Below are 72089 nucleotides of genomic sequence, written 5' to 3'. Positions count from 1 at the left end.
AATAAGATAGTGTTTTTGTATGCCCCCATCAAGTTTGTAAAATGCCGCTACCCTTCAATAACAGGTTAAATAGAATAAATATATTATTTAAATAATTAAAACTCCATTTTAGCTTCCATTAAAGCTCTAATCGACATCTTAAGAGCGAATTGAAGATCTCAAAACAGATTTGATAAAATTTATTTTAGGAATGAAATTCCTCCAAATTATGGCAACCCTAAATTTGGTTTATTCCATAAAGTTATAAAAGACTTAGATTTATATAAAACTTCAGCTTTGTCGTATGAAAGTTATCAGTTTATAGCATTTTCAATAAAATTATACGGAAATATTGCCAAACAAAAAATAATTTTGCCAAACACATAAATAGGCGCGTTTAGCCCACACGGTTTGAGGTTCGGCAATTTTGACAACACTTATCATAAAATCGATTTCTCGGAATCAGTTTTCCACACAAAATTTACTCCAATGTATAGAAAACAGGTGTCTACTCATGTGTATGTAGTTTTTGTATAAATACTCTAATAATATTTGATTTAATCAGTATTCAGCTTATTAGGCGCATATAGCCCGCTCCTCCCATATTAAAAATAAAATCTGGATTCATTTCAAAGAATTTTTTTTTTGAAAAATCTAGAATTTTATTTTGAAAACTTTAATTACAGGATTTAAATTATGAAATATAAAATAATGAATAATAATTTTTGAACTTGTGTTTTATCCTCAGGTAAAAATTGAGCTGGAAATTTTGTTTAACAATAATTACATACATTGCAGATTATTTGAAATTAAAAGTTCTAACCAAAATCTTAAATTTTAATCAATTTCAAGAGTAGAAAATAATCCTTATTTGAACCGTAAACATAATTTTTTACTTTAATTTCTGAATATTTGATACATTTTCAGCCATGCTTAAAATGGTTATGCTTGTGGTTCAAAAGAATAAGCTTTCTTACGTCGATGAATATTTTTTTTTCTAAATGAAGCGTTGAAAGTCCTGTTTTTGTTTCGATTATCGGTTAAACAACAATATAATGTTTGGCGAATTGTCAGTTTGCCTGGTATTACCGGGACTACAATATTTGGGAAAGGATCCGATTGCCCGGATTTTGTGGAAAAATGCTGGGATTTTGCCCCACTTCATTCGTGAAATCAACCAAAAAACAAAAGAGAATATTATGATTTAAGATTTTTGAATTCAAAAACGAAATTTTTTGAGCGATCGAAATAATCAAGACCGGTTTGTTGAACGCCCAAAATGCGATTTGAAATCTGCTGATAAGTTCTGATAAGAAAGTTTCAAATGATTTTCTTCACGATTTTCAATGAATAATTCCGGGATGCCCAGATTTTGCAAGGTTTTAGATAAAATAACCCGGATTTGAATTAACGAAAAAATCTTCATCAAATTGTTAGAACGCTTTCAAATTTCATCGAAAATTTTTATTAAATGTGTTTCCAAAAGAAGGCACCTTGACAGTTATTCTTTTTGTTTTCTTGCTTTTTTAAAATTCATGATGCATTTGCTGTTTACTAAAAGCTAGTCCCATTTCACACCTACACAATTAGAAATATCATTAATTTTTTATCTTCAAAGGCGATGAATTACATATTCGTCCTTTTAACCTTGTTAATTTTAAGACTTGTTTTGGAAAAATCTATTCAAGTTTTCTTCAATTTGTTGCATAAGTAAATACCAAGCTGGAACTTGTAGTTAAAAGATTCCATACAAACTCCCTCAATTTGACCAAATGAACTATAGGACATATGTAATGCCTTGATAGGTCTAGCAACAATATCTGCCTTCAAGGTTTTTATTCTGGGACACAAAGGATTTGTCGGACTTTTTTTGGAACATTCGGTAAAAGATTGATTATAATATAGTAGGTATAGCTCTAATCGTGAAAACATTAGCCCTCTGTCCTCAGATATGTTACCTTAAAAAGGATTACGGTTTGAAGATCTAGTCTTTAAAAAAATTTAGAAATTGTAAATTTAAAAAAACTAAAAATAAGTGAATTTGTGTGAAATTTAGTTCAACATGCTTTCCTTTTTGAAGGTTGGTTCCCTCCTGGCACTACATCTCGGTAAAAAAGGACATGAGGTCAACTTGTACGAGTATCGTGAAGGTAATTTTCGGCTCAGAATCCCCTCAAATTAACTAGACTAAACCCATAAATCGCTTCAGATATCCGGACGGCCGAGCTGGTCATTGGCCGCAGTATCAACTTGGCGCTGTCGGCACGGGGCCGCAAAGCCCTGGCGGAAGTGGGACTGGAAGAGGCGCTGCTCGACCACGGGATTCCGATGAAGGGCCGAATGTTACACGACCTAAAGGGAAACCGTAAGATTGTCCCATATGACGCCAACACCAACCAGTGCATCTATTCGGTAGGCCGCAAACATCTGAACGAGGTGCTTCTCAATGGTGGGTTTTGTGTTTTTTTTTCTTTTTTTTTATGTCCGAACGTTCTATTTCAATGGAACTGACCAGTCGTACCACGCACAGGTAATTCGATCCAGGTCGGTTTCATAGAATGGATCGGGACTGTTTTGTTTCGGCTTTTTTTGCCGGTTACGAGACCGTGTGGCGTTTGAAAGGCTTCTTAGCTTTCTAGTGACCATCAGGTGTGATTTTTAAATGGTCCTAAGTGAAAACTGTCAGTTCGAAAGGCAGTTTTCAATATTGATGAGTTACTTTTTGTTACTCAAGGTCTTTTGAGAAAATGTACATGAAATATATTGGCACAAGTTCTAGCACTAGTGGGGAACATTTGTTCTGCTGTTCTAAGAGATTGAAGACATTTTCTTTTCTTTTCAGCCGCCGAGAAATATCCAAATATCCATTTGCGCTTCAATCAAAAGCTTCAAAGTGCAAACCTAGACGAAGGGAACCTCAGTTTTGTTGAGTAAGTATTTGATTTAATGTCAAGTCTACTAGGTTACAAGTTCAGTTCTCGAAGTATATATTATAACTTGGGTATTTTAGACGAGAAGTCTTATAACGACTTAATAGGTAAATAGAATTTGTACAATGGAGTCAACAAATTAAGAATAGTTTATTTTGAAACATAGATCATAGGTGAAATCAAAAGGTAGAACGACAAAAAGAGCTTAGCTAAAATAAAGATTAGAGCATGTTTAGGTTAGTAAGTAATCTATTCTTAATTTTACAAAAACATATTTTTCTGTCTTTTTAAAGTGTAGGTACACATTACAAAGAAAAAAATATTAGCTTTTTGCGGCTTGTAGCTTTTTTTGAATTATAGTTCTTTTTTTACAAGACAGAAATATGACTTCAAACCATAACAGCAAACCATGTTTGCTGCCGCGAGTGGGTTCATCCCACTAAAACCACCTTGGGTTTCGTGTGCCAGATGTTTCACCCTATGACACTACATCAAGGGGTAGGCTGTGCTCATGCACTTATACATCTCACCCTTTTCCTTTTTCTCAATTTTGGTCTTTCTCATTTATCATCTTTCTCCTTTTGCTTTATCGCCAACTTCAGACTGGTACGGAAGACTCCAAGACGTGTGCCGGTTAGGTAACGCTTTCAAAGTAACTCGCGCCCGTCACAGCATCCACTCCCGCAGGATTCTAACCACCAAGGCATGACCGATTGAGAAACTACCAAGCTAGAATCCCGTCACGATCACCCCGAATGGTATCTCCGTTTCCTTTTGCTGTAGGAAAGAGCATAGCTGAGTACGTGAGACCTTTTAATTCCCACCACACGTATGAGTCCAGATTAGAGGTCTACCGCGACCTAAGATCGCGTTGCTTTTGAACTGTAGTGTCATACGAGGCCCAAGACCTTCCATTAGCTTGTCAAATTTGGTTGACTATCTCGCTCTCTCCGTTCATCATCTTTCCTGATTCTTATTAGATCGCGAATGGCTTGCGAGATTTCGTCGACTATAGCACGCCACGATTGTTCGTCGCGACACATTTCACTCACAATATTTTCAGCGTTCAAATTTTGAAGTTGTTGACGCCTTGAAATGAACCTGGGGCAGACAAAGATAGCATGTTCTGCCGATTCCTCAGTTTCTACGCATTCCGGGCAATAAGGCGAGCTGATAAGATTAAACCGATGAATTGAAGTGTCATACGAGGCCCAAGACCTTTCATTAGCTTGTCAAATTTGGTTGACTATCTTGCTCTCTCCGTTCATCATCTTTCCTGATCCTTATCAGATCGCGCATGATTTGCGAGATTTCGTCGACTATAGCACGCCATGACTGTTCGTCGCGACACATTTCACTCACTATGTTTTCAGCGTTCAAATTTTGAAGTTGTTGACGCCTTGAATTGAACCTGGGGCAGACAAAGATAGCATGTTCTGCCGATTCCTGCGTATCTACGCATTCCGGGCAATAAGGCGAGCTGATAAGCTTAAACCGATGAAGGTATTGCTTAAAGCACCCACGACCCGAAAGGAACTGTGTCAGGTAGAAGTTGACCTCTCCATACTTCCGATTTACTCAGTCTGAAAGTTGCGGGATTAGCCTATGCGTCCATCTTGCGTTGTTCGATGCGTCCCATTGCTCCTGCCACTTGAGCATTGACGCTGCTCGTTGAATTTTACGCACTCCTCTAACAGCTCTTGCTTTGTAACACTCCATATCTTCCGCCAGAGTTTTGTCGATGGGAATCATGCCCGCGATGACAAAAGCTGCATCTGCTGATATGGTCCTGTACGCACAGGAAACTCGAATGGCTATCAGCCGACGTGTGCTCCGTAATTTGGATCTGTTGCGCTCTACCTCTATCGCGGAGCTCCAGGCCGCTCCTCCGTATCGTAGATTCGACAGTGCTACGCTCGCAAGGAGACGTCTCTTGCTACTCTTTGGACCATGGCAGTCCGGCATAATCCAGGCCAATGAATCTATGACTTTCGATGCACTTTCTTTTTTTTATTTATTATTATTATTTATTGTACATCAACAGATCACATATTGATCCTAATGAAAAAAAAAAAAAATTAAAATTAATGACACTACAAATACAATTGTCTACACCAAACTTAAAGCTTTAAGGATTTTTCTTCGGAATGCATCCCTCGAAACGTCAAAATCAAAATGTTCGGAGTAGCGGTTGAATGTCTTGATTACACCAATAAGTGCTGTGTTAGCCCCATAATTATTCAAACGAAGAGGGACGTAGAGCTGGAAATCACGATTTCTCAAACCACGTGGTCGTATGTTGAGTTGAAGACCTTCCAACAGTGCGGGAAAATCAGTTCTGGATGAAAGCAAATCAGCTACGACAGAGGATCGTGCGGCAGTCCTGCGGGCTTGCAGCTTGTCGATGTCGATTAAACGACAGCGGCTCTCGTAGCTGGGAAGTCGGAACGGGTCTTGCCAGCTCAGGTGTCGAAGAGCGAATCTCATAAAATGCCGTTGGATAGCCTCAATACACTCGGAGCCGTTTTTTTTTAATAAGGGCGCCAGATAGCAGAGGCGTATTCAAGGATCGAACGAACCAAACTGCAACAAAGACTCTTCAAACAGTAAATATCTTTGAAGTCTTTCGCCGTGCGGAACAGTAGACCTAGGCTTCTGGAAGCTTTATCGACGATGTAATTGGTGTGAATCTTGAGTCCATCCGTTTGTCAAGAATGACACAAAGATCTTTCACGTGCTCAACTCGAGCAATAGCCTCGTCGCCGAGAAAATACACGGCATTTGATCGAAGCCGCTTACGGCAAAAAGAAATTGCTGCGCATTTACTACGATTCAAGGGCAGACAATTGACATCGTACCAGGAGGCGAAGAGGTTGAACTGGTCCTGCAGGAACTTGGCATCGTCAGGGCCGGAGATGGGATAAAACAACTTCAAGTCTTCTGCGTAAGCTAATTTTGGTCCATCGAGGAACAGCAGCACGTCGTTGGAATAAATCAAGAATAGTATTGGTCCTAAATGGCTCCCTTGAAGCACTCCAGAGGTGTCGAAAAACTGACGTTCGGACAATAAGTTTCCGACCTACCAAGTAGCTGCGAAACCATTCCAGTAGAGACCCACAAAAACCAATGCGATTGAGTTTGGTGATAGCAATTTCATGGTTCACTTTGTCGAAAGCGGCTGACAGGTCGGTGTAGATGGCGTCTGTTTGGAATCCTGAACCAAACCTTTCTTGCACCTTAGACGTGAACGCCAGCAGGTTTGTGGTCGTAGAGCTTTTAGGCATAAAGCCATGTTGATCATAAGAAAAATAGGGTTTGCAGTACGAGAAGATAGGGTCTAAAACAACCAGCTCAAATAACTTGGCAATAGCGCATAAGGCAGAAATACCGCGATAGTTGTTGACATTCCTCCTGTCGCCTTTCTTGTAGACCAGAAACATGTAGGCTTCTTTCCATATAGAGGGGAACGTAGACGTGTTGAGCGATACTTGGAAGATTCGTTTTATAGGTGTTAGCATATGTGATATGCAGCGCTTCAAAAAAGTGGCTGGTATACCGTCCGGTCCTGTGGAATAACTGTGTTTCAGCTTCACGGAAGCCTTCAAGATGGTATCTTCGTCGACTGCGAAATTATCAAATGAAGTGCTCAAATGAGGAACGTTGCTTGTTGCACTATTTAACTGCTCCGAGGATATTGAGCCAGAGTCGAAAATACTACGGAATTTCTGTGCGAAGAGATTACAGATTTCACGGTCCGATGTCACCGACGTATCATCCAAGAACATGTATGATGGTAAGCCGGATTCCTTCCGTTGATCCTTGATGTACTGCCAGAAGGATTTAGGTTTGGTTTTAAAACCACGCTGAATCCTGATTAGGTAGCTCTGATAGCAACGCGTGCTCAGTATTTTATAGGCTGAGTTAAGTTTGCGCTACTGATTTTTGGCCTGGAAAGTCTTGTGCCTGGTGTAATGACGGAGGGCTTTATTCTTCAGCGTTTTCATTTGCCGCAACTCTTTCGTGACCCAAGGTGCTCGTAGATTTGAGACTGCAGAGCGTTTCGGCACATGGCGATCGATAATGTAGTTGACAATGTGGGTGAACTTAACAGCAGCAGCGTTTGGATCAGAAGGGTCCAGTTCAGATTCTCAGTTGATGGTGTCCAGAGTTTGAAAAATCGCAGAAAAATCGCACTTTTAAAGTCGTGGAAGAAGGATGCCGGTTTTTCGGTAACGGCGACAATTCCGGAAATATCGAGCGAAAGCAGCAAAGCGGGGTGGTGAGGGACGGACTTGACCAGAGACTCAGGAGCTTCTTCGATTGTTGGTGAAAGAGACCCGTTATTATCGAAACAGAGATCGAGCGTACCTCCATTTTCGTTAACGATGTTGTTAATTTGGCGGAGAGAGGCCGTACTTAAAGCGTCGAGGATGATGTTGGAGGGCAACGTGAACGAGGATCTTTCCGGGTCAGCAAACAAGAAGCTACTTTCACAACAGTATTTGACATGCGCACCGAAACTTAAGCGATGTCGACCATTATTCCAAGGTATTTCAGCAGCTGTTTCGAAAATGTCGTGTGCCCTCCAACAGTAATCTCCATGTGCGGCACAACTCTTTTATTGGTCACGAGCTGAACTTCGGTTTTCTGGTGAGTTATCTGAAGCTTAACACCCTCCATCCAAATGCCAACCCTTTCTACGGACACCCTTTCTACCTCCTCGATTGTTTCGCCGGTGATTATAGGTACGATATCGTCAGCAAATCCGACTATCTGCACGCCTGCTGGAAGTTTTAGCGTTAACACCTCATTGTACATGGCATTCCGCTGTTCCGCTGTCAAGGCAGTAGATCGTAACCCAGTTTCGGTTTCGTATGTCAGGACTCGATTTTCGAAGAAGCTTCCTATTATCCTGCAGAGGGTATTGGGAACGCGCATCCTGTGAAGCGCTTTGGCAATCGCTTTCCAGCTGGCATTGTTGAAGGCATTCTTCACGTCGATCGTCACAATGGCGCAGTGACGAACACCTGCCCGCTTCTTTTTATATGCGCGCTTCACGTACTTTGTCACCATTCGGATGGCGTCCACCGTAGATCTTCCTTTCCGAAAACCAAACTGTCTGTCCGACAGTCCACTTTCGCCCTCTGTGTTGATAATAAGTCTGCTAAGTATTATCCTTTCCAGTAGCTCACCAAGGGTATCCAGCAGACAAATGGGTCTGTATGATGATTGATGCCCTGGAGGTTTCCCAGGTTTCGGTATTAGCACCAACTTTGTCGTTTTCCACTAATTGGGAAAAGGTCCCTCGTCGAGACACTTTTGTAGCACCACTCTGAAAGTATCCGGAATGGTTTGTACCACCATCTTCAGCACTGCGTTTGAGATTCCGTCCGGACCAGGGGCCTTATTCACCGCCAGTTTCTAAGCGATAGCTAGAAGGGGTAAGTGGTCACTGCGTCCGGCCATGCTGCGGGTGAAGATGTGTAACGATCTCTCTCAGTTTTTTCTGACACTTTTCGATCGACGACCTTGGGCCCCCGAATCGCTTGCTTAGTAAAATTTACAATATTAATGGTGTAGTCTTTCGGATTGTAATTTATTAAATTGATAACATAAATAATTATCTGTGAATAAAAAAACTTTCGATTGTTTTCTAAACTAATTTATGTTTAACACATAAATTTATCTTTTGTAGCCCAACGACAAAGGAAACAACCGATGCATCCGCTGATCTGATCGTCGGCTGTGATGGAGCCTACAGTGCCGTTCGGAAGGAAATCGTCAAACGCCCCGGATACGATTTCAGCCAAACCTACATCGAACATGGCTATCTGGAACTATGCATCCCACCCACGAAAACCGGAGAATTCGCAATGCCTCACAACTACCTTCACATCTGGCCCCGTGGCAAATTCATGATGATCGCGTTGCCCAATCAGGACAGAACCTGGACTGTAACGTTGTTCATGCCGTTCGAAAACTTCCACGGAATCAAGTGCGATTCGGATTTGTTGGGCTTCTTCCGCCAGTATTTCCCGGATGCCATCGATCTTATCGGACAGGAGCGATTGATCAAAGATTTCTTCAAAACGCGACCCCAAACGCTGGTGATGATCAAGTGCAAGCCGTACAATGTGGCCGGGAAGGCTCTTATCATTGGCGACGCTGCCCACGCAATGGTTCCGTTCTATGGACAGGGCATGAACGCTGGGTTCGAGGATTGTACTTTGCTGACGGAGTTGTTCAATCAACATGGAGGGGACGTTGATACTATTCTGTCGGAGTTCAGTAGACTGCGATGGGAAGATGCTCACTCGATCTGCGACTTGGCTATGTACAATTATGTTGAGGTGAGTATTACTTAAAATAGTGTTAAACAAACCCTCCATGGAGATACAAAATATTTTAAACTTTCTACGACATAGATGCGCGACTTGGTAAACAAGCGGTCCTACTTGTTCCGGAAAAAGTTGGATGAATTTCTGTTTTGGTTGATGCCGAACACCTGGGTTCCACTGTACAATTCGGTGTCATTTTCTCACATGCGTTACAGTAAATGTATCGCGAACCGAAAGTGGCAGGATCAGGTAGGAATAAAAATTAATTTTTTTTTACCAAAATCAGATGTTAATTCACTTCCAATCTGTTTTAGATTCTGACCAAAGTGACGTATGGGTCCTCTTTCGCACTGATCGGTGCAATTGCTTTTTGTGGGTACAGATATGGTGACTTGAATCAGATGCACCAAATCACTGCGGCACTTCAGAAGCTGCTTCAGTTCAAATGAGCATTATTATTTATACTTATAGGTATTAGTTTTAGTTACATTAAAATAAAAGAGATTCAAAAGAACAAATGCACTATGCAACTTTCAATGATGAAAGAAGAACTGAAACATTGACAAGCTGAAGTGGGATTTTTCAAGTGTAAATTTTATAATTTTCAATCAAATCAATAACAAAATCAATTTTACATTACAGTAGTTTTTCAATTCTATCAGTAATCGCCAAATTGACGCCCGCTTTTTTGTAGTTTTGGTTTCGATTTGATGAATTCAATCATTTAAGGATAATGGGCAATTTGATTGTGTGGTGTACATGGATGTATAAAAAGGCTCCCGATGCAGCGGTGGCTCAATTTGGGCCTGACAAGATCCCAAATAATTTTGACATCTACATAAAAAGCTATAAAAGTTTTCTATTTGTTAACTTTTCTCAATTCTATGAAACAATTGATTTTTTAACGAATTTTTAAGAAGTATAAACTAAATTGAAATTAGGATATTTTAAAATGCAAATATCAAATCGTTTTGTTCCCTTCAAAAATTTGTTTTATAATAAACTTTGTCAGAAATACTTTTCTATCTTAATTTTGGAAAACGGAAGAAATTTACATTTCAAAATCATTCAGCATCGTTATCATCAAAATCAATGAAGAAAAATCAACAGTTTCATAATTCATTTTATCATTAAAATTTGTAAGTATATCGTTTATCAACGGTTGATTTAACTCAAAACGGTTTCATTTTCAAACTTAGAAACTTCATATCACCGAAACGAGGGGTGAATGACAAAATCTGACAAAAGATCCGAGTTCAATTTCAAAACGCCAAAATCTATCAAATCAGACATGAAAACATAGGCACCAAAAATTTAGATTTTTCATCTTTATTTTATATTTCAAATAATGAAGAGTTTAATCTCCGTGAGTTATGTTTGCTGATTTAATTTTCGACTTTATTGGTGTAAATTATAATCTTTCAAAACGAACAAGTCAAGATTATGACAATTACAGGCGAATGGAAAGTAAGGAGAAATTAACTATGGGACCTAAAAACTCTACCGTGGGAGAACAAAGTTATTCCCCCCTCGCTTTATCTCTCTTGTTTCTCAATCGATTTATTCGAAATTTATAGTTTTGAAAATTTCATATTGTAACTCAAATATGGTTTTCAGACAATATTCATCTACAATTATCGCTATTGTCGCTGAATTCCCAAACCGGAGTTTTCGTCAACATCGGCGACGGCGATTTCACTGATGACATTTCATGTTGACTATACTGTAGGGAATATAGCAAAAGAAATAATAATAAAGAACGAACGATAGATTGGCAACACTTGCTATATTCCCTACAAGGGTCCGTACTTTCATATATTTGTTTATGGTACTGTCCCTCTCAGGATTTTGTACTTGATATTCCATGGTATCGCCTCTCTCAGGGGTCTGTTCCGTGCATTCTAATCTCTTGTACTGCCCTTCTAAGCGGCCTGTACATTCATCTTTTGCTTACAGTTCTGCCCCTCTCAGGGGTTTGTACTTTCAATTCCGTGATACTGCCCCTCTCATGGGTCTGTACCTTCATTTCATGCTTATAGTACTGCCCCTCTCAGGGGTTTGTACTTTCTATTCCATGGTACTGCCCTTCTCAGGAGTCTGTACCTTCATTTCATACTTACAGTACTGCCCCTCCTAGGGGTTTGTACTTTCTATTCCATGGTACTGCCCTTCTCAGGAGTCTGTACCTTCATTTCATACTTACAGTACTGCCCCTCCTAGGGGTTTGTACTTTCTATTCCATGGTACTGCCCCTCACAGAGGTCTGTACCTTCACTTCCGTTCGACTGTCCCTATCATTTTTTTATCCAATACTGTCTCTCTCAGGAGTTTACATCTGGCATTCTTTTTTTTGTACTGCACATGTCAGAGGTATGTTATTTTTCTGAAAATATTCCTTTATTTTGTACCTTTAGTTAACAATCTCACAAAATTAAAACTAGACTGTCTTTTCCTGTTTCGAGAAAATTTCTATTACGGAAATTATGATTAGAATCAGGTCTCTTTTTAAGTATACCGAAACATCACTATCATACGTTTCCTGAATTTAGCTTAAAATACCACTCTTACCTAAATCTCGTAAATCAACCGAAGTTTTTTTTTGGTCTCTTTATAGCCTGTTGAACAGAGCAATCTTTCAGCTCGTCTAAGCATAAATGGTTTCGAACGTACCCTTTTTTGTAACCACTTATCAGCCATAATTTGCCCTCGTAAACAGCAAATGTACAACGATTATCAATGCATCTTAACACCTCTAATTTACAGTTTGCTTTAACACATAAACAAAAGAATACTTACAGTTCGGTTGGACCGACTGCGCCATTATCGTGATCGATCGGTTCATTTCCCTTGCTTCGTTACCTAACGCTCCTCAATCCTTCATTTCAGAACACTTTGTAAACACCACATTTTCAGCCATTTTCTTTTTAAGTTTTCGTATGTATTTTTTTCCACGTCCACGTCGGGTTTCAAAGCGCGTGTGTCTCTCACAGATTTCATCTATAAACTGACTCTTCGTTTCATTCCAAATACAAATCGGATGCGAAATACTCCTTTTTTTCTGAAAATTCACGATCAATCTCTCCCACTTCTCTCTATTTCATTCCGTTGCAAGTTACTCTCTCTTCATTGAAAACTCTACACTTTATTTCTTCTCCTTCTCCCAAACGTGTCATTTCTTCTAGTAGTGTTGCCAATCTATCGTTCGTACCTTATGATTATTTCTTTTGAGTTATCTATACACTTGCTTTACCTTACACATACATCTATCAAACATCTTCCGAGTATAGGAACCAAACAAAAGAAAGGGTTGCCGATTGCCGAGGCGTTTGATGATTTTTTCATCGTCGCTGGTTGGCGAGGTTGCTAATCACCAGCGCAAAAACTTCGGATTTCAACTGCATTGACAATATTTATTCAAGACCAGCTAAAAATACTCGTAAAACATTTCACTTGAACTTGGAAGTTTAAGTTATCATGTTTTTGTAAAGTATTGCCGCGCTAACGTTATTACATCTCTAGAACCGGCATCCGAACGCGTGACATTCAAACCCACTCTCAACGCAAAGATTGGCTCCGATAATCAGGACTTTGAGCACATCATGGGGCGCCATGGTCTAGGACAGATTAGCGAAAACGGAGAGCTGCTTGTAGAGTTTTGTGGCAACAACAACATGGTTACGGTGGATCGCTCTACCCCCATCGAACAACACATAAGGTCACTTGGGAATCCCGAGAAGGCCGAACAGAAAATCAAATCGACCAAATCTGCATCAGCCGAAAATGGAGAAGGAGCCTTCTTAATGTCCGCAACAAACGAAGCGCAAACATTGCATCTGACCATCACCTCGTCCTTGATGAGATACGACTGAGAGTCGTGCGTGACCAGCGGCGAGAGGAGAAAGTCGAATGTCGATACGACGTCCGCCGGTTAGAGAATCCAGAGGTGAAAAGGGCATACGTTGATCAGTTGGAATCCCGAGCCTCGGAGCTGCCGACAGCCATGGAAGGTCGCTGGACTGAGACAACGAAGCAGTCGTCGGTATCATTGAACGTCGTCAAGTCAGGAACCAGGAGGAGGTCGTCGAACCAGGAGTCACTGGGGGACTTGCGAGCGGGGTACCACGGAAGGTCGACAAGCCGGTGCCAGAGAAGGTCGTCGGATCGGAAAGCCAAGTGGAGGTCGTCAGGCTGGAACCACTGGGAGGCGCCGGCCTCTGGAAAGGCGTCGAAGCTAAGAAGAAAGCTTCGAGCCGCAGAAAGCCACAGCTAGACCAGAGGTCAAATGGAAGGTCGTCAGATCGGAGCCAGATGAAGGTCGTCGGATTAGCGATCTTGAAAGGTCCAGGACCAGGAGCCAAGGAAGGTCATCGTACCTGGAGGCCAGTTGGGGGTCGTCGAGTCAGGAATCATGGAAGATTGACGGGCTAGATATGGCTATTGTAGATCGTCGAGCCGGAAGCCAGAAGTAAGGTCGTCGAGCTGCAACAGGGGCGAGGGCGTCGTGCAACGAATGAGACGAATGAGGTCCGGTGCGCGCGCTGAAGACGAGCAGCTCCATCTTCAAGAGAAGCCGCCGAAGGCAGTAAGAAGACTGCGGATGTGTATGTTGAGGAGGAGTGTTGAGATTTGCCTCATCGTAGCAATCGATGGGATAAATAAAAACATACACATCTGAATCGAATCAAAGCAATCGAAAGATTCCTTTTAATTCAACCACGGTAAATGAAAAGTTCATATACCAGTATTTCGATAGCAACTTACTACCTTCTTCAGTGAACGTTTACACATTATTAACAAAAAAAAAATTGTAACTATGGTTCCCTATGAATATCTAGGGAACAGGCTAGTAAAAATAGAACTTAAAGTTAGAAATTAAAGTATTCCAAGTTCTACCAGCAAGTAATACAGATCCTTTCTTTCCACTGCTCAAAGTGCTTACAACAACAAACCGGAATTAAAGTGCCTTTCTGGTGAATTTTATTTTGTAGCGGAAATCTTACGTTTATATATTCAAAATCCAGTGCAAAGTTAAATCTAGGTCTAAGAAAATCTGAGAAATTGCCAATTAATAAACAGTTCGAATAACAGCTTCATTTGAAAAAAAAAATGTCAGAAATTCTGTGTTCCATATGATGAGAATCTTAAGAACAAAAATGTGTCAAATTACGTCAACTTTTCAATTCAGTTTTCAAAAATTTTTCATTGTGGTTGAAAAATAAAATTGATCATGATTGAAAAGTACGGTTTTTACACCACTTTTTTAAAATTTATTGTGGACATGATATTAGAAAAAATAAAAAAAATCTTGTGTGTAACATATAGCTTCTAACTTTCGTAGGAAATAAGTTAAAGGGTTTTTTTCATCATTTTATAGCTAGTCTATTGTCTTTTTTCTGAAGCATTCTTTTTCGGATTTTTTCATCAGACTTTTAGTAACGGAAAACTAAAGTTGTATAACTGAAGAATGTCTGAGTTATATATTTGAGTTACATTGCGAGGATTCCAAAACAATAAATTTCGTGCAAATCAGTTAAGAAACAAGTACGATACTACTGTTTTTGTCACGTGTGTCAAATTGACACTCCAAGAACACTTTTATGGGTAAAAAAATGAAACGGACTAGGACTAATACTAACAAAGTTTTTGACTTTTTTTTTACTTTTATTCAAATATTGAGTTTTCAATTATTGTCTAGAATTCCAACTAGAAAGTTTCTTCAATGTATAAAAGCAGATGTCTATTCATGTGCATATAATTTTCAAACACTTATTTATTTTAATAATCTGTCAAATAATTTTTTTTTAGACTTATATAACCCACTTTACCCCTACCTTAGGGTGATCGAAAAACCAAAATAAGACGCTCAAGTTCGTATAGAAATTTGACATAATGTGTTCTAGCTAAAAAAGTGGATTTCTAGTTCCGGAATAAATATTCGGACAAGCCGAGGATCGATTTTAGCCCCTCAGGTTACAATTCCAAAACATACCTCCCTTTTAAGATCTACACTTCTTGCTGCATTTCGAATTTCGGATTCAAGTCAATACAAAAGTTTTAATAATTGGTTATTATTTCATTGTTTCATTCCCGCTAACAACTGATAAATACTCTGTTAATGATGTTTAATAAACATAATCAATGAAGGCAAGTATTCACGTGCACAAGAATTTGTCTAATTTATCTACTTACAATCTTTGGTTGTAACTTCAATAACAATTGCTAAGTTATCAGGCTTCCATGGGTGGCGCACTTATTCGAGCAAGAGTTTAACCTTTTCAGAATTCTCCACATACTTGTGTTTATGTGTTTCGAAAAGAGTCTCCAAAGCTTTACAGAAGCGTTCGTGCAGCAGCTCTACCTCTTCCATGGATGGATCGTCCACTTTTGAGACCTCAACCGGAGCTCCAACTGAAATTGAAAGAATATCTCGATTAATTATAATTTGTTTAGAGCATTGGCTTAATTACGAAATAATCGATACATACTGACTGTATTAATCGGTTTCCTTCTCGGAATCAATCCATAAGAGTATTGGAAAAACCCGCGTCCAATAATGGCGGGTGGCGCAAGTCCGGTCTTGCATTTGAACCATTCCTGGAAGCGACGCAATCGGGAGCCCGGTGGATTGGAAGGTTGATCAAACAGGTCCAGTTCCCCAAAATTGATCACCGGAACGATCGGAGTTCCCGTTTTGAGTGCGATCTTGCAGAATCCTTTCCGCTTCTTCAATATCAGCTGGTAATTGTTCGGTCGGCAGTTCAGCGATTCGGCCGCACCACCTACGATGATGACTACGGCATTCGAGGTGAATCCGTCCGTATTTACCGGGTCATCTGGATCATTTGGAGCTTGTACAAGTTTGGTGATGCATTCCTTGGAGGCGGAAGCCACTCCCCAGCTGAAGCATAGCTCCCGGAAGAATGGCGTAATCAGGTGCATATCAAGGGTGACCACTTTGGAGCGGATACCCGGATACTGGAAGTGGAAACCGTTGGTATCGGTGGCGAAGCTGAGGAAGCATCCGGTGCTGGAGGGCATTTGAATAAAATGACTGATTAATTCTGTATGAAATATTAGAATTCAAGATTATGATAACTTTTTTGCAAACTTTTTCTGAGGTCCATTTCCATTTCCTCAAGAACGTATTGAGAGATTATCACAAGGAAAAATTCTTGACAAATTTGAATAGACTTCACAGCAAAATATAATGAAACGATGGACGATTTAATTTCTGGAGATGATGTAGTCTAAACGATGTGTACAATGCGAATACGTGGTGTAGTCACGTTGTAGTGTAATATCGCAAACTTCTTGTGATATCGCATACAGAAGTAAATGTTTTCCTCCATTGACGTTAGAATTTATTCATTTCAAAAAGTAAAAAACAGATTACGGACCTCAGCTGTGTTTGTTGGTTTGTAAGTACTATCAGAATTGAATAAAAATGTAAGCAAAGCTTTAGCTTCAAATATAATTTCATTATTTCTCATTTTCAGGGAATTCAGGCCACTCGCATGAGAGGTAGGAAAATTACTTAATGAATTCAAACAGCCGGATGCATAAAGACGATGTAGGTAAGTCACATTTGCGCACATTTGTTATGTGCAGGAATTTGATGTAATATCACAACACTTTTTTGCTGTGTTCGCAACTGAAAAAAATATAGTTTGGTATTGAAATGATCTTCTTACTTTCTCTGAGTTGTTAAATCCAGAAGTTTTTATTTTTTATTTATAGTTTTTAATTCAATTGAATTTCATGATATTATTTTTAAATAATATGATTTGAATATAAATTATAACAATAAATTAGCTTGTTATAATTTGTGTAATGTCGTTTGAAATAACAGTGACAGTTATTGCAAAATAACAATAATAACACGGCGTTTCCTCATGTAATATGTAATACAGACTCTTTAGTACCCGGAGCAGGACTGCCGTGCTTCACCTCTTTTCGAGTCCACTGTAAGAGACCAGTCCTCTCCACTAACGACTTGAGGTCTTGGATCCACTTGTGTTGGCACAAAGCCCTCTCTTAAGGAGCGCCTGGCGAAGACATCATCCTTCACCGACTCGAGTGACTCACTCGCCAGCGACGTTAAGTCACTCTACCCGAGCGTATTCCATGGCGTGAATTCTCTTCCCCCTACGAGTTTGACTGTGGAGAAGGTATTGTCTTATCCCCGCAACTTCCGTCTACTCAGATACTCCGCGGCGGTAGAGGTATCCTACAGTACCTTCGCGGACTTATTTTTGGACCAGATGACAAATTTGGATCAGATGATCTATTTTGGACCACATTGTCAAGCTCACTTATAAAGCAACTAATCATGAAATTTTGTAACAAATGTAGTTGAAGGCCAGGCATTTAATGTAAAGCACAAAAATTTTTCATAATAAGTTGCATTATTACATTGCTTATCATGGTGGTTCAAAATAGGTCCTCTGGACAAAAATAAGTCCGTTACCCAATATGCTAGAGTTTTACTTGGAAACGAGTAAGCCAATGAACGCAGTAGCGCGAACTTGGTCTCCTATCACGAATATAGCCTTACTTGCAGGTCTGGATGGGAATTTTGGCCAGAGGCTCCAGGTGGATTTAATGGCGTAGGGGTTACACGAGACTGGCAGGTTGAGCTGTGCAACACTGGATCTATTAGCGCCTATCACAAGAATAGAATACCAGACAGAACGTCAGTGATTGATATCACCTTTGACCTTTATACGCCCAGCGATCACCAGGCGATATGCTATAGCGTAGGAGACTTAAATCCGGTGGCTGTAAGGCAACTGTCAGTCCATGAGCGGAGATGGAAGACCAAAGTTTTCGATAAGGAAGTGTTCACCGAAGGCATAAACATGCAGGAAGCTTCGCAGGTCCATAATGCTTAGCATCTGACGATAAAGATGGTAGCAGTGTGCGACATGACTATTCGCAGAAGGAATATACTGAAGTGTTGGCGACGACCAGCTAGACGACCGATAGAGAAACGAAATGTGCCGTTTATCGAGCGCCAGAGTGTCACTCAAGTGAGCTATTAAAACAAGCTAAGATAATTGTTACAGAGCGTTATGCCAGAGCGTAGATGATAACCCATGGGGCCAAGCTTATAGACTTGCACTGGCGAGATTGGGTGACCGAAAAGTGTTAGGAAAAATCGTTGCACAAAGATCGTTGCGCAAGAGATCGTTGCACATAAGATCCCGCAGCATGGCCCGATTCAGTGGCCACTTACCCCGTAAGACGCGGGAGCCCTCGACATCAAGCCAGTAACGAACGAGAAATTTGTGGCTTTCGCTAAAAAACTTGTGGTGATAACTCCCCTGATCCGGACGGAATCCCAAATGCAGTAGTGTCTCGACGTGGGATCTTTCCCAAATCTGTGGAAAACGGCGAAGTATGAGTCACTACCGGAAACCCTCAGGGCATCCTTCGTCAAACATACCCATTTGTCTGTTGGACACCCTTGGTAAGCTACGGTAGAGGATAATATTCAACAGACTTATTAAATATCTTCACAGAAGGCGAAAGTGAACTGTCGGACAAACAGTTCGGTTTTCGGAAATGAAGATCCATGCGGACGCCATCCGAATGGTGACAGAGTACCGAAAGCGCGCCTAACACAAGAAGCGGAAAAGTGTACGTCACTGCACCATTGTGTCAATCCCAGCTGGGAAGCTATTGCCAAAGCGCTTCACAGGAACCTGTGCTTTGGAATGCCATGTACAGTATAACCCATAAAAAATGCGAAAATCTGTCATCAAGGTTCCAAAACACTTTACTCGATATTAACATGATTTAAATTTTTTTTATATGCTTACAGGCATGTAGATTAGGGTGTCCCAAAATTGCATTATATCTGGGAATCTGAGGGCTCATCCTCCGAATGGTAGATAAGGATGTGGAGATTAAACTTTTGTACGGGGCCAATAAAAAAAAACATGTTTAGAGGCGCCACAATCGCGATATTTGAAAAAAGTTTACTTTTTAAAGATTTCATTCAAAAAACTCTGGGTCCTTAAAGATTTACATAATGTCAACATAGTATATTTTATAAAATTTTAATTAAAGATTACACGCAAAAAAAAAATTAAAAATTAAGACAATTTCTATTACGATTTAAAATCAGCTAGCTATTTTCTAGAAAAAAATGTTTGTACAAAAATTATTTTTTTTACAACAGACAAAAAATTTTTACCTCACGTAATTGTTTTTCCATCGCCATCATAAGATGCGTATTTTTATGCACTCAAACTTTGCTAAACAAAGTATGTCTTTTGTATCATCTTGTTATGAGCTATTTACGATTCAACCCTTACTTAAAAATATCAATTTAGGAAAGTTTTTATTCATCAAACTTGCCTTTATAAGTACCTACTTGAAAATCAAAACACTTGCAATAATAAAGACTTAGATAATTTAAGGCCATATGCCAAATTTAAGATTAGTCTGATAACGGGAAGGGCTTTCATATCCTGAGTGTGAAAGGGATTCTGAGACGTTTTGTTCTGAAGAAGCATTAAAACTGGTTTTTCATCAAATACTTTTTTATTTACCAATTGATTGCTTATTTATGTTTATTTTATTAATTTAAATTTTCAGCAATATTTAAGTGCATGAAATCCGCATCTTACGATGGCGGTGGTATTAAAACAAATTACGTTATGTACAAATTTAGGTCAGTTGAATAACAAAATGTTGGTCAAAAAAAATTTTATTTCTATAAAATAGCTTGCTGATTTTGAATTTTGATAAAAATCTAACCATGATTTTTTCTTAAATTGGCCCCATGCAAAAGTTTGTTCTCCACATACTAATCTACCATTTTTTAGGGTGAGCACTCAGATTCCCAGATATAATACAATTTTGGGACACCCTAAAAGTTTCTCGTCTGAGAACACGACGCTTCTTCTTCAACTGAGACAGAAATAGCTTTGAGTGCATAAGTCGCAGTGCTTTAATTCGTTCTGTTATCAAATGTAACTTTGCTCTTGCTTTTGATGGTGCATTCAAGTTATCTTTGATCACTCGTTGTATGAAGGAATTCGAGATATTCACTTCCTTAGCCAGCCTCAGAATTGCTCTTACTGAATAACGCTTTACTTTCTTCTCAACCTATTTTACCACTTTTACAGTGTGTGCAGAATATTGGTTTCCACTATCCAGCCTCCGTGAATATGCTCCATCCAGAAGAGAACGTTTCACGCAGTAAACAGTCGCTAGATGGCATGCCACAGCAGCCGCAATTTGCTTGTGGGATATTTGGGCGAGAAGCAAACTGGTCACTATTTCATTTGTTACATCTTGCCATTATAGCGTATACTGTACTACTGCATTGTTTAAGTCAATTGACAAATGAAGGTTAGAGCTAAAGCAGCTACAAAAAATATCCTCAAAAATCGATAACCCAAACGTACTTCAAAGATTTTCGCATTTTTTATGGGTCAGGGTCACAATGTAGAACGAAGTGTTAACGCTGAAACTATTAGCCGCCAACCGTGACCTAGAGGATATCGTTTTAGTCTTCTAAGCCAGAGGTCATGAGTTCGAGTCTCGGTCACGGCATATATAGTAGGGGAGAGTGGGGTATCGTGGGCCATGGGGAAACGTGGGCCACTTTTAATATCTCAGATGTGTGTTGAGATAAGAATCTCAAACCAACTGTCATCGTCGTCGCTTTGCGTGAGCATATGTTCCTATATGTTGTTGACTGAAATACGCATCATATGCTTCTTTTATTTATCAAGCTAAAAAAAGTTAGAAAAATTTACTCACATAATTATAAAAACACCCGCTAATTTTATCGATGAGGAACCTAAAGTGCATAACAAAAATATGCTCATACGCTTATGATCTTAGTTTTGTCATGATCTTTCACGTGGAAAAGGAATTTTTGATGAAACATTAATAAGTCACACAAACGCAACCAATTTGCAAATCATAGCTTGTTGGGAATCGTGGGCCACACATCTTGAATCACCTATATTATTACGTTTTTAAAATACTTAAAATACGTTTTTCCTATCTGTAATGTTTTCTTATGCCAAATGAAGAGTTATAAAAATATTTTGTCCATCCTATATAAGAAATTTTGCCAAAACGCTCGCGAGCCAGGTTTTGGAATCTATGCGATCATACACAGCTCTCTTTTTTATTTCATCATCTGGAATCGCTTTAAACTAACGAAATGAATTAGGAAATCATAGTTTTGGGTCAACTCATAAACTTTGCATGTTATTTGGTCAATTAGGATTCGGTGGCCCACGATTTCCCTACCATTTTTCAAAATCCCAAAAAATATCGCTTTTTTTCAAACAGTCAGAATTTGGGGAAAATAACTTATTTAAAATTTAAAAACAATACCTTATGATACCTTGAAAATGTAGAAAACCATACCATTTTTTAATTTAATTTTATCTTTTATAATAAAGAAGTTATGGAACAACGAAAAAAAGCGGCCCATGATTCCCCACTCTCCCATACTCTTTCTGAAGGCTGGTGGTTTTAGCATTAGTATGATGCTGGCTATTATATCCTTGAATGATGTAGGGCAACTTTCACTAAACAAACATTTTTCAACATTTCTGAAAATGCCAATCTGTTCTATTCACATTATTGTGCGTTCCTAAACATTTGTGGACCTTCAAAGTTTTCCATTTTATGTAAATTTGACGAAAAACGAAAATTAAAAAAAAAATATTAGAAGTTTTTATTGAAATTTTTCTAATTTTCTCATACGGCATCTAAAAGTGGAAAAAAAACCCCGGCCATCTGTTCTAATGATGAACATTGGTCTATATATTCATCACACAATGAAAAATTTCCTTATTTAATTATTATTTCTTTTATTTGAACGATTTTTAACAAACATGTCAAGACAGGGAGAAGCGCGCCATGTCCTTCTATCTATAAGCATATTTCACATTTGTTTGAATTTATGTGCAGTTTACATCACAATACTTTGAAAGAAATTTCTATGTTGAATTGGAAAACATAACTTGAATATAAACGGAAATATTTGAAATTCCTGGATTTCATATACACTGAGGTTTTTTTTTACGCGGTATTTCGTCCCGTGTAAAAAAAAAACCGCGTAAAAAAAAACCGCGTTAATTCGAAAATCCGCGTAAAAAAAACCGCGTTAATTCGAAAATCCGCGTAAAAAAAAACAGCGTTAATTCGAAAATCCGCGTAAAAAAAAAACTTCGTTAATTCGAAAATCCGCGTAAAAAAACCCGAAATTCGAAAATCCACGTAAAAATCCATTTTAATTAAAAAAATCGCGCAAAAAAGCACGTTACTAAAAAAACGCATAAGAACCATGATTATTTAAAAATTTGCGTACAATGATAGTTTATTTTTAAGATGAAAAACAAAATCAATTAGATTAATAGAATAGTAGAATATAGTGAGGCTTATTTGACAGTGTGGAATTCAGATCGTCTCATGTCTCAGGTCTCATGTTCCATGTCTCAGGTCTCATGTCTCATATCTCAGGTCTCATGTCTCAGGTCTCATGTCTCAGGTCTCATGTCTTAGGTCTTATGTCTCATGTCTCAGGTCTCATGTCTCATGTCTCAGGTCTCATGTCTCATGTCTCAGGTCTCATGTCTCATGTCTCAGGTATCATGTCTCAGGTCTCATGTCTCAGGTCTCATGTCTCATGTCTCATGTCTCAGGTCTCATGTCTTAGGTCTCATGTCTCATGTCTCAGGTCTCATGTCTCATGTCTCATGTCTCATGTCTCATGTCTCATGTCTCATGTCTCATGTCTCATGTCTCATGTCTCATGTCTCATGTCTCATGTCTCAGGTCTCAGGTCTCAAGTCTCGGGTCTCATGTCTCATGTCTCAGATTTCGAGTCTCATATTGCAGGTCTCAAGTCTCAGGTCTCAGGTCTCAGATCTCATGTATCACGTTCTTAGTCTCAGAGCTAAGATTTTCCCTACTACAAAAAGATTCTAAGTGTTTTCCTTTGAAAAAGTCTTAGAATATTTTCTCTCAAAAACCGCGTTAATTCGAAAATCCGCGTAAAAAAAAACCGCGTTAATTCGAAAATCCGCGTAAAAAAAAACCGCGTTAATTCGAAAATCCGCGTAAAAAAAGCCGCGTAAAAAAACCGTGTAAAAAAAAAAACCGCGTAAAAAAAACCTCAGTGTATGTACATAGATTAAATTTACTATTTACAAAAATGTCAGTATATCTGGCAGCACTGCGCGTAGCAATACATTTTTCCATCTGGGGAACTTGAATCAATTAACGGTTAACCTTACACCGGCGCGTTTGGGTACGCACATATGCGCTCTTTGCCCCTAAGGGAATTGGAAATCATACTCTAGAAAGTCTTTCGAAATTTAACAATTAGGACGTATGGTATTGGTTCAAGTTTTTTTGTGTATAAATTTTTGGTTATGAACAGTCCCCTTTCAAAACTATTTTTGAATTCACTGGGTTACATTCTTCATTTACGTGTTATAGAAGACTTTTCTTAACGTGTGCGAATCACCCCTAGTTCCCCTACGATTAGGTCTTATTAGAATTTAGATCTCTTCAAAGAGACATGAAGTTTTGCTGAGATCCTATATGTGTGCTCGTTTTAATTTTCTCGTGCTCATGATCTCCAGTGAAACAATCGAGGAGGTAAAAGACCTTGCAACGGTGTCCGTTAAAAGGGTTGGCATCTGGATGGAGGGAGTTATGCTTCAGGTAGTCCACCAAAAAACCGAAGTTCAGCTCGTAACCAGGCTTCCGAAAAGTACAGCTTTGCTATGACAGCTTTTTTCTTGCCATACAAACTGTCTCGGTTTTTCCTTACCACTCGGTTCGCTGCTGTACCGTCGGTAAATATTAGAAGTTTTTATTGAAATTTTTCTAATTTTCTCATACGGCATCTAAAAGTGGAAAAAAAACCCCGGCCATCTGTTCTAATGATGAACATTGGTCTATATATTCATCACACAATGAAAAATTTCCTTATTTAATTATTATTTCTTTTATTTGAACGATTTTTAACAAACATGTCAAGACAGGGAGAAGCGCGCCATGTCCTTCTATCTATAAGCATATTTCACATTTGTTTGAATTTATGTGCAGTTTACATCACAATACTTTGAAAGAAATTTCTATGTTGAATTGGAAAACATAACTTGAATATAAACGGAAATATTTGAAATTCCTGGATTTCATATACACTGAGGTTTTTTTTTACGCGGTATTTCGTCCCGTGTAAAAAAAAACCGCGTAAAAAAAAACCGCGTTAATTCGAAAATCCGCGTAAAAAAAACCGCGTTAATTCGAAAATCCGCGTAAAAAAAAACAGCGTTAATTCGAAAATCCGCGTAAAAAAAAAACTTCGTTAATTCGAAAATCCGCGTAAAAAAACCCGAAATTCGAAAATCCACGTAAAAATCCATTTTAATTAAAAAAATCGCGCAAAAAAGCACGTTACTAAAAAAACGCATAAGAACCATGATTATTTAAAAATTTGCGTACAATGATAGTTTATTTTTAAGATGAAAAACAAAATCAATTAGATTAATAGAATAGTAGAATATAGTGAGGCTTATTTGACAGTGTGGAATTCAGATCGTCTCATGTCTCAGGTCTCATGTTCCATGTCTCAGGTCTCATGTCTCATATCTCAGGTCTCATGTCTCAGGTCTCATGTCTCAGGTCTCATGTCTTAGGTCTTATGTCTCATGTCTCAGGTCTCATGTCTCATGTCTCAGGTCTCATGTCTCATGTCTCAGGTCTCATGTCTCATGTCTCAGGTATCATGTCTCAGGTCTCATGTCTCAGGTCTCATGTCTCATGTCTCATGTCTCAGGTCTCATGTCTTAGGTCTCATGTCTCATGTCTCAGGTCTCATGTCTCATGTCTCATGTCTCATGTCTCATGTCTCATGTCTCATGTCTCATGTCTCATGTCTCATGTCTCATGTCTCATGTCTCATGTCTCATGTCTCAGGTCTCAGGTCTCAAGTCTCGGGTCTCATGTCTCATGTCTCAGATTTCGAGTCTCATATTGCAGGTCTCAAGTCTCAGGTCTCAGGTCTCAGATCTCATGTATCACGTTCTTAGTCTCAGAGCTAAGATTTTCCCTACTACAAAAAGATTCTAAGTGTTTTCCTTTGAAAAAGTCTTAGAATATTTTCTCTCAAAAACCGCGTTAATTCGAAAATCCGCGTAAAAAAAAACCGCGTTAATTCGAAAATCCGCGTAAAAAAAAACCGCGTTAATTCGAAAATCCGCGTAAAAAAAGCCGCGTAAAAAAACCGTGTAAAAAAAAAACCGCGTAAAAAAAACCTCAGTGTATGTACATAGATTAAATTTACTATTTACAAAAATGTCAGTATATCTGGCAGCACTGCGCGTAGCAATACATTTTTCCATCTGGGGAACTTGAATCAATTAACGGTTAACCTTACACCGGCGCGTTTGGGTACGCACATATGCGCTCTTTGCCCCTAAGGGAATTGGAAATCATACTCTAGAAAGTCTTTCGAAATTTAACAATTAGGACGTATGGTATTGGTTCAAGTTTTTTTGTGTATAAATTTTTGGTTAAGAACAGTCCCCTTTCAAAACTATTTTTGAATTCACTGGGTTACATTCTTCATTTACGTGTTATAGAAGACTTTTCTTAACGTGTGCGAATCACCCCTAGTTCCCCTACGATTAGGTCTTATTAGAATTTAGATCTCTTCAAAGAGACATGAAGTTTTGCTGAGATCCTATATGTGTGCTCGTTTTAATTTTCTCGTGCTCATGATCTCCAGTGAAACAATCGAGGAGGTAAAAGACCTTGCAACGGTGTCCGTTAAAAGGGTTGGCATCTGGATGGAGGGAGTTATGCTTCAGGTAGTCCACCAAAAAACCGAAGTTCAGCTCGTAACCAGGCTTCCGAAAAGTACAGCTTTGCTATGACAGCTTTTTTCTTGCCATACAAACTGTCTCGGTTTTTCCTTACCACTCGGTTCGCTGCTGTACCGTCGGTAACGAATCGTATTGCTTCGGCTACATCGCACACGTGCGAGAACCCAGGCTGTATCTGAACAATCTTCTCAAAGCATGCGTTGCCGAAAGTGTTGTGCTTTAAGCTGTAGCGAACCCAACCGACAGTTCGGTCTTCATCCCTTCATGCCTCCTGTTTCGAAAATAATTTCATCCTAACTGTCGGCTGCAGGGCGTGACAGTTTTTGCAGGACTGTCACGGGTGACTGTCGTGCCCATACCGTACTTATGCCCGATCGTATGCGCTGCTGCTCGAATCGAATAGATCGAACGAGCCATCGAGCAGTGTGTGGTGCCGGTGCAGGTTAGGCGATATGATTACCTTCTATCCTATAGGGTCCTATGAGGAGGGTGATCGGGGTGATCACCCCCCCTCCTCCCCTTAAGCGAGAAAGAAGTTCATACCTACGCTCGTTCGAAATTAACTCGGCCCGAGCGTGGATGATAATCCAAAGCGAATCTCGGCTACAGTCGGACGGAGTAGGTAGTACTGTCATGCGAAATTCAACGCATTGAAATCTGTCACGAAGCTTAAAAAAACTTTCATACCCACGAACAAACTCTCGCATGAGGTAAAACAAGGCCTCGCTGTACATCGCACGACCGCTCCTTTTAGAACTGTCGGGGAAGAAATATTCGGAAAGCTTTCATCGAGGTGCACGTGCGACGTTCGCAAGAATACTGTCGTTCGCCAGTACTTTTCGGAAGCCTGCTCGTAACCATCAAAAGAGCTGTGCCGCAAAAGAGGAAAAAGGAGAGAGGATAAAGAAGAAAGACCAAGAATGAGGAAGAATAAAAAGGAAATGGTGAGGTGTATAAATGCATGTGCAACCAAGTGGCACATCTGTCATACGAAGCCCAAGGTGGTTTTAGTGGGACAAACCCACTCACGGCAGCAAACAAACCAGACTGTTATGGTCTGAAGTAAAATTTCCATCTTTAAAAAAAAGTATATAGAGACGATCAATTGCACCCATGGACCAGAGTAGCATACTGGATGAACACGGTGGCTCGTCGTGACTTGTGATGCAATGCGTAAACAAGATTTACCACCTGGGTGACCAACCGATAAAAAATCTTTGCCAGACTGAACATTAAATAACTGTAGTTAGCGATAGCTATTTTGTCACTGTTTCCACATAACATTCCCTGACCGAAAAATCACTCTTTGTCTTTTTGATACAGCAGCTAACACCTGTTTTGCTTGACGGTCGACCGACATTACCAACATGTTCTGCCCAACGTACCCGTCCAGCCTTCACCACGTTCTGGATACTGGGTTTGCCGTAAAGCCGCGCGAGCTCGTGGTTCATCCTTCGACTTTACACTCCGTTCTCTTGCACACCGCCAAAGATGGTTCTTAACACTCGTCACTCGAATGCTCCGAGTGTGTACAGGCCTTCCTCGAGCAACATCACCGTCTCGTGCCCGTAGATGACACCTGGTCTTATGAGTGTCGTTTATATACAGGATAAAGTAAGCTTGTAGAGAAATTTCGGCTGGTAGCGAAACTGCAACATTTAATAAGCGCATCATTTTAATTTATTCCAAAACTATTTGAACATTTTTATGGTTTTTAATAAACCTAGCCTTATTCTGCTCAAACGTACTAATCAAAGCCTTGCAGAACCTGTCATGCAGTTCGTCCACATCCGCTTGTGTGGGTTCAGCAATCTTTTTCACTTCCACCGGTGCTCCAACTAAAATTGAAATAAAATGTCTCTTTGCTAGGAGTTTCTTATCCATAAAATAATTTTATACTTACTTAAAGTATCCAGTGGGTGCCGCCTAGGAATGATTCCGTAAGTATACTGGAAGAATCCTCGCCCTCGGAAGGCCGCCGGAGCAATACCGGTGCTATTCTTGACCCACTCCTGGAAATTTCGGAGCTTCGATCCCAGCGGGTTCGGTGGTTGGTCGAACAAGCACACTTCTCCAAAGTTTATAACCGGAACAATCGGAGAACCGGTCTTGAGTGCAAGCTTACAGAACCCTTTGCGGTTCTTCAGTACAAGCCTGTAGTTATCCGGGCGACTGTGTAGCGATTCCGCAGCACCTCCAACGACTAGCACTACGGCGTTTGCGGTGTAGCCATCACGGTTCTTTGGATGGTTGGGGTCGTTCGATGCCGTCAGCATGTTGATCACACTTTTGGAGGAGCATGAAGCCAAGCCCCAGCTTAGGATAAGATCCCGGAAAAAGGGTATAACGAAGTGGAAGTTGAGTGTGCAAGCCCGAGAGCGTATTCCCGGAAACAGCTGGTAGAACTTGTTGTGATCTGTCGCAAAAGACATAAATGTGCTAGTGCTGGAATGAGACAAATGGGTATTATGAAAGTTTTTATTGAGAAATCAAAACTGTTGACCGGTTTGATAAATTTTGAATAACTAAAATCCTATTTTAATATGAGTGAAATTACTGTCATAAATTTGTAAAACTATTAAATTCATATATTGAAATTTCGTAAGAAATTTAAGATGAACGAGATCTTTTCATCCACTCAATTTGAAATAGGATTTCATCACCAGATATATCAAATATATCAAATATACTTACGTACTAAATATGGTAATCTGGCAAACATTCACTCATGATGCTATTAATGCGCGTACATCTAACATGTTTACATGCACGTTTTTGATAGTTTACAAACAAGTTTCACCAATTTTGGTTCAAGCAAACTAGAATACATAGATTTTTGATAATTGATGAATTATCTTTACACGAAAAATGGGAATAATGCTGTGATGAAGATTGAAATGAATTCCTGATTTCTCTTGATACACAAATACCAAATTTCAGATTCCCGGCTTGAGAATAGTTTCGATAAAAGCTGCAAAGATACATGACAACGATTCACCCATGATAACATGAATCAGTAGAGAAAAAAACGGTTTCTCAGACAAACTACGGATAAATGAACCATTTAACATATTATGCTCCAAGTATTCCGGCAAGCAACAGTGATAATACATCCTATCGAGCATAATTTACAATATACTCTTAAATACTGCTTTGGATCTTTACCTGAGAACTCCATGAGGGAAGGCTGCGAAGATGTAGTTCCGATTGGCTGGAAGGTCAACCGTTTTGTGTAGCTTCGCGGGGAAGTACGAGTGGAACAGCTTCCAGATATACAAGTTGCGCATCCATTTCACGCTGAAAAAGAAATTAGGCATTAAATTTAATTCAATTAATTTTGAAACAATAACATGTCTCGCAACAGCTCAAACAATTTAAAAAAACTAGCAAAAAGTCATACTTTTAGGTAAGTTAAAATTCTCAATGAAATAAAAGTAAAATAGATTAAATAATTTGAAAAATATAGATTTTTATAAATGCAAAAAGTACAACTTTCGTTGTCATTGTTGTTATTGCCGATTGATACATTTTTGGTCCAATTTGACCAATATAATGAGCAATTTGATAAATCAAATGTAGACGAATGAGCAATATATGATTCCAAGAAAATCTACCGTTTACTGCTCATCCGTGTACCTGTTCATGTACATTAGTTTTAAATTTATGATTGAACAAAGTTTGAACGTTTGAGAAAATTTTCGATAACCTAGTCATTGATTTTTGAAAAACTTGTTTGGATGGATTTTTTAATTCTGAGTTCGAAATTTGAATAAAATGTTTAAACATGTATGATAGTTTGTGATTGATTTTTGAAGTGACATGATTCCAATGATCTAAGGTTAAATAATTATAAACGGGGATCAGATTCAGTTTGCTTAACCTGAAACCAGGATATCGATATAGAAAAAAAAACAATTGAATTATAAGATGATAATAAACATGATCAGAGTTCTTAGCTTCATCTAAATGAAAGTCAATTACAATCAAAATCAATACTCAGAGCAATAAAAATCATCAAAAATCCACAACATGAATTAAAGAACAGAAATCAAATTAAATTTTAACTCGTAATTGAGAAATCAGTTTGCAAAATTAATTTCAAGTTCTGGATGTGGTGAATCCATATTTTGAGCATTATCTATATATATAAAAATGAATGTTTGTCTGTCTGTCTGTTCCCTATAGACTCGGAAACTACTGAACCGATCGTCGTCAAAACTGGCATCTGAGGGTTTTTGAGGCCGGGGATGGTTTCTGTAATAGTCAAAACTCCATCCGACTTAAGGGAGGGGGGGCTTCCATACAAAATTTGTAGTTTTTCGAAACAAATTAAAGTCATGACATCCATTTTCTTGAGATTTTTTTTCCTTTGGGCGGTTTGTTTTTTCGTCTCTATGGTCGAGGCGTCGCGAGCCAGCGTCGCAAAAGGAAAGTAACCCAGGCATAGCATACTGATCAGTAAAAATATTTTGGCGCGTATTTCTCAACCAAGCATATTTTCTTTGAGGGGTTTGTTTTTCGTCTCCATGGGCGAGCGAACGTCGTCGCAAGAGGATGGTAACCAAAGCACACTGTTCATTGATTTTAACAATTTAACAATAAGGCGCCTGTTTCTCAAACACGTGGGGCGATATGCAACCTAGATGTGTTTTTTTCTTGCTTATTTGATTTGTACACAGCACGTGGTAATAAATGACACCTAGATGTGACACGGATTGGTATTTTATTAATCGAATCAAAACCAATTGAAAGATTTGCTAAAAAACTTCCATATTTAGTTCGTGTTAATGTAGGTAGCATTCGTCTTTTCATTCAAGGAACATTAGAACATGTTCAAACGTTCAACTTTTTCTGTTAAAAAAAAAAATAAAAATTAGGTTTTCTTCTAGAAATTGTTACTTCGGCCCAAATACACAACTGAAACGAATTTAGAAATAAAAATGGGAGCTTTTTATTTTAAATAATTCTGAAAAAAACCATTGTACTTTTTGCTTACATACCAATTCAAGTACGTACTTAACATGAAAAGTGTTTTTGTATTACATGGCTGCATAAAAGAGACTTTTAATCCGCTTCGTTTTTGAAAAGCGAGACTTTAGAACCGATATTCAACTGGACGCAAAATTTTTAAAAGAAATTTTTAGTTTACCCTTAAAGTGTTAAAAACAATATTCCTCTCTGTCAACTTACACGGTGGGGCAAGGGCAAACGGCGAACTTTTAAGAAATTCATCTTCAAAATGATTCAATATGTTGGAAAGACCAGAAGGGGTATTCCGAATGTTGAAACTGCAGCGGATATTGAAAATTCTTAAATGTCTTTGTAAATGAAGGTCATTCCCTTTGAACAGCATTTGTTAAAAGTGGAGTAACAAACATAAATTTATATTGCAGGAATACTGCAGAGGTATCAGTGAAACTTGATAAAACAAAAAACAGGAATTCGTATTAAATCCATTTTAAAGCCATTACTCTGACACATCTGTAAATAAGCTTTGCATTGACACTTGCCCCAATATGCGGGACAAATGTAAACTTAGAAATTTGTTTTTAACTAAATTTTTGAAAATTTGACTTTCAAAGAAAAAATAAAAAAAAAACGCTGAGAACTTATTTAGTGATGCAACTGATATTTTTTTTAAATATTTATATGTTTACCGTAGTAAATTAATTTAAAAAAAAGAAATTTGCACTGTATTTAATACATAACTAATTTAATATATTTTTCATTACCATGATAAGTGCTGTTTGGGTATCGAGCCGGTTAAATTTGCCCACCTTCTTCAAGCAGTGGGGGACAAAATTGAAAAAGATGGGAGAGCTCCCATGTAAATTTAAGATAAAGAGCTTCTCAAAGAAGGGACGATATTTAAAAAGGTTTTTTATGGGTACAGAGTACAAATTTCAGATCTTGAAAAACGAGTTTAGAGATCAGTAAATAATATATACCATCTTTAAATTGCTATTCAGAACTGCAGCTGCAGCTCTCATTTCAAAGTTGTTGGTTCTGAAGTATAATGAGGTATGATTTAAAACAATGCTCTCTAAAATCTAAATTTTAATAAATTTTTACAAATTACATTTATTTCCGGAAGGTGTAGCAAAGCACAACGGGTCAGCTAGTAGGTATATAAAAATGAATTTCTGTCTGTCTGTCTGTCTGTCTGTTCCCCATAGACTCAGAAACTACTGAACCGATTTACGTGAAACTTGGTAGGTGGGGGTATTGGAGGCCGGAGAAGGTTCCTATTATGGTTTGAGACCCCCCCCCCCCTAACAGGAAGGGAGGGAGGGGCCTCCCAAATAATATACAATTGTTTGCATAACTCGAGAACCAATCAAGCAAATGGTATCAAATTTGGCATGGTGTGGTATTTGGGGACGGGTAATATTTCTATGAATATTAGGTACCCCTCCCTCCTCTCAGTAGGGTGATAGGAAGGGGGGAGGGAGGCTACCTTACAATTTTTCATATAACACGAAATCAATTAAGATATTGGAACCAAATTTGACATGGACAGGTATTTTTATACGAAAAATATTTTTATGATTATTTGAGACCCCTCCCTCTTTCCAGTAGAAAGGGGGAGGGGGCCTCTTTCATATTCTTACACATAACTCAAAAACTAATAATGCAAATGGAACCAAATTTGACATGGGAGGGTATTTGGATACGAAAAATATTTCTACAATTATCTGGACCCCTCCCTCTTTCCAGTAGGGAGATATAAAGTGGGGAGGGGGCCTTTTTTATAATTTTTTACATAACTCAATAACTAATTAAACAAATGGAACCAAATTTGGCATGGGCGGGTATTTGGGAACGTGACATATTCTTATGATTGTTTGAGACCCCTTCCTTTTTCCAGCGGGGAGAAAAGAAAGAGGGAGGGAAGTTTCATGTTACAGTTATTCATGCACAACTCAAAAACTACAACAACAACGAGATATGTTTCTACGATTGTTATAGACCCTTACGCTTTACAGTGTAGAGAGGGGAAGAAAGGAGGAGGCTCCATATACATTTTGTTGTAAAGCTTAAAAACTTATAAACCAATGCAATGGAACTACTTTTTATATAAAAGGATTTTTGGGAACGAAAAAAATGGGTATGATTATTAAAGATCACGACCTCCATTCAGCAGAAGGTGAAGGGAAGGACAGGGGAGGGGGCTCTCTTATCCGTTTTTTGCATAAATCCAGAACATATCAAGCAAAAACAACCATATTTTATAAGTTATATTGTTTGCGCACGATTAATTTGAGACCCTCCAGACAGATTAACATTATCAGATGTTTAACACAAATTTGAATCATATTTATGTTGCAATTCAAAACTCCAGCTGCATCTCTCATTTTAAAGCGGTTGCTAATGAATTATGTTATAATTTGATTTAAAATAATGCCAACAAACCAATAAAAATTTGAATAATTTTTGAAAATATAATTTGATTTTGAAAGGTGTAGCAAAGCACACCGGGTCAGCTAGTTAAATATAAAATTCAAATTTTGAAACCAGCATTAAAACTTCGAAACTGCGATTACCTATAGTTTGAATCGTTAATGAAGTTCTCACATTGATATGTTGATCTTGATTATAAAATTTAACTTCGAGTTGAATCTGAACTTTTTATTCAAATTCCGGATATGAATCTTGCCTTTTGAACCTGAGTTCAAAATCTGAATTCAACTGTTTATGATTTTTAAATTCTGGATCACCATTATGAAACTTTCTTTAGTTCCAAATCTGCAAAAGAATTTAAAGATGAAATGTTGTAATAGTTGTAATTTTAATTTTTTTCACAAACCGAAATGATGAGTTTCGAAAATGAAAAAATGCATCTAGTTGAGGTTTAAATTGCAGAATCAAGATTCAAATCAGATTTTCTTTTCTCAATTATGATACAGACTGGATTTCAATACAAAAAAAAAGTAATAAAGAATCCGAAATCTGATCATAGACATCGAATTTTAACGTTTATAAGCAAATTTGGAACCAACAAATCCAGAATCATTCTAACCTAACCTTTCCAAATATTTTTCTGCCAACATCCGGGCTAATATAAAATTATTAATTAAAAATAATGAAGAAAAGCGCTTGAAAACCTGTTATTTATATCAAAACACATAAATAAATTTTAAATCTTATGTTAAGTTTCCAAAAAATCGTTCATGTTAATCTTGATAGAATTTGCTAAAAAATTTGGAAGCAAAATACATACTCACAAACCAGCTTAAATTTTCGTTTGATTTCGTAATAGAGTTAACGAAATCGGTAAACATCTGGCAAGCTTAGCCTTATCTTATTGGAATTCGATATTAATAAGATTTTGAGGTTCTGGCTTTTTTTTTAAGCCGCGATCATTACTCTTGAATCATTTTAGTATTCCTTAAAATTTGATTAAGAGTTAGAAATTGAGAGTTTAGAGTTTGGGGTCTGCAAAAAAGGGTCAACCCAAATTCTGAAAATTCATCAAAACAATAAATATTCAATAATTAGAAATTATCCACAATCTTTAGCAAAATTGGCTTACAACTTATTATTTTAACGCTTTTCGTGATGCGATCTTGAGTTGGATTTTTTTTTCAATTTGAGCTTATATAAAATTAAGACAATCAATATTCAAAAGCAAATGATCCGATAAAAAACCATTTTAAACTTTTTTTTAAACATTTGTTGAATATAATTGCATTTGCACTTCAGAATCAATGTAGGTCCCTCCATCTGTTCGATTATAATAAATTTAATTTAATTTAATTTAATAAAATTCATATAATTTAAAAGTTTCATAAAAATGAAATCGTTATCAAGTTTACAATTTTGAAAGTGTGATAAAAAAGGAGTAGTATCATGCTCCTATTTAAACACGAATATTGAAGGAGTCCTTTTTTTTAAAGGTATTTTATAGTTAAATTTTGTTTTCATTTCTGAAAATTATCGAGTTACTGTCTTTTTTCTGTTAAACATCTTCCATAAAAAAACCATGATTTGGAACAATAATAAATGTGGACAAAACGAGAAAAAAACTTATAATGTCTGTTTTACATAAATTGATTTTTTTCAAATCTCAAATTAAAAGTTGCACTTTCAAGAAAATTTATTTCTAAAACATTGTTCAAAATTTGTCCCTGTTCTGTTACCGGATTTTGTCCCTATTCGCCCCATTTTAAGGTTATTTTCGGTATGATGTATCAAATACCTCACTTACCCTTGACCTCGTCCACCATTCTGGCCAGCTTCACGATCATAGTAGATAAAAGCGCCATACAGGATGCAAAACGTCTTAGCATAAATTCCTCCAAAGATCTAAAAATCGATGACACCATGAAACTCTAGTACCAATTCAAGAAATGAAAAATCGAAAGCTGCCGCTACGTACCAATAGATACACATAGTACAACAACATCCATAGTTCGCCGAACAAGAACAAACACATCCACAGGAAGGCACTGAGGGTTTCTAGCCGGCGCCTTAAGGGCACATTCAGCGGGGCCCACTCAATCTGACGCATTTTGGATTCCAGTCACAAATCACCTGCAATTTGATAAGAAATCAAATTAATTAAGCTACCGCATCGCCGCCCGTGATGTGTGAGTGTGTGGTGATTATGGTAATAGCTTCATCTCTTAAGTAGGGGGTAATAATTCAATCCATCAAATCGAACCGATTGCACGGGAGATTAGCAACGTTAAGTACTTGCGATTCGTTTGAAGTTCAAGGTCGCACCGATTTAGCTACTACATACTGGACTCAAAATTGCTAGCAATTTGCGGGTTGTCACTTAATCAACTAACCGTTTAGCTTCACGTGCAGCTCACATGCAAAAATTTACCCACGCACGAGATAGTATTTTCGCACAACGCACAACGAAACCTTGTGTTCAACGAAAATCGTCGAATACCCCAAACAATCCCGGGGATACCTGAAGCGTTCCCGTAGCCGGCCGGTAAACAACTGTTCAGTTCACGACCTGGCAATGCCAATCATGGGTCGAACACCCAGGCATACGGTTCAAAATCGGTGGTTCTTATCAGGTCCAGCCAGCCAGAAGCGTTTGTCTCCGATTGCCGAAATCCGAGAGATATGGTGTTTACCCTAAATTGGTACAAGTAATAGGCCGGTGAACCAATGCCGATGAATAATCATTGGCCTCACACACTGATTTGCCTGGTTTCAAGTGAGCGAACGAAGCGGACAGAAGCATCTGGTCAATTTGGTGATAACGAAGCAAACGCTTGGGGAGAGTCATTGTTTTGTTTGCTCATCTTACCCACTGCATGGCACCCCGAGCACGCTGATACGGCGCAACGGTAATCAAAACTGGGTTTCCTGTTATCAGTGTTTGACACCGTAAAGCCTTTATCCAGATCGATTTCCAACGAATGGGTTTTTGTTCGATTTTATGTCACTCCGTTGCACTTATCGAGGAGTGTGAAGTGCATAGAAGCGGTTTAAAGGGTTTTAAAGAGGCTCAAAGCGAAAGCATGACTAATGATAAAGCTACACTTTCGTTGACATACAAAGTATTAAGTAGTCAAGTAGTCATTTGGAAATCAAACAGATCATAACCCAAGCATAAAACATTCCGTCCAAAAACATTATTAAACTTAAACCTTCCTTAAAAAAAGTTAAAAAAGACATTTAGCCGATTCGGGTAGGCTTGCCAGATACTTTCAGAAAAAATTGGGACATTTCACGAAAAAAAAACGGGACACAGCCGTAACAAGCGGGATATTTAAAAAAAAAACTCTTATAGCTTGATTGTGTAGCCTTTTATCATATACGTATACCATCAGCCAAAGTTCTTCATAGAATGTGCACTAAGGTTTTTTTTAACGGGGGTAAATTTACCTCAGTTTTTCTCACATGACTTCTATTAACACGGTTTTTTGCCATAAGCACCGTTAATTTCCTCGGTTAACACGTTTTTTGAGAGAAAATCTTTCAAGTCGTACATGTAAACGGCTGATTTGATACCGCGTAAAAAATCTTTGTTTTTGTTGTATAAAAATTATTTTGATTTGTAATTTGTTTAAAAATTCCATCTTTATCTATATGTTTATACTTTGGACAATTGAGTCAAAAAAAAGTAGTGACTGCCGACTGGTGTATAATATAAGGCAATTTAATTGAGATTCTGGCGAAAAAAATCTCTATAATTCTTTAATCATTTGGAAGCAACTTAAGCAATATTTTCTTCTTACATTGATTGAACGCGCTCCAAGAACTTTAAGCTGAATCAGAATCTTACTATAGTGCTAAGAGCATCAGTACCGGTAAGTGCTATCTCAGGTGTTAACCCGGGACACATTTTCGGTCTTATTTCAGCTTTGGCAGCTCATTTGCGCACTGGTAAGTGCTAAACTGGTTCCCATTTTTGCCACTGGTGACGCATCGATAGGTGTTGTTGTTGTTTGTTGCTATTTTCTTTTGTAAATTTTCCCCAGACACTTTAGCACCTGTCAAATCAGGAGCAGGTCGGTATTCATATTTGACTCCTGGCTCGCTTTTTAACACCCAGGAGCAAGATAACACCTGGTTTGAAACCTTGCGGTGCGCCGTCGAAGTGTCAAAATGGAGTGTTATTATAGCTTTGACACCTGACCGCTGCTGATACTCTAAGAGCTTTAGAGTTATCAGTACTGTCTTATATAAGCTATAAAAAATGCTGTTTATTTTGAGAAAAAGACGAATTTGAAAGAATTTTTGTTCATCACAGAATTCAAATTGAAGCTTAAGTTTGATTTTTTTCCAGTGTTTATCAGTTAACTTTATGAAAGTTTTTCAAGAAAAAAAGCATGACATATTGAGGAAAAAGCGGTACATTCAACAAAAGAGTGGGGCATTACTATTTTGGATGTATCTTTAAAACAACACACTTAGAAAAATCCACGTAATATTACATGCAACTACATGAGTAGAAAGGAATCGGGTTATCAGGTGTTATAATACTGTTGTATTAGAAACATGTAATCTTGCATTTCATGTAAACAATCATCGCTATATGAAAAAGAGTTATAACATATGTGTATTTGCAAGGAGATTTACATGCAAATCGCATTCGAAACTCACATGGTTCCATTGTGAATGCACTTTCAAGGATATTTACATGAAATTATTGATACCGCACATACATTTGTCAACAAAGTCATTAGTCGTTTGCTGTTTGTTCTTGCGAATAAGTTTCAAATAGATGACCAAAAAATACCTAATTAAGGTAAGTAAAAGCTCAATCTTGATTAATAAAAACGCATTTAGAATGAAATTATTTTCTGAGAATCATCCATTACTGATGCTGTTTTGTCCTTAATTTTATTTTACAGAAAACAACAAGACTCTTTGGATGCACTCCGCATAAAAATCCACAGATGGGATCCTGCCAGAAGCTGAATGTTTAGTGCTCGGATCTTCATAGTTTGCAAACAAACAAGCTATCAACACACCATGCAGGCGACGTTGCCTTCGTCGCGACGCGTCGGGGGAAATCAACATATGATTCGAACTATGTGTCGGAAATGAAGTGAATTTAAAAGTTCAAAGTATAGTCAACTGCTTGCTTGATTAGATCAGTTTCCATTTCAACCTTGTGAAATAAGTTTCAAAATTTTTAAAAAATCAAGTGTAAAACGTTATTCCGGTACGGAAGACCCCAGTGGTGAGACCAAGAATAGAGCGACTGATAAGGAGAAAAAGAGGCCCTCCGGGTTTTAAGAATTCAATGCTCAAGCTGGTATCGTGGCTGATTCCATCGGTTGAAGGAAAAACTTTGACTCAGCACTGAAAAACACCCAAGTTGAGTGCAAATTTATTTTTAATAACTTTGCAAAATTCGAACCTTTGTAGCTTTTTTTTTTGGTTTCATTACTACCTTGCGGCATTCGCGTCCATTTGTAACTTTTGTTTAACAAGTTATGCATTAGTAGCTTGATTAAGTTTTCAGGAATTTGATACGGTACTATATTCGGCAAATTTGCCACATACACTTCTGGACTAAAGTATTCGGAATAACTTAACTTAGCGCATTTATTCAATATAACTGTTAATATTTTGTGGTATTTACATAAATTTTTAAGTGGGTAGGTTCCGTGAAATGTTCTCTTTCTAAGCACATGGAATTTACAATGCTTTACTCTGCTACCATAACAAGAAGGGAAGAAGACTTAATTAGTTCTCCATTTTTAGCTGGACAAAAGTATTCGGCGCATTACAGAAAATTTCAATTTCTCTGCCCAAATTGATTTAAAAGCACTGTTTATAAATAAAATCGAGTCATTTAATCAATTTTTGTTTACATTTGAGAATAATCGGCTGTTTGTGTATTTTTTTTTTTAATTTTAAGTTCTAAGTTGTGTAGATTCAATATTAAAGTTACCTATGTTTTTTTTAAAGATGATCAAATTAGTGGAACAGAATCTAAAATAGTTTAGAGTGTTGATAAGCAAAGAATTTTTTTTTAAATATTAAAAAAAATCAGAAACATCTACAAAATACTAAAATTAGTACGTTTTAGCAAGAAATCGAACATTAAAATGCGAAAAGTCATTCAAGTATTCAAATTGTAAATTTATAACTAACTTCCAATGAGAATAAGACATGCATATTCATAGATGACTGCAGTTTGAAAGGTAATGTTATCAAATATTAATGTTAAGAGAAAATTTTTAATAACAAGAAAAGGGTGATACGGTCAAAATTTGGTCAATATCAACTTGACGTATTTCTTTCAATTTTGCATTTAAAAAACCTGAACACCCCTCATTTTGAAGGTGTGTGTGTAGAATGTTGCTCCTATTTTGATTTTGGAATTCACTCTTCAGTTGTCAAAATCCCGTCCAAGGAAGAAGAGCAGCGTATCAAAATTTTGCTCGCGCATCGCGAAAATCCGAGCTACTCGTACGCAAAGCTGGCAAAATCGCTAAAAGTTGCCAAATCAACCATTACAAATGTAATTAAAGTGTTTGGGGAACGTTTGTCGACAGCCAGGAAGTCTGGATCGGGGGGAAATCGAAAACCGGAAGCCGCTGAGACGACAAAGAGAGTTGTCGGTAGTTTCAAGCGAAACCCTTACCTCTCTCTCCGATATGCCGCAAATAAGCTGGGTGTATCGTCTACAATCGTGCGTCGAGCCAAAAAACGAGCCGGACTATTGACTTACAAGAAAGTAGTGACTCCAAATCGCGATGATAAACAAAATACGACGGCCATAGCGCGATCCCGGAGGCTGTACACGACGATGCTGACGAAGTTTGACTGCGTGGTAATGGACGACGAAACCAACGCCAAAGCCGACTACAAGCAGCTTTCGGAACAGGAGTTTTATACTGCAAAAGGAAAGGAAAAGGTAGCAGATATTTTCAAGCACATGAAACTGTAAAAGCTCGCGAAGAAATATCTGGTTTGGCAAGCCAAACCTGTGGCTTGAAAAGCATTTTCATAGCTTTCAGGACTGGCAACCAAGAAATTTACGTGAAAGATTGTTTGAATAAACGTCTGCTGCCTTTCCTGAAGAAACACGGTTGTTCCGTACTGTTTCGGTCGGATTTGGCATCTTGCCATTACGGTAAAAAGGCCATGGAGTGGTACGCCGCCAACAACGTGCAGGAGGTTCCCAAGGACAAGAACCCTCCCAACACGCCAGAGCTCCGCCCAATTGAGAAATACTGGGCTATTGTCAAGCGGAACCTAAAGAAGACCAAAAAACTGCTAATAGGACGAGTAGCAGTTCAATGCAAACTGGCTTTCTGCGGCGAAGAAGGTGGACAAGGTGGCTGTACAAAATCTGATGGCAGGGGTTAAGCGTAAGGCCCGGCAATTCGGATTTGGAAAAGCGGAAGCCTAACTGAATATTTTTTCCTGAATTTTATACTAATTAAACTTGAAAAAGAAATTTAATTCGATTTTTTAAATAAATGATTTCACCGTTTTACACGCGTTTTCCTTTGACCAAATTTTGACTGTATTTATCATCTTTAGTCGAAAACGCTATTCGTTAACAAATTGCGGATAAAATATGAGAATTCTCATTCTTTCATTTCTGTGAATGTATATTGATTCTCGGCTTAAAATAAAGCAAATATGTTAAAAACAATGTCCAAAAGTACCGTCTGCACCACTTAAAATTTTGAAACATATTCCATTTTAAAGTCATATTAGTTTCACAACTTTTATCTGAAGTGGGCCAAACACTCCTTTAAGAGTTATGAATGAAACAGTCACAATAAATCTCTTCAGCTAAAGACACCAAAATGGGCCAATCACTCCTCCATGAGTTATGGAAGAAGTAATGACCTTAATGTATTCTTGCGCCCGCGTCAGGGTATAACGATCCTCGCACAGTTACTCGCTTACACGCAGTACACCATTTTATACGAACGTTCGTTCTTAAGCATATCCTAAACAAGATTAGGTATATTCATTAATTGTTCTTTGATCTTAGTTTTTCAATAGAGGAGATAAATAACTTGTCAATAAAATAATATCTACGTGCTTTGTTTACAACTCTGCATCTACACTGGGTACCTCGTTTTTAACAATGGTCGTATCGCATTTTAAATTTTGGGGAAAATCCGAAGACCCTCGGCGCAAATTGTCAGATAATAAAAAATCCCAATAACTCAAGTGATATATAATTTATCATGAAACTCTAAAAAATTTAACACAACACTTTCGGTGGTTCAAAGATACTAAATTTGTAATTTTAAGCACAGTGAATTCTGAGATATTGAATGCTGAGTTTCGATGTTTTTTGGCTCAACCTTCTCCGCGGTCCAAAAAAAAACGACATCGCGGTCCTTAATGTGTTAAGGCCGAACAACAATTTAAATCGAAAGATGGGAAATGATGCTGCATTAATTAGGGGCTAAAATTTTTATGGTTACTTATAAAATTTTAACTACAAAAACAAATGAAATTTTGCCTTCATTCAATTCCATACGCCTTCGCACTATTCCCCATTAATTTTTCCTTCAAACTTTACCATATGAGGCCCTTGGAGCCAAAGGGGTATAAGTGCATAAAAGCTTATTTCGAGAAAACACGCTTTTAAATTGATGTGTTTGGCAATTTTCTATATATATTTTTTGAGAATTTGTATTTTTCTTTCTTATGTAAAAGTATGTAAACAAAATTCTAAAAATCTGAAAAAATCATCAAATACAGTTTAAAATGTGAAGAATCGTTTGGCATCATTAACCCAAAATCGACCATTTTGTCACTTATACCCCTTTGGCTCTGGGAGCCTCATATGATAGGGTTTCTAGCCTTTTGTCCTTGACTGGCTTTCCCTTGGAAAATGTCCCTTTTTTTTAACTATCAACAGTTTACTTCAAACTACCACAAAAACCACACCAAAATTCTACATTTTCTAAGGAAAAAAGTTGAACTTTCACTTAACTCAAACTGTTTTCTTCTAAACTCTTGGATTTTATTAGGAAGGGTGTATGTTTTCGAGCTTTCTAAAAAATTTGAAATTACATTTTTACTAACATTTGAAATTTTCAAAAATAACCAAGTTTTTCCCAAATTAAAACTCAGCTTATAGGTTTTTAAACGTAGATAAAAGTTTTTAAGATATTTGAAATTTTGACTGAGTTATTGAGGGTTGTATGGACAAATTTCAAAACAAAAACATCAAATTTTAAAATAAAAGTTATTATGAGTTATAAATTTACCCAGGACTTCAAGTATATTTGAGTTCTGCAAAAAAAAGTTATAGAAGTATTTCATCTGTTAACTTTTCCTCATTTGACGAATTTTTGAAGAAGTTTTAAACAAAATTGAATTTAATATAATTTTGAAAGCATAAATCTAATCGTTTTGCAGGTTTCAACAAGTTTATTAAATTCAATGAGGCTTTTTTTAAAGTTTCTGCAGTAATGTCAGAAATATTTGTGATAATATCTTTCAAAATTTGTAAAAACTGTTGAATTTTTTTTTTTAGATCATGCATCATCATCAAAATATTATCCTTCAATTGAATGAGCTCCAAATCAGATTTTTCTTAAATGTAGATTTGCTAATTAATCAGTTATCAATGATTGATTTCACTTCGCACTTAGACATTTAAAAACTAATAAATTTTATTTATAAGTTTTAAAATGTGTAAGTAAGAAGTGAAATCAATCACATCACAAAAACTAAAGATGATAGACCAAATTGGATGAATGTATTTATTGGAAAAAATCATTCTTAAATGTTAATACATTTTTTCTTTTCCATCTCCATCATTTGTTTTAAATTTTCAAAAAAAAAAAACCAAATATAATATTATAGTGCAAATTTTTTAAATTAAAAAAAAATTGCAAAATTTAATGTCAAACTTTTTAAAGTTTTAGAAATTTTTTCAATAAGTTTGGTTTTGTTTTTAAATTTTGTGTTTTGAAATCATAAGCCAAATTTTAAATGAGAAAAATAGAGTTTCTACTTTCTGCTATTTTTTCAGAACCCACTGGAAGTGATTAAATCTTCAGGGCCTAAATTTTAAAACTTGAAATCTGCAATGAAAATTTATGAATTGTCATTTGTTTTTACTATACCTACTAATTTTTTTTTAAATCGATCAAGATTTTTTAATCGATCATTATTTTTGAATAAATCTTTAATAATTTCGAAAAATCATTTGAAGGAGCAACTTTTAAGCTTAATTTTGCACTTAGATAACTAAATTTGTTTTTAAATTTTTTTTATCAGTTTCTTACTGATCATTCACGACATCACGTGTACTTCGTCAGTATAATTGAACATGAAATAATTTTTTTACCGGAAGTTGTTTATTGCCATTCAACATGATTTAAGCCTAAAAAGTCGTTTTTTCGAAATTCCAAAGCAACAAAATTCACATTTTTTCGTGTTACAAAACAATCAAGTGCTTGATGTGAATAAATTAAAAATGCTGATTCCAAAGTTAGTTTGAAATTAAGTTTGAATTTCTGAAATAAATTTCTGCACTTTTTTAGCAAAACTATATAATATTTATAGTATAACAAAGATTTTAAAAATAAATGTTTTATTTCAATAATTAACTCTTACAGAGACGAGTAATTTTTATATCTGAGAAAAATGTAATAGAAGTTTTTTTTTATCAATTTTTTCCATATCTACAAAATTAGAGGAATTTCATAAATTTTAAAGAAAACTGTAAGCAATTTGAATCTTTGATGTTTCATAAAGCATAAGGCAAATCGTTTTGCATTCTTCAACAAAGTTGTTTAGGGAGTAAAAATCTTTAATATCAAAGATACTAAAAGTCAAAGACTTTCTTGAATGAAGTTAGTTATAATTGCAATCTTTTCTATTTAAAATCAATTGATGGCTAAAGGATCATGCATCCCAGAGAACAAATGCCATCGCTTTTTTCAACTAAATTATTTCTCAAAAGCAATTTGTAACCACTTACAAGCCAGTAGTGGTAAAAATGTCCACGGAGTGGGGAGGGTCAAAAATTTAATTTTTCTGTTCACGTGGTATCTGAACGGCCCCTAAGAATGCCGTCAGTAACAATCAATAATTACCGAATCCAAAAATACCTTTCCCTGCTCTGAAACTGTTTTCTTAATGCCAAACAAACAAATTTCGAAGACGTCTTGTCTAATCTAACGAAAAAAAAAGTTCAGATAACGAAATTTGATTGAACCGAACCAAAAAATGACGGATTACTTTATTACCGTTGTTCGATAAAAGACTCTATGGCTTTCTAGCATACAATCAAGAGCTCAAAGAGCACGTTTGTTTCTTTATCTTTTCTATTTAGTATTTTGTTTCGGTTGGTTCACGACGAGTTCAAACGACAACAAAGCATTTAGACGCTGCTGTTCCCCCGCACTTAATCACTGGTAAATTCCCTTGCTTTCAGAGGAATGTTTTCGATACACGGATTAGCTGATTAGCAACATTTTCGTTTTCTTCTAATTTCAGTATCTACATAATGTATATGAATTCGTATCGAAAAGAATCCACACGTAGTTTAAAAATTCCAAATAATTTTGTCAAACGCAATGAGCGTATGATGGTTACTTAGTGTAGGTACACCGCCTTGACGTTTCAGATTAATCCATTTTTATTCGCTGCTCCACAAAAATGTTGATAATCTATTTCGGTAGAAATGTGCAGCGTAATTGTTACTTGTTTGTATGTATTTCCATATCAAATCCAACAATAAATACGGGTCATTGGGATGGAAATGTGTAAAAGGTCTAATTAAATTATCGGGAATATGATCTCAACGTTGCTACGAAAAGCACCATCACCTTCGATAGCTCAGTTGGTAGAGCGGTGGACTGTAGACGTTGCAAAAGATAGAAATCCATAGGTCGCTGGTTCAAATCCGGCTCGAAGGATATTTTGCCTAAGAGCATATTTGTCTTGAACATTAAAAACCGACGAAATTTACCATAGTGTGTGAATCATGCAGTTTCAATAGTTAGGCTGAGTCGATTTGGGCTAATTTTCGAATTTCTCAAAACCTTCACTCTTCACCTATTTATTGTGAAAGTCCGAGTCACAGTCGGGCTCATAGAGATTCAAAATTATTGATTTCCAAGTAATTTGGTTTATTTTGATCTCATTGGAGCAAAGAACTTGGTGAATTTCAGGTTTGGCAGATATGGATTGTTTTGGTACCGGAACACTTTCGGACACTTATTTAGAACGCGGCGGTTAGTTTTCACTTAACTTCAAAACGCAACAACTATTTATTTCGATTCGATTGATTGGGTGTTTATTAGGCGATCTGTACAAGCCGACGGATTGGTTTGGACCAGCGTTGCCAGATTGAAGACTGCTCAAGTCCGTAGATTTTACGGAAATCGAATAATGTACTGATTTCGGCAAAATAAAACTTGATGACCTTTTTTTTTTGGTCGTCAGGTAGAATTTTCATTTATCCGCAGAATCCCTTGAATTTTCTCGATTATCCGTAGAAAATCCGTAGGAAATGCTGAAAATCCGTAGATTTCGAGTATCGATCCGTAGCTCCGTAGAAATGCTGAAAATCCGTAGAACTACGGAGAAATCCGTAGATCTGGCAAGGCTGGTTTGAACTGTTCTTCAAGTTGTGTTGTGTACAAAGTTGCGAACGGGATAAATGTATATAAAGCAAAACAGTTCCTTTACGCACAATTACATTATTTGGTTGTGTTAAAATCAGAGAGTAAAAAAGCTTCTGCTCGCGCTGCTGAACAGAGCTTATATCCATCCGAAAGCTATTTCAGATCACTTTCGGATGGATCTGATTTGACGTCTACCTAACTGTCCTACTCCCTATTCACTAACACTAAATCATGGGCTTGCACCAAAACATGGATGATTTATGTATGTATATCAGAGTGCATTCCTGTTGTGGAAGGTGTAAAAATTTATAAATGTGAAATTTCCATACAAAGCTTTAAGGGGTCTAATGCAGGGATGGGCAAATCGTGGTACGCGGGGCCGTATGCGGTCCTCTAGACATGTTTATGCGGTTTTCACGATAGATTTTAAATTTTCATATAATACTGATCCATGCCAAATAAAAAAAAGACATGTCAATAACTTGATTAAATAAGCAATTAACTTGTTTGTAGCAAAATTTTCAAAAAAAAAAAAAACGTTATGTTAACTGGAATTTTACGCATTTAATGTGTTCCAGTAAAGACATAGATGCAATCTTATTTATTGACAACACGTTATATTGGAGTTTTTTGTCAGATTACATTTTCCCTAATTATTTAAATTCCACTTTCAAATTCAAATCTATGAAAGCGGATCGGGAGTGTTATAAAAAAATGGCTAGGCTTCAGATGACCACAGGCATTTCTTAGTCCGATAGAGAGATCATAATTTTTTGGTTTCAAATAAATATAAAGTTTCATGATAAATATACTCAGCAGTTATTTATTAAATTGAATTATTTCATTTGATTCGGAAAAATGACTCGTTCAGTTAGCACTCAAATATAGGAAGAATAAAAATAGAATCATACACAAGTGATTTTTTTTTAAATTTTTGAATAATAAAGACTGGAAGAACGATTTCAGTAACTTGGCTAAGCATAAAAGTTTTCGACCAAAATTCTAAATTTTCGACAAAAACAATATTTGTAATTCTGTGATTCAACCCACAAACTTTGTGACAATTATCTGTGATGATATTTTCAGAAGGTTCATTGAAAATTCATACCGAACATCGATAAATTGAGTCTTGAGCCGACATTTAGAAATCTGTGAAATTATGATTGTTTCTGTGATTTTTATAACATTGCTCAAAAGGCAACAATGTTAAGATCATATACGGAACAGTTTTTCCAGCGTTCGTGGAAAAAAACTGATTACCGCGGACACAATTTGAATTGTGAAAAAACTTTTCGAAAACGGGTACACAATAATAATTTTCAGTCTACAAATTTATTAACGATTCAACGTCAACGGGAAGACAGTGATTTACTAAAAATATACTTTCGTTGTGATTTAGCTCCAAACTTCCAGTTCAAACCTTTCTTGAACCACAGAAAGTTGAAGGTTTTTCTGTGGTTCGAAAAAGGTTAAAATTTTCATTTCGTATAAAAAAAGAAACGAACGATGATTTTGTTTGCATGAAAGATTAGTGAAAAAGTTTTTACCGATTAAAAAATTAAAATTATCAAAAAATGATCAATATTTAGCAATGCAAATACTCTTCCAATTATTGCTTCATCTTGTATTTAAAAAAAAAGTGTCAAACTTCTACTGTTTTTAAATATAAATTCGTTTTCCTTCCCCTAATTGGTGATTAAAAAATAACGTAAAGCTCTGCTAACTATTATTCAATATTATTTTGAGTGCGGCCTGCCGAGAATATTACAAATTCAATTTGGCCCGTTTCTGCAAAAGGTTGTTCAACCCTATTCTAATGCATACACATCAGGGGTTGCAATGGATAGGAAAAATTTTATGATTGAATTTTGAAAATCGACCTTATATATTTTGTAGATTTGCTCAAAAAACTGCCCTGAGCAAAATTTCATCTCAATCCAAAATCCAACTTGATTTAGGGGTATCGAAAAATCGAAGTATCGATTTTTCGACTGTTATGGATTTTTTGACAGTTTTCCGAAAAACGGTAAAGTCCCGAAAGTTTATATTTTGCCAAATTTTTTTTTCAAGCTATCGATCGATTTCTTCAATTTTCCTTTCCTTGTTTTGAGGAAATAAAAATCTAAACTTTAAGCGCTTTAAAGAACTCCTAAATCGAATCTGATTGGGTTTACTGAAATTTACCACCGGGCAGCTTTGTAACCAATCTAAAAAATCCGATCATGAAATTATTCCCATTCATTCCAACTCCTCACGTATATGCATAAGACCGCGACCGCTTTATTTGAAATTTCTCATTTTTTAATTTTTAAAACATCCCATTAGCCCGTTAACCCATTTTCGAAGCCTAATAACTTTTTTATCTTAACTCTTATCGAAATGCAGTCTTGGGATGAAATATTTTTCATAATTTAGGCATTAAGAAAAACCGTTTTTGAAAGAAATCGGGAACTTAAGTTATTGATGAAAAACTGGTTTTTCATGTTTATCCCGAACAAATGTCTCAAAATCGCATACAAACTTCAGGCTCATTGAGCGACGCCTTCAGAATCAGTGGTAAGAGGCAGTTCTATCAAATCGTTCGGCGGATAAATCTATCGAAAATCGCATGTCGGAAGTGATAAACGGATATTCTTTATCGTTGAGCTTTTGCATGAACATCCGGTAAATGGTGTTTTGAAAATCAAACTCAGTGAAGTGAGCACAGAGAGATTTAGTTGAGTGATACTATTTCGATAATTCCCCTCGGGTTTGGGTAAAGCACATATAGATAGTCCCCTATAGATACAGTGAGCACGAAATAGTGTGCGTGAAGTCCCGTATATCGGGCAGCCTAAGTGAAGGGCTAAAAAATTCGAAATTGTTTTGGCGCGCGGTAGTGTTTACGAAGACAAACAAGCGGAACAGCTGAGCAGTTCGAAACAGAGAGAGTGAGTAATAGTGGTAGCAGCAAAGCGAAAGCTCGCTCTTGCCATAAAAAGCTTACGGGTCAAAGTGAACGGGAGTGAGAGAATTAATAGAAGAGAGGCGCGCTTACCACGCGCAGTGGCGGGAGTAAAAAATAGAGCAGGAAAGCTCTACTGAAAACACGTGCTTGAGTGTTTGGTGGTGATAGCAAACACGCCCTAGCGAACCTGGTCGCCTGGTAGCGATAGTTGTAGTTATCGCTGAAAGCGGAAACGGAAGTGAGGGGTGGGTGGGGGCTCCCTTTCCAATTTGGGTTATCAGGGTACTCTTCCTACTTCCCTATTGATTATCGCAAGTGAATCTGGTAGAAAAGGTGTGCAAATTTGAAGCGCCCGGCGCATCCCCCGGGGATGGGGGTTCCACAGTAGATGTGGATTCATCTCCAATCCCCCCCTATATGCGTTCGTCAACATTTGACGGTCGCAAAATATTTCTCATGGTCAAACGCGCAGCAGAAAATCCTAACCCCTTACCAAACAATCCATTTTGGTTCTCATCAATAATCGAGAGTAAATTGGGAAAACCGCTTAAAAAAGAGGTAGAGATGTCGATCGATGGAAGAGGGTTAAGTTACACCCTCAGCACCTTCAATATCAAGTTAGCGGATGAATTGAAGAAAATAAAGGTTCTCGATAATAATACAACGGTGGATATTTTCGATCATCCCGGACTCAACAAAACATTAGGAATAGTTTTCCAGCCGGAATCAACCAATTTGTCGGAAAATGAAATTTTAGAACAGCTCAAAAACCAGGGAGTTACTGCAGTCAGAAAAATAACAAAATTCGTCGATAAAAAACCAGTTAATACACCTTTAATGGTTTTAACATTCGGCAGTACACGTCTTCCTCAAGAAGTATACTTTGGGTGGATGAAAGTCACGGTTCGTACTTACTACGAAAGTCCAATGATTTGCAGGAATTGTCTGGAGTACAGGCATACCAAAAAAAGGTGTCAAGGGAAAACGCGCTGTACTAGATGTGCCGGTAATCACTCAAACACCGAAAACACATGCACAGAAAAATTCAAATGCCCACACTGTCCTGAAGAAAATAACGAACACTCCGCGGCGGGGAGGAAATGCCCTCTGTATCGCCATGAGGAAGCGGTCATTCGCGTAAAAACGGATGAGTCCATTTCCTGGGCTGAAGCTCGGAAAAGGGTTAGCATGCCAAACGCTACACCCACTTATGCATCGGTCACCGATGCGGACAGTGTCAAGAAAGATAAAATCATTGAATCTCTAATAACAAACGTGAAAACTCTGACTGAAAAAATTGATATTCTAATGAAAGAAAAAGAACACTACTCGAAGATTGAAGCCGAATTTTCCTTATACAAGGAAAGAGTAAAAAACTACTTCCGCGAACACAATATTTCCCCAACAATTACACCAAACAAAGATCGCAGCCGAGTTGGATCTCCAGCATCTGGAATGACAACTCCTGTTGCTAATCCACAACAACAGCCAGAGCAATTTCATGCTGCAGTTCAACAACAACTTAAAAAACAACAAAATCAAGATCATGAGCCAAAACTTGGATTCCAAGTTCCCAAAAATGTTCCGAAAAAAGTAAATACGCAGATGAACCCGCCATCTCCAATGGCAACGAGGCAAACAAGTAAAAATCAACAACAGTCTAAAAATGCTGGTGAGAAAACAGGAAAACGAGGACCACTATCTCCTTTAGCCAACAAGAAGAAAAACAAGAACGCAAAACAAACGGAAACTGAAGAAGATGAAGACGAAGAAGAAGAAGTAATATTAGACGATTCCGACGAAAGTATGGAGGCAACCAACGAGCAGTTTTTTCGGAAGTGAAATGATATCAGCATATACAACAACAGAACAAATGATCGACACACCATCACCAACCACCAACAACATCAGAAACATAAACAACGAAATCACGGAGCTACCAGGCCATCTGTGGCACGGGATCTCCGAAAGTGAAGTAGGGTTCCCGGGTAATATGTGGGTTGGTAGGCTAGCCCTCCGGGACGCAATCCTCATACCCGTAGAGGGTGAACCTTCTCCCACAGCCCAGATAGGCGCAACGATGTCCCAAAGCCCTCGCCCCCCGTCGGCTGCTTGGCATGATCCTGGGACGCCAGATGTTCGTCGAGAGTGTGCCGTACGGGGGCAACCGGGGCACTTGCAAGTAAGTTCCCTTAACAATTCAGACCGAACAGTTTCAAACTCGCTCACCCTTCCTAGGTCATCACAAAATTCGCAACAACACACCACCCACAATTCGCTAACACCAGGAAGGGCGAACATATCAGCACACTTTGACCCCGGCGAAGGAACCAGTAGAAGTTTTTCGCACCCACCCACCCATGCAGCGCCATCGCCTCGATCTGCGAGATCTAGAGGCCAACTACTGATACTACAGTGGAATATACGAGGATTTTGGAGGAACGAAGTGGAGCTAACGAAAATGGTCTGGAACAAACAACCGATAAGTATAATGTTGCAAGAAACACTCACTGATACTTATAGTACTTTTTGGGAACGTAACTATAATATTTATACATCTAAATTTCAACCAAATTCAAAAAAAGGGCATGCGGTACTTGGAGTATTGAAACAAGTACCACACGAAATCATTGACCTCGATCCACGCATTCCAGCGGTAGCAGTCAGGTTACTTTCTCCATTAAAAGTAACTTTAGTCTGCGTTTACAACCACTATAAAACAGGATATTCTAACATGGCAAAGGAAGCGCTAAGATCTATAGTAGAAAATCTCCACCCCCCTTTTTTAATAGGAGGAGATTTTAACGGTCGTCATATTGCTTGGGACAATTCTACAAATCCGATGGGTGAAATGATTTTTAATTGGGCAGCTGAAAACGAAATGGTTGCACTAAACGACGGTTCAATTACTAGATTTAGTCCAACTCAAAATAATCAGGACACATCAATCGATATAACCTTTGCATCCACATCAATCCTTAGTAGATTAAAATGGTCAACCCACTCTGAACCCTTTAACAGTGATCATGTTCCTATCTTAGTTATGCTTGATGGAATATTTGAAAATCTGCCTACTGTTAAAAAATGGAAAATCAAAGAAGCTAATTGGGAGAAATACCAGCAAGACATAAGCGACGAACTGCTCTCTATAACGCTACCAAATATAGGTAATATTACTAGGGCCATTTTCGAAACCGCAAAACGCGCAATCCCGCGTACAACGGGAAACACTGCTCCAAAATATGCTCCGTGGTGGACAGAGATATTGAAGCAAAAATTCGAAACAGGAAAGAAAAATGGAAGATTTTACGCAAAACATCAAGAACCGACGATAATTGGGGAGATAGAAACGAAAATTTTAGACATGCTAGAGCCGAGGCAAGAGATGCGGTCCAAAAGGGTAAAAAGAAAGCCTGGGAAGAGTTTGCCAGTTCTTTCAACGCCCACACTCCAACCTCCGAAATGTGGCAAAGATTTGGCAAAATAACGGGAAAGAAAACATCCCAGAAAATAAAAATGACGATAAGAAGAGAGTACACTGAAGATCCACAAAAGATAGCCAATCACATCGCAGACAACTTCCAAGAAAATTTCACTCAAAACAGTCATCCAGATCTAAACATAGAACTTCCACCATTTATATCGAACAATGAATTTATGGACACCGACTTTTCAGGTGCAGAATTAAATTCAGCTCTGAGTAAATGTGTTGGGAAAGCCACCGGGCCGGACGAAATAACATATAGTATGATTACGAATATGCCACCAATCGCGAAAAGAGTTATACTTAAGTCTTTCAATGATTTATGGCAAAGGGGAGATTACCCAATTGAATGGAGGGAAAGTATAGTTATTCCTATTCCCAAACCAGGTGATTCAGAAAATTTCCGTCCAATCGCACTTACTTCATGCTTAGCGAAAACTTACGAAAGAATGATAAATCGCAGACTTCAGTATTTCTTGGAAGAAAATAATATTTTCCATCGCAATCAACATGCCTTCCGCAGTGGTAGAGGCACCACTAGTTACCTCAGTCAATTAAAAGACATATTAACTGAGCACCGTCATGAAAGGAAACATTCAGAACTAGTTTCACTCGACCTTTCCAAGGCTTTCGACAGAACTTGGCGAAAAGGCATCTTACAAGCGTTAGTGAGAATAAAGATCGGAAATCGAACTTATCAAATGGTAAGAAAATTTCTTCAAAACCGGATGTTTCGAGTGGGAGTAAATGGAGCCCTGTCTTCTGCTCGACCACAAGAAACTGGAGTGCCTCAAGGCTCAGTAATCTCTCCAACACTTTTCCTACTGGTGATTAATACAGTTTTCGAACACATTCCCAGAAATATTAGAATATTAATTTATGCAGATGATATCTTGTTGATCTGTGGAAGTAAATTTGCAGCTATTTGCCGCAAAAATTTACAAAAAGGAATTGATGCTACAATGAAATGGGCAGAGAAAAATGGATTTTCAATTAATGCCAGGAAAAGTACGCTATTACACACATGTTCCGGTACCAAAGGTCGCCATCACTTTTTCAGAATGAAAATGCTCAAAGCAAACGGTGTGGAAATACCAAGGAAAAGAAGTACTCGAATATTAGGAATAAACATAAACCAAAATGGAAATGCCAATTCACACATCAAAACAGTTAAAGTTGATTGCGAAGCAAGGATTCGATTTCTTAAAGTTATTAGCAGATTTGGTAGTCGCGAAACTCTCTTAAAAATTGGATTTGCAACTGTAATAGCAAAATTATTTTATGGATGGGAATTTTTCGAGCCTCAAGAAATCCTCCAACTGAAAGCAACCTACAATAATATGCTAAGAACAGTATCAGGAGCTTTCTACACAACACCAATAAAAGCTTTGTATGTAGAAAACGGAGTATTACCATTCGAATTTCTCGCCGTGGAAAACTGGGCGAGAAAGGCCATCTGGATATCTGAAAGAGTCAACTACAATGAAAATTATATACTAAACAGAGCAAACTCCCTTCTTGAAAACCTCACCAACCACAAAATTCCCCCTATTCTAAAGCTCCACACAGAAAATGGTAAAGAATGGAAAAACGGCGCATTAAACATCGATTGGACCATTAAACGAGAATTTAAAACTGGAGGGAACAAAAAATTAGCTACATCACTTTTTGCAAATCTCAAAAACAATAAATACAATTCCATAACAGAATTGTTTACTGATGGTTCACTAGCCAATGGAAAAGTTGGTATTGGTATATTCAGTTCTATGGAGAGGAATATTTCAAAACAGTTACCAAACACGTTTTCTATATTCTCGGCGGAAGCAACAGCGATCAAATTGGCAATCCAGCAAGCAACCACACCTACAGTAATTTACACCGACTCGGCAAGTGTTTTAACAGCTCTTGAAAGCGGTGTGAAGCATCCAATAATTCAAAGCATTCAGAAACACAAATATTTGAAAAATGTTACGCTAGTATGGATTCCAAGTCACGTCGGCATAATTGGAAACGAGAAAGCGGATCAACTTGCCAATTTAGGACGAGATGGAGATATGCTATTGATGAACACGCCAAAAGCGGACGCGCTTAGATGGGTACGACATCAATTATGGAAAACACATGGAGTTAACTGGAGGAACGAACAGGATATCGCGTTAAGGGAAGTCAAATCGATAACGGGAAAATGGACTGACGTTGGAACAAGGAAGGAGCAGAAAATATTGACCAGGCTAAGAACTGGTCACACTATGATAACTCACCAACATATACTGGAAGGAAAAGAGACACCCATATGCTTAACTTGTGGAGTGATAATAACTGTGAAACATCTTCTTTTGGAATGCCGAAAATATTCAACAATAAGACAGAGTATATTACCGGAAGGAGGGCTAGAAGTGATACTGCAAAACAACAAAGAAAGTGAAGAAAAGATGATAAGATTCCTAAAGATAAGTGAATTGTACAGTGAAATTTGATGAAAAATTGTAAAAATGTATTTTTGAAATCTGAGGGTGAAAACTTTAGGTTAATCCCTCTTTAAATAAACGATACAAAAAAAAAAAAAAAAAAAAAAAAAAAAAAAATTGAGCGACGCCTTCCCGTGATCCGATCTGGCCCAAATTTGGCATGAGATCTTGTACTAGGCCTAGGATCAATTTTAGCCTGCAGCGCATAACTTTTTCAAAAGTTGGGTCATTTGGGGCACTCTAATGGACAGGTGTTTCGTGGCTTTTAAAAAAACTTATTCGTAGTTAATGCAACAAAAATATGGATGGTCAAAATTTCATATTTGGAACCTACTGTTCCTGCTTTGGTACTGGACTTATACCCTTTATTTGAGCTAGATATAAAATGCCAGTAAAAGGTTAGATTTCTCAAAAAATAACTTCAAAAATCTAAGTAAATATTGCATTTTAAATACAAATACTATGAACTAATATCATGGATTATCAATGATTCAATGATATGAATATTTCAATCTTATTCCCAATCAGCACATTTCTCAGCAGCATAACACAGTAAACGAAAATTACCTCCTCCGTTATATAGTGTGTTTCAAATGTTTGAAAATTCTTACAGCACACTGTAATCTCGACATCTGCAGTATTAAATACTGGCCAGTTGGCTTACCTTTATGATCTATTTTCAGAACGCAAATCTCCTTCAGGGACCCAATGATAAGCTAAGAAAGTCTGACATCGACAACTCCGCGATATCAATGCATACATTTTGACTTCCAAACCTTAGTGGGTTTGGTTTCAGTTCTGTATAAAACATAAATTCAAAATGATAAAAATGTGCAAGAGTTATGCTATCTTTTTAACCATCTTTTTAACCAGCCAGATTTTTTTTTGCTGAAAGATTCAGTTTCATCTTTAAAGCAACTTTTGTTTTAGGAAAAAAATTATCGTTGGAGTAAATTTTTCAACAGATTTTTTTTTTCAAATATTGCATAACCACAGTTGCTGAAAAACTAGATTTTCAGTACTTTTTCGCTTGTAAGTTTTACACATTTCAACAACTTTTTTCAAAGTTTTGAAACATATATTTCATATATTATTTTAATATGAAATAAGATAATTTCAACTGTTACAAAAATTAAACTCGTTGCATATTTGCCGATTTGTTGTGGTTTTCCCAAACCCCTCCTTTAGACGGTGTTTATATTTCACCTCTATTTATTATTTTTTTTCTCGAAAATCAACCCCGAATAGTTGTAATTTTTAGACCAAACTGTCAAAAATTTTTCATGTTTCATGTTTAAGATTTTTTAAGCTGTAAGCTACAGCCTGTAGCTATTGAAAACTTCCTATCAAACAGTTGCCATTAATGGGGATTTATTCATTACGTGGTTTAAAGCATAGGAAGTTAAAACAATGATTGGCTTGATTTTATGCCGATTTAAGTGAACCCCGTTAAAAGGCGAGTTTGGGCTTTAGCGAGTTGATAAAACAAAATAATACCAAAATTTCAAATTTTATTTAAAATAAGAGATTGAAATAGTGCGCATAATTCTTTCATATCGTCGTACAACTTATTATAACGTTCATAAACATTAAACAGCAAGTTTAATACCCAGGTTATGATGAGTAGTCCAAAATAAGTCCTTAAGGAACTAAGTAGGACCTATTTTCGACATGGGTCTAATTGCTTTTAAAACAAATCTGTTAGGTTCTTCGAGTTTGAAATCTAGTTTTTAAGGGTTTTATCATAGCTGTGAACCTGTTTGTATTTGTAAAATTCATCACAGCTATGCAGCTCTTGAAAGTCGACTCGGATAATGGCCTCCTGAAATGGCCCTGATTCGGTCCAACTGTGAAAAACCAAAATTTTATTTTCCATTTTCTTTCCCTTATCAGCTTATTGAAATGAAATGTTAGATATGATTAGAATCAGAAGAAGTAGCTTTAACTATATTTGTTAAAAATTTTCATGATTAATATGATTTATGAGAGAAATATTGGAAAAAAACTGTAAATTGGTCCAAAATATGTACCCGGTCCAAAATAAGTCCGTTAACCTGATAGTTCGAAGTTTTTTGTATTTACTTGTATCTTATTTACCTAAAGCTGACAATAATTTTTTTGGAAACGCTCAATATATGTAGGTTCTGAGTTATGCCCTTTCGAAAATTTGCACCTTAATTGATTAGTTTTTATTGAAAAAAATGATGTCAGGTCTAAAATAGGAACATCATGGTCGAAAGTGTACTATTTTTGAACCCTTTCCCTATTTTCCAATGATTTTCTATTATTTTTAGGAAAAAAAGATAGTACCGTAATCCGAGGTAATATTGACCACTTTTTTCAATATATTTCGATTATTTTTTCTGTAAAGGGGAATGTGGTATGTTTCATATTTTTAAAAACTGTACTGGACTTCTATGAATGTTAAACATGGTTACAGAAATTCATTTGATTTCAAAATCGATTGCGTTTTTGTTTAGAATTTAAGGCTTCGAGGTTACATTGATCAATCTCTATTTTGATGGTTTTAACGAGTTTTCTTGATCATAAAGGAAACAAAACACCTTCATAATATTTACAAATGCTAGTTTATCGATTTTTCCTTGTTTTTTAACGTTGTTTTCTTTTAAAAACAATTATAATCGAAAAAAGGATTATTATGGTGCATACATTAAGGGGCAAAAATTGAAATAATTGCTTAAGACACATTCCACCGTGACGTGAAATCGCTTTTCCGGACTTTTCTGCACTGTTATCGTTCTAGAAGTCAACCAACTTACTTGACAATGAAAAAAATTGTAGCAAACGGTCGCAAATTGAATTTCCTTCAAAATGAATATAATTTGGTCGTTTTAAAATTTAAGTTGTTTTTGTTGTGACTAAATACTTTTGTGACGTGAATTCACGCTAGGATTAAACATTTCGGACTTTAGTACATACATCTTTGAATTCCTGTTCTCTCTGTGGAAATAGAATATCGGTGTCTTCGAATGTGTTGTAAAGAAAACAATTACCCACAATTTGGTGTACGGAGCTTCTCGATTGAACAACAACGAACTAAGTTATGCTGATTTGAAGTTGTGACGTGAATTCACTCAGTTCAAACAGAACAGGGTAGTTGACTGAATTCACGTCACGAAATATAAAGTTATACTGTGGTTATACTGAACCATTCTTTGGAGTCTTCAAATTTTATGCAGACTTTCAAAAACGATATTTTGTTGTTCCGACTTTTACAATCATAAATTTTTAGTATCTGCACCTAACTTTTTTCTTATTTTGATTGGCACTTGAAAAGCAACATATTGAGGGATCGTATGTTAAAATTACTACTGTCTTCATTTAAAGATTCACCAAAAAAAAATTTTTATTTTTTTTAAAATCTTTTTGTATTTTTATTTGAAAATAATGAACTTATTAAAAAAAATCAACTAAATTATGCTCGATTTGTCAAAATCCGACCATCTGGAGGGTCAAAACAGCTTTCAGAACACATTTTTCATATAAAATTTAACGAAAAATCAAATTTTGTGACGTGAATCCACTCATTCGCGCTGTTGTAACTCAGCTAGATTCCAACCGATTTCTATAAATTTTAGTGTTTCAGAATCGTCTTATCATTTTTAAAGAAAATCTCCTTTTTTTCTATTTAAAAAAAGTCAGAGTTTTCTCGTAAAATTAAAAACTTCTCTTTTTTTGTGACGTGAATTCACTCATTTGCGACTGTTTTTGTTCGCTTTTCAAACCAACAATATTGGATATAAACAAATTCTTTTTTCTACAATATGAAGCCGTGTTTTTTGGCTTCTGAACATACTTAAAATATTTCCGAAAAAAAATCATCCATATATTAAAATTAATGATTTTGTAAAAGTTGTCAAAAACACCACTTTTTTCAACAAAAAAACTGATTTTCAAAATCATCTTACACATGTAAAAAAAAACTTTTTCTCTTTTTTCCGTTGGTTTTGTGTGATTTGAATTATCAAAATTATAGACAATTTTGAGATTTTTTGATACGCGAACGGATAAAAATCACTTTTGAGCGGTACAAGCGTCTTAATAGTTTGAGCTATATAATACAAATGAAACTTTACCATCACACATTTCCCTAAGCCCTCCCACTATTTCCATTTTCATTTTTTCTCCAAAGTTAACCATTTTATAGAGTTCCTATTCATTTGTCCAATACGAGCTTACTCTTGGAAATGTCCTTATTTTTTAAATTTCAAAAATGTATTACTATATGACTATTAAAACTGCACTATAACCATGTCCGTAGGAACGGGGGGGTTGGGGGTTAACCCTAACTAACGCCAAAACTTCAAAAATCCATCCCAAATCAAAAATTCTGCTACACTTTTTTCAAAATTTTCTCACTTGATTGTCGAAATTCAGGTCTAAATAATAAATTTTGAATTTAATTAAACCCATTTCGGAGATTCTGATTCCATAATTCCCAAAAACCAAAATTGTATTCCAGTGTATCCAGTTCAGGATTCTTGATTTTCTGTTTGTATAATCATAAGAAATTAGAAATGAAAAGCTGGTTTGAAACCCTGAAAAGGGAAATTTTGTATTAAATTCAAATTCGAAGCTCTTAAACTTAATTCTTACCCAATATCTAAAAATTTAAAGCTTCGAAATGCCAATCCAACATTGAAAATTCAGATTCAGATCTTTGTGAATTCATAATTTCCTTCCGATTCGCAATACAGATTAGAAATAAATAATTTTAATAGTGAATTTAGATTAAACCTGAACTTCAGAATTTAAATAATAGATTCATGAATGTGCTGTGTGACAGCGGCCTAAAGAATACTGCCACTGGGATACTGGTCCATGTCGTACGAGGCGACTTATCCAGTACTTCCCAGATACGTTTATCTCATATTTCTGTCTATTGGAAATCAATGAGGCTGTATCTGGGCGGGGGAGAAAATAGGTCAAGGTCAATTATTGCATGCAGAGTTCGGAGTTTTTCAAGTTCAAAACATTGGAAGAACATGTTTTGAATCTGAATCAGTTTTAAACTCTTGCTAGTACTCGAAAAGGGTATGCCAATAGTGCATATGTAGTACCTGCATTTGCACAAGCTGTATTCTTCCATATTTTCTCGTTTTACCAATTTGGAATATGATTCTTCATTTAACTAATCTCTTTGCTCTCCTAGTAACTCCGTTCAATAAAATCTCTTCACAAGTGTTCAAATGTGAATCGTAAACGCATCGCTTACGGTCCCATTGCTTTTGGCTATCTGTTAATATTAACCGATGTGAAATCATAGAAGAATATGATCTAAATTACATCAGCTATATCTGTTACGTCAAGCGCAAAATTAGTGTATTTTCCTTATAATGGACAAGTATTCAGTCCCTTCTATCTTTGGATTGGTAACAAAATTTTGTGGAGGTAAATGTCCGTTCATATAAAGATATTTAATTGTTAAAAATTGCGTCATGGTTATTGAATCATTGAAGCCGTACAATTATCGTTTCCGTGGAAAAAAAATTCAAAAAAATTTTGTTTTAAGTTGCCAAAAGCCTTAAATATTCCCTATTAAATCAAGTTTTTGATCAAAACTTATATCGCATGTCGACAGTCATATCTGTTTTACCTAATATATGTCACTTCTCTTGTATTGACACATGTTCCCTTAGCTTTAGAATGGTTATAGTGTTAAGAAGAGTCAAAGCTCCTTTAATATCGTACTCTGATATTTCGTATCATACGTCAATCCTGGTTCTGGAATCCACTGCTACAGCTTCGTTCAGTGTTAATGTCGCTTGTTTCAAATTTGGCGTCACAGAAGCTCATTGTAGTCGTCTAACCAGAGCGCTAACTGGTCAGTTAAATAAAAATATATGAATTCAAGACTTTGGCCCTTATTCTGCGCCGCGCATGAGGTGACGATTGTCACCTCACCTCGAGTCACCGTGAGATTTGTCACCTTATTCCCGGAGTCGTTGTGGGTAAAGTGACAGAGGTTCACTCTAGGTGAGTGACCGAATGAACACATCTGTCAAAATGGTAGAATTTTGCTGGTGTTGTTTAGATTTGGCTCTCGCTTCGGATTTTCCGAAGTAAGTTTTTAGAATTTCGGGTTAGAATTTCGGTTCGAAAATGGCCATCATCGGATGGTACGGTTACAGCAAGCTGCTTCAGGAAGAAAAACGGACGATTTGTGCGACGTAAGTGGAAATTTCGTTCATCAAAGCTAAGTTCGGATCTGGGTCATATTGCCGGGGAAAAAAATCAGATGCCGACGGCTGCTGCTCCAAAAACCCAGCGCACAAAAGGCGGTGTTTGTTAAACATTTCTAAAGGTTTATCAGGTATGTAAAATAATTTGTGTTTTGTACCTGAAACTGTTCGATCATCCAAGAGAAGTTAAGTTTTTTTTTCGTTTTCAGTAATGGCGAATGCTGCCGGTTTATATATTTTCCTAAACTGAAGTTACCCCCGTGGCATGCCGGAAGTTGTTATCGCCTGCCAGATAGGAGATCAGGTAATGCCGAGCATTTATCGAAACCAACGAAATAGCAGCAGCAGCGTCAGATTCAAACGACAAATTTCGGTCACATAAACCTATATCCGGTTTCTTCGCATAGCATATTATTAAAAAGTGAAAATAAAATTAAAAGTACTATAATATTTGAATTCCAAAGTTTTCGTCATTTCATCGTTTTAACGGTTCGAAAAACAAACTTCAATTAAATCTGAATTTTAGATTTCATTAGAAGATCATACTTTCCATTCAGTATTCCAATCCAAATTACATATTTGAGATAGCAATGAAAAAGTTTCAATATATTTAAAAATCATATTTGCTAATAAATTTGCTTAATTTTATTTCCAAAACTATCATTCATTAGTATAATTAACCATTTAGAGCCTTACATTGTGATTTACATAAATTCTCGATTAAATTTCTATCTCGTCACCACCTGAAAAGGTACCGACAATTGTCACCTAAAATCGTCACCCGAATGCGACGATTCTCACCCACGGTGACTACGAGAATAGGGTAAGAACTCACAAAGTTCATCCGAAGTGACGTTCCTCACCTAAACCGACTGCTGGAATAGAGTGACTTGGGTGACTCTACTATCGTCACGTCACTCGAGGCGCAGAATAAGGGCCTTTGTGCTCTGAATCTCCTGTATGGTTAAGCTATGATTCAGAGGTACTATTGTACCTATATTTACCTTCCACTTAGTGTGTATATGTCCCTCTTTTGCCCGACTTCATTTTTTTAATGTATGTCAGAATTTTACAAAGAAAGTTAAAAAAAAGTCCTTATTTCCAATATTATGATTTAAAAAAAGCTTCAATGCTTCAAAATCCCTACGTGGATCGGCTTTATGCCCTAAATATTTATTTATTTTCTAATCCTTTTATGGTTTTCAGGTTTCTCAGGTATATGATGAAATCAGTAAAAATGGCTAGGCACAATTCTCTCGTTTGTTTGGATAACGTGCCGCTATCAAGCCTTCCCCTTTTCTGATTATGAATTCATAATTTAATTCCGATTCGCAATACAGATTAGAAATAAATAATTTTAATAGTGAATTTAGATTAAACCTGAACTTCAGAATTTAAATAAAAGATTCATGAATAAGAGCTCTAAAGTTGGCTCATAAAATTCTGATATGGAATAAGATTCGGGAATCGTATTTTTTGTACATTTCAGAAATCGTGAGAAAATTTGGATACAGATTCAAAGCGCAATTTTTTAATTCAGGTTCAGAATTCAGATTTAGAATGCAGATTCAAAATTCAGAAAAAGGTTGAACTTGTAAATAAATTTTACAATCAACATAAATTGTTGAGGAATTCCAAGATATCGTGACCTTAACATATTACAAATCAATTACGAGTAGTTTTTTCGCTTGGCAACAGTGTGCTACACTTCGAAGTATGTATAAATCAAATGGACTGTGTCAAACATTGTTATACAAAATTAAATACAACATTTGCGGTAACTTATAACTCTAAATTTGTTAAATTTATAGGGGTTTCTGGGATATAGAATGTCGAATTTTGGTGAACAAACACAATTCAATTGAAAATCACAATTAAAAGGTAGAATATAAGTTCTTTGTTTTATACAAAAAACCCAAATTTTATTTCAAAAAATCATCCACAGGATTTTTATTATAGATTTTATTTTTTATGAAGAATACTTGCTGTGAAAGAAAAATCGTCACCTAAAAATCGGCCAAACATTTTATATTTTCAGTAACATTACAAAAACATTCAGGACACCAAAATTCGGCAGTTTATGTTCCAAAAATCAGCTATTTTGATATAGATATTTGAATAACAGGAAGTGTTGTGTTAAATTTTGTACAATCAGGTTTCATAATTAGACTTATAACGTTTGAATTATGCTTTGAATGGAGCATACTAGCGACAAGCGATATATCTCGTATTTGGTCCACAATGTGTAAACATTGCAGTTTTTAAAAAGCGTAATTTTATACTAAAATCATTGATTTGGTTCAAGTTTGTTTCAAAAAAAAATTTAGCTGAAAATCTGATGATTTTTATCTCTTACTTTAAAAAAAAAGTTAATTTATTTTCATCAAAGGTTAAAATCTTTGAATTTGCAAAATAGTTTGAAAAATTATATGGTTTGAGTAAGAATAAGTTTTTTCAAGAAATAAAGAATCTCTTTAAAAAAGCTTGTTTTATGCCCAAATCAACTAAGTTTGATCTACCAGACTCTTAAACAAATTCAAAGATATTAACCATCGATGAAAGTGAATTTAGCTCACCTTTTAGGTTGAGAACGAATTTTCAAAAGTTACGATTTATTAATACCAAAACTTTAAATGTCAAAGTACTTAAAAATGATTAATCATATAGTTACAAACATAATTTGTTTTAATTTTTTTTGTATTCTTGAATTGTTGGGCAAAAAAGTCATAGGTAAAATCAGTCACCAAAACCCCCCCCATTAGTCGGTTCTTCCTACGGCCCTGACTATAACTATACATATACAAACGAAAAAAGTAGTTCTTTCACAATCAACAACCCGTTTGCTTATAAATGCTTTCTGTTTTCACCAGGAGAGCTGTTGTGAGCCTTGGAAAAGTAGGTATTTTAAGATTTTAAAATTACATTTTTACTAACGTAAAAAAAATCAAATACAAACCAAATTTTGCCTATTTGAAACTTAATCAATATGCTTTAAAACGTAGAAAACAGTTTTCAAAAATTCAAACTATAGACTGAGTTATTGATGATGATGTGCAAAAATTTATTTTGGTCAAAGTTACCCCGTTTTATGGTATAGATCAGGGGTTTTCAGATCATTTGCTCGGCGGAGCACTTTTTAAAACCAAAAATTTTGGCGGAGCACCTTTATTTTTGAAAGAATGAAAAACTCGAGTTTTGAAAACATGACAGTGTTTATCGTTTAAATAAGATGTGTTCTGTTATCGTAGTCAATAAAATCAGTAATTAATGGTTATACTCTTTGAATAGTCTTGGTTTTATTAACAAAATACATGTTATCAAAAGTTAATGATTTCAATAGAACAAATACGCTTTCTTCGATATTTCAAGCTGTAACAAGTTTGCTTAAATTTGTGTCAGTTGTAGCCTGACGTCTGGTTCCGCGTTTAGTCGGGATCGGTACTTTGTCTTCGTTGTGATATATGTGGAAAATCCAGACTCACATAGATAAGTCGTGGAAAACGGTAGAAGAATAAGTTTTGCTTTATCGGACTAAATTTAAAATTTATTTTTCAGTTGACACCAATACTCCTCCAACGACTTTTTGATTACGAATCTTTCCTGAAATTTTGAATCCGATGTCATATCTATCAAGCATTCATATTCTTGAGATGTTCATGATTCTGGTTTCTTTGACATAAAATAGGCTGTTCCACGCATTTAAAGGCTTCGATCTTTTTTATTATTTTATGATATTCTCGGGAAATTTTGCTGGAAGCAACAAATTATGCGTCAAAACATTGTAATTGTAATTGTAAATGACTTCATTAGACACGTGGGCCTGTTAGTTTAAGTTTACACCAAGGAATACAAAAATAAATTTATCAACGAAAAGTGATGTGATTGTCATAATTCTTGGAAATTTTCGGATGATGACTTCAAGGTTATTTCTGATTGAATGCTTCTTAAATTCGGAAAGCTGTCTAGGTTGCGCTTTTTAAGTGATTCTGCCCAACATTTGATTTTTCTCCTGATAGTCATGATTTTGCCCTTTTAATCGAAGATTTTTATTCCTTTACCTCAAGGAATGACTGAAGTCAATCTTAATTCAAACAGGCGAGGCAACGTTTTTCTACGAAATAACCAGCGATCTTCGGAATGAAGTAGTAGCGTGGAATGTTGACAAACCATCTCTTCGCACAACGCCTTGAATAACCCTGAATTTTTCGGTCGAGCCTTAATAAAGTTGATTATTTTTATGCGTTCGTCCAAGACTTCCTTCAAACATGATGATAGTTTCTTCATGGCGAGTGCATGTCGATGAAGGATATAATGACTACTACAGCAACTTTTGATCTTTTCTTTGATCCTGACAACGACTCCTGAAGTTTTCCCAATTATAGCTTTCGCACCGTCCATACTCACATCAATGCAATTTCCCCATGGAATATTGTTGTCTGTAACATAATCATCAATTATTTAGCTTAAGAATTTCAGCCTCCGACGTGGAAGTCGGCAACGGTTTGCAAAGGAACAAATCTTCTTCGAAACATTCAGAACCTTGATAGCGAACAATTATCATCAGAATTGCTAGTCCTGCTACATCTGTGGATTCGTCGAGCTGCATGTCGAATTTTGAAGTTCTCAATCGCTTTCAACATCTTCAGCCATGTCACAAATTCGCCGAGAAACCGTGTTGTCAGACATAAGAAATGAATTTACCAACTCTACTGTTTTATTATCAACCATGATACGGACGACTTATCGAATACAGGTTTGATTAAGTTTCCAGCAATAGTATGCACTTCTCCAGCTTTTCCAATCGGTAGCTCGCCAAGTACGGCGCAAGAACAGCCTTCTCATTGAGTGTTTTGCACACTCAGTCTTTCAACACAACGTTGTTCGATCAAACCAGTGCATTTTGACAATCCACCTTTCTTTGCCAACTTCCCTGTAGGGATTCAGCCGCCAGTAAAAACAAAGTTAAAGAAATTTTTCGTTCGTACTATATGCCCTGTGATTTTTTTTTCTCATGTTTCGATAAAAATGAAACGATAAAAAAATATCAAGAGTTTTTCAAAGGTGGTTTATGATTTTCGTTGCGAACGTCGCGGAGCACTTCCAAAAGCTTCGCGGAGCACTAAGTGCTCTGCGGAGCACGATCTGAAAACCCCTGGTATAGATTATCACATCTATGGTAGTTTCCCTTTAAATTTAGACTTGGCCTGTTAAATTATGTGATTTATTCTTTGGTTTCTCGAAATGCTTCCCATTAATTGAGCTGTCTGTTTTACCACTAAAGAGAACATACTTTTTCAAAAACGTTGAACATTTCATTCAAATGTCTTTTATGGCAAATACCAATGTGATACGATAAAGAAAGAATAAGAGTTTATTATTTGCATAGAAGTGTCTAGAATCCATGCGAACGATTTTCGGCAATTTAGGACAAAGCTGACTCTAGGTCCAAAGTAGGAGCATTAACCTTATTTTAAAAGAAATACAATGCGATTCTAAAAATATTCCGTTAACAGATCGAAACTATGGATTTGTGTTATTTGTAGTATAAAAATTACGTCGATAAAATTGCTTGGAAACTTGGAAACAGTGATGACTAAACCGCTTCTTGAGAATGCATGGTAAGTCGTGGAGAATGTTTATCACACATAGGCACTTGGCACATTGGCACACCTATGCAAATAAGATTGATAAGAAAAAAAGTCTTTTAAGTTGATTCCAGAATATTTTTGTATCACTTTTTTCGCAAAGGTATAAGTATTACTTTTGCCTGTTTGCTTTATTACCCCTGAATCTAAGCACCGTAAAGCGGGATGAATCGGGACGTAAATTGCGAAAAATATTATTACTTGAGGTTGGATATTTAATGTATCCTTTCGGAACCAAAAAGTTCCTTGTTTCATCGGATATAAGCCCTTAAACATAATGCAAGTTGAAAAAACTTTAAAAAAAATATAAATTTGAAGCATAAAAAATCTAAGTTTTGTTAAAAAAAAAGTTTTGTTATGAAACACTGCAAATAATGATCAGCCCTGCAATTTTCGAACACGAAGAAAGATATTTATTTCAAACTGCTTGGAAAAGTAGGAAACATATTATAGCAAAACATTCTTTATCAAACTAATTATGGGGCTGTGCCAGTGTCTAGAAGGTCTAGAACCTCTAAAAGATCATAGGAAACAAAGTTTAAAACAAACAATATATATTCAAGCCAGAAAATGACTGAAACTGCTAAACACCTAGAAAAAACTTTGAATTTCTTAGCCAATTTCGCCCCTTGAGTGAGGCCCTACATTAACATTTCTTTGAACATGAACAAGTATAACGTTGAAAGTAAAGGGAGTGTATAAAACAATCAAAAAAATCATCTGCAAAGCGAAGAACAACACATTGATTAAGGTCTAAAAGTGGTCTAAAGTTACAGGTGTCTCAATAACTAAGCCACTGCGCACTGTCCTATTCACCTCACTTCGGGGGTGCAGACAAATAACTGCTCAAAAATTGTTAGTAAATCATTACTACTTTATTTTTTCTTGTGATCCAGTTTAGTGTAGGAAAACTAGAAACATAATGAATTTGACAGAAATATGTCGACAATAATCCTAAAACTGCTCGGATTTACCCCATTTTACGGCACTTGAAAATGGGTTTTCGTTGTGTTGCTAGTTTGAAAAAGAATTTGAATGAATATTTTTTGTTTACAGTTGAATTAATACAGCTTCTCGTATAATCGTGTGATGAATTCAGAATGAAAGAAGAGATCATATAACATTCGAACTTCGGTCTATTCAAACGTGGAGAACAAATCATCAGTGAGCATAATTTAGTTTAAACTTCAAATCATATCAATTCTTGTTTATCACATTTAGTGGCAACTTACGGTATTAGTTTTCTGTTGAAGATGTGGAGATAAATAAACTTTTTCCTAGTGCATTCCCGCGCTTGTTCAGTGTAGGTACAACCGGAAAGTTATACTTTTTACCAAAATCAGCTATGCTCGATGTTTTTTTTACAACCGGCTTCAAATCTTCACCAATCCTCCTCACTTATGACATTCCTTAAAGTTTAACACTTAGCCGAAATAATTCTCGGAGAGCGAGACCAAATGCACTACCAGCATAAAAACATTAATTTCAGCCGACGAGCGTCCGTTCTAATTTGGTCCCGCGGCGCACGGTTGTCACTTTACTTTCCCTGCGAGCGATGCTTATTTTTTCTCGCCACAATTGGAAGAGATGGATCGATGTGATGTGATGTGTTTACCCGGTGACATTCACAAGAATACTGACTTTATGTAAGCGTGCTCGACCGATTGTCAACAACACAATCAATGAGGGAAAATGTTACTCACGGAATTCTGCCGGCGTTCTTTGAACCAGCATTTGTTATTTTCCCGAAAGCATCACTGAACGATATTTTGAAAAAAAATTTAAAACTAACTTGAATACAAAATTTGATAATAATCTGACTTAAGACACTGGCTGAAGATTTGGAACTAATCTAGCCTAGAACGATAAGAAGAGAAATGAAGTTACTGATTGACGGAAGTAAGTAAGTACGCTTGCGCATAACCGTTCGTTTCTACGCAATAAGGTGTGCGTCGAATAAGGGTGAAATGACGATAGTTGGTTGTTTGGAAATTGTTTCACCGTCTAGTTAAGTTATTGTAAGAAAGAAAATTACTCGTACAAATCTGAATCTGCATTCGACTAGCAGATTTTGTGTTAAAAAAATCTCTGTAGTTAAAAAGTCAAAATGAACTACAGTATTACGAGAGTATTTATACAATTTTTAAATCTAAAATTAACCCCTTCCAAATCCAACTCTCTCAAAGCCAATCACTATTTCAACTGAAATTTTGTGCAGAATGTTTGAACCCCAATCCGCACTTGAGTGTTAATGTGACACTATTGGAAGTTTGGCGGCTTGGTACTTTATTCGGGTGCATCCAAATAAAAAAAAAAATCTTCGGGGACCCTCAATAACCGTCAAACGGGGCATCATGCAAAAGCAGGGTTAAATGCAACATTTGAATACCACAACAACCATTCAATTTTTATTTCAATATACTGTAATTAAGTTATCATTGAATGATAACAAACTGATGATGACAGAGTTTTTAACATCGCGAAAGAGTTTTAAAAAGTTTATGATTCTCATATGAAAATTAAAAAATCGAGCAATAGATGAATAAATTTTTACATTTTTCGATGCCGTAGAAAACTTTACCGGCTTAATGATATCACCTTCAAACTTTATATTGCTCGGCCACCTTTTAAGTCGAAAGAGCCAAAATATTGAATTTGATAATTTTTTTATGTTTGAAAGAGCCGCATTAGTTTTTCAGTTGAAAGCACATGTATGAGTAAATATTTTAAGAAAGTCATATGTTTCTGCTGTCTATGAAGAACAAAAGTGAAAAAAGAAGAACAAAATGTCTCATGAAATCGGTGTTTATCAATATGAAATAAATTATTAAAATTATGTCAAACTAATAAAAGAACCAACATCTAAGAACAACAATAACTTAGTATCAACAAACTAAGGTTTCAAACACGACTTATTAATAATTTCAAATTTGGCCTTTAACTAATATTTTTTAATATGCATTTGTAATGATGTTTACAATTGGTTTTTTTTAAATATTTTGTTTAAGCGTCTGATCGATTTTTTTTTCAATAAGTTGAACATGGTTTCGGTTTTTTTTAAATTATATTTTTGTTTAAATTACACACGAAAACCTTTGAGCACAAGCATTTTTATCTGGTCAAGGAAATATGCCAATAGTTTTTATTCGTGTTTTGGATTTTAATTCAGAATCTTAGTTCTGAACCCAAAAATGCAGAAATAAAAATTTTAAAGCGAAGTACTTACTGCGTTCCTAAAATAATTTATTCAATCTGATATAGTTGTGCTTTGGTAACACTGTTACTTTTTCAACACTAATCGATATTTTGGCTTTGAATGTGTTTTATAAATTATAAATTTCTTATAAACTCTGAGTCTTCAAATTTGTTTAGAATTCTTGCCTATAATACTGTCTAGCAATACTCAATGTAAATTTTATGTAAAAATTCATGCAATGGACTTGATCTGTTTCTTTACGTGCCAATAAGAGTCAATTTTTGTTACTCGTACATATTGTGTGATTCAGTTTTCATTGCAAATCTTCATATACTTTTCTAAAATGCATTTTGATACACAGACCTCGCACGTTTTTTTGCACGGTTCGTATTCTGCACGGTCGATTTTTACATATGATCTGTTTTTTCAACAATACTATTGCATTTAAAGAACACCGCAAATATGTTTTAACGTTCTTCAATGTTGATAAAATATAACAACCATAAAAAAAGCTTTCATACACAACTCAAAATGACAAAAACTGTAAATTTCGTAAATTTCAAAAAAAATTATTTAAATTACAAAAACTACGAATATGACAAAAATTACTAATTATGTCTGAATCATGAAATTTGGTAAAATTTCCACAATAATCGGGTGAATAAAAATTATAGCATTTTTTAAGAGGTTTTAAACACTAAATCCTATTCATGTGTAAGGAAATAATATTAAATCAACTATAATTTACTCAAAGATTATGTAAGACTTTTCAATCATGTCTGAACTTCGTTTAGGAATTTTAAAAACTATCGTTGGTTGACTGTTTTTTACGAGGTGCTTGATATCCAATTTCATCAACTGAACCGTTTACACACTTACATCAAATTTTTCTTTCGATAATTTTAGAAATATCATTATGGAAACTGGGCTTGTGATAGAGCTGAGTTGTCCGTGAGTTCGAGTTCAAGAGTAAACATCGATCACAGTTGTACCGGATAAGTTTTCCAATGACTGTTCGCCAACTGCATCTGTGATATGTAGGTAGCGAATGACATAGAGATGTTAAAACGACTATGATCGAAAAAAAATCATTGTGGAAAGTTTATAATTTTTATGTTAGGAGCTGAAGAGCCGCAGCTTCACCTCTAAAGAGCCGCATGCGGCTCGCGAGCCGCAGGTTGCCGACCACTGTCCTTTTTTTAAATAAATATTTGTATAATTCAGTTACCTGTCTGGGGCAAAATGCAACAAAATGCAAATCAGAACTAAACCCCATAAATCGCGTTTCCATATGCTGGGATATGATTGTTTTGCATTATGCGTTTGTTAACATTGAACTTCATCCATCCTAAGATTTATTTTCATAATTTAAGCTTATAGAATATTTTGTAGTATTTTTTACCCCTTAATGTATGCAGCAGATTTACACTTTTTTCATGAAAACATTTTTGACAGAAAAAATGTAAAATTTCATTCGAACAAAACCAGAAATTACTGCAATTGGTACTTTATGCGCTATGACATCACAAATGTATCAAAAACTATAAATTTTCAAAGGTTTTCATTTGATTTTTCATTAATAACAGAGTTTGTTGCAACTTACCCCTTTTCTTAGTAGGGTGAAAATCGCATGTTTTGTAAATTTAAAAATAACTGCTATACCAATAATTTTTCTGACTACGTCAATTTGATGCCCCATCATCCTTAAAACTTTTGATGTACATACAAGAGGTATTTATGATTATCAGTAAGCATTAAGATTGTTCGGAAGGGAATAAGCGGATCCTTGTAGCAGCGGTTTTATGTGCAGCTCAAAGCTAAAATTTTAATTTTATTAATTATAAACTCTAGACATATTTCAGATCGACTCACATTTGTGTCCGCCTCAACCTTAAACAGTTAAGTGATGCCTTTCTACTAGCAAAATCTCTGAATCTGTAATCTAATAAACGAGTGTTAAGGTCTGACAAAATTCCTGAT

General features: G+C 36.4%; 2 protein-coding genes and 1 non-coding gene across 7 annotated transcripts in view; 2 read left to right on the top strand and 1 right to left on the bottom strand.

Moving 5' to 3' along the window:
• The window catches only part of LOC129756795 (kynurenine 3-monooxygenase), a 23769-nt gene extending 13735 nt beyond the window's left edge, over nucleotides 1–10034 (top strand). Inside the window, exons 2-7 of the mRNA XM_055753814.1 lie at nucleotides 2060–2129; nucleotides 2189–2428; nucleotides 2822–2909; nucleotides 8605–9259; nucleotides 9335–9496; nucleotides 9562–10034. Of these exons, the coding sequence (XP_055609789.1) occupies nucleotides 2060–2129; nucleotides 2189–2428; nucleotides 2822–2909; nucleotides 8605–9259; nucleotides 9335–9496; nucleotides 9562–9696 (1350 nt within the window). The 3' untranslated portion in view covers nucleotides 9697–10034. The remainder of the gene's footprint in view (nucleotides 1–2059; nucleotides 2130–2188; nucleotides 2429–2821; nucleotides 2910–8604; nucleotides 9260–9334; nucleotides 9497–9561) is intronic.
• Nucleotides 10035–15299: 5265 nt separating this feature from the next.
• Nucleotides 15300–68746, bottom strand: LOC129756796 (2-acylglycerol O-acyltransferase 2-A-like). 5 transcript variants are annotated; one of them, XM_055753817.1, is made up of 6 exons: nucleotides 35916–36286; nucleotides 35501–35655; nucleotides 35330–35427; nucleotides 29287–29418; nucleotides 15733–16274; nucleotides 15300–15655 (listed from the first exon to the last, which is right to left on the bottom strand). In XM_055753817.1, the coding sequence occupies exons 2-6, from the start codon at nucleotides 35630–35632 to the stop codon at nucleotides 15498–15500; spliced, it is 1062 nt and encodes a 353-aa protein (XP_055609792.1). In that variant the 5' UTR covers nucleotides 35633–35655; nucleotides 35916–36286; the 3' UTR covers nucleotides 15300–15497. The 5 variants fall into 5 exon arrangements, with proteins under 5 accessions (XP_055609792.1, XP_055609795.1, XP_055609793.1 ...); XM_055753820.1 differs by lacking the exons at nucleotides 15300–15655; nucleotides 15733–16274; nucleotides 35916–36286 and adding exons at nucleotides 27779–27959; nucleotides 28025–28566; nucleotides 68617–68746; XM_055753818.1 differs by lacking the exons at nucleotides 15300–15655; nucleotides 15733–16274; nucleotides 35916–36286 and adding exons at nucleotides 27779–27959; nucleotides 28025–28566; nucleotides 68146–68562.
• Trnay-gua (transfer RNA tyrosine (anticodon GUA)) lies at nucleotides 45365–45455 on the top strand. Its single transcript is given in 2 exon segments — nucleotides 45365–45401; nucleotides 45420–45455. It is a non-coding gene; the product is annotated as a tRNA-Tyr (tRNA).
• Nucleotides 68747–72089: the final 3343 nt, after the last annotated feature.

Source organism: Uranotaenia lowii, chromosome 3 (assembly GCF_029784155.1).
Source record: "Uranotaenia lowii strain MFRU-FL chromosome 3, ASM2978415v1, whole genome shotgun sequence".
Classification (NCBI taxonomy): Eukaryota; Metazoa; Arthropoda; class Insecta; order Diptera; family Culicidae; genus Uranotaenia; species Uranotaenia lowii.
This window is presented reverse-complemented; position numbering and strand designations above follow the sequence as displayed.

Excerpts from the sequence above, each read along its gene's own strand:
- LOC129756796 (XM_055753820.1), bottom strand. The coding sequence starts at position 35,632 with ATGCGTCAGATTGAGTGGGCCCCGCTGAATGTGCCCTTAAGGCGCCGG. Across the intron at positions 29,419-35,329 it reads AATGGTGGACGAGGTCAAGG|CGTGAAATGGATGCGCAACT; the intron begins GTAAGTGAGGTA and ends TTTCTTTTTCAG. Across the intron at positions 28,567-29,286 it reads TTCCCTCATGGAGTTCTCAG|CACTAGCACATTTATGTCTT; the intron begins GTAAAGATCCAA and ends GTCTCATTCCAG.